Source organism: Coenobita brevimanus, chromosome 72, assembly GCF_032717465.1.
Source record: "Coenobita brevimanus isolate Jiangsu-jjx chromosome 72, ASM3271746v2, whole genome shotgun sequence".
Classification (NCBI taxonomy): domain Eukaryota; kingdom Metazoa; phylum Arthropoda; class Malacostraca; order Decapoda; family Coenobitidae; genus Coenobita; species Coenobita brevimanus.
This window is the reverse complement of record NC_137025.1, coordinates 38,058,000-38,130,088: the sequence shown is the minus strand read 5'-3', so window position 1 is coordinate 38,130,088 and position 72,089 is coordinate 38,058,000.

Here is a 72,089-nt window from a genome sequence, read left to right as displayed (position 1 = left end):
ACAGATTCCGTGCCATCTTTACCCCCGTTCAGATGTTAACTTTATGCAGACTTTTCATTCGCCCTGGTCTTGAGTACAAATCTCATGTGTGGTGAGGCTCCCCACATACAGCTCTTCTCAACAAAGTGGAGTCAAATTCCTTTCGTCTCAGTAACTCTCCATCTCCTACTGGTTCTCTTCAGCCTCTGCCTTTTCGCTGCACTGTTGTATCTTTAACTCTTTTCTATCGATACTTCAACGATCACGGTTCTGATCAACTGTCTGCTTGCATCTCTCCAACACTATGGCGGGCGTATGGTACACGTCTGCCAGCAAACTCTCATCCCTTTTCTGTCCAACCCAGATGCATGAGTTAACCATTACTCCCCGTCCTTCATGTTTGCTACAAGCCAACTCTGGATGTGTTTTCCGCTGTCTGTATTTTGTAATGCCTATGTCCTCCAATCTTGTAGACGTAATATGTCCAGGTTATTCTTATGAACGGATCATGATTGGGTCTTTTTTTTTTTTCCTTGGTTGGAACAATCTTGCTGACTTTGGCTTTTGGGACACCCTTACATGCATATTAAAAGTATTAGATAAAGGTGAAAGTGCAGTCAGAGACGAGTTTTCCAGGTGTTTCACCCTTCTGTGCCTCATTTTCTTCTCCTGACTAGCTGTCCAGAACTAAGAGAGGCTTGGTAAGTTTCTCTGGTAGTAGATGATTCTCTTTTTAATAGGAATAGTAAGAAACAATTTTGTCTCTGACTATAAAATGTTTGTTCGTAATAAGTCCCACTGTTCTTCTCACAAAATTTACTTTTTAAAATTCTTGCCCCATACGACGTATAACATTTTCCTGCTTAAGGAGCACTAACATTTTTTTTTTCTTTTAAAAATATTTGAACTAACTGTAGCTTGGCACTCCATTTCGGAACTTTTACGAAAACTACTATCTAGTGGTATTAGAGTCGTTCCCCTCCCAACAGCCAAGTATAGCCGGAAAATGTGAAAGAACATTTCCGTTAAGCAAGAACAGAGTACCGTCTCTCTCTCTCTCTCTCTCTCTCTCTCTCTCTCTCTCTCTCTCTGATCAGTCATGGAATGTACTTTTGGGGGAAACTTTCATTAACAGTGCCTTCTAGTGGCATCAGTCTTTCTTTTTGTTATTTTTTATAGAAGAATCAAATGTAGGCGAAAAAAGTAATAAGTACAGCCCTGTTCTTTCGGATACGTTCAACTATCGTGGTCTGGACGCCGACTCTTTAATATAGTTCTAGCTAGTGAAATATGCAAGAACACTTAAGTCAGGTTGTAGGATGTGGACGCCTATAGCGTACCAAGCATATGAGGAATGTCCATACCATTACATCGTTATGTGCAAATCAAATTATGATCCCAGTCTGAGAAAAAGGCTACCAGTCAACTATCATAATACCTCGAGCACCGAGGGTGCAGTCGTGAGTTTAGCGTTATTGTTCTCACTATAATACGCAAGGTTTGAAAGAACTCTCCTGTTGATGGGCAACTGTTAATATCACATGCATCAATGAATTGCTGATGGAGGATGCAAGTAGACTGACAAAGAGCAAAAAGTAACAATGGACTTAAGGATTAAATGCTTGTGTTATGATTTGCTGTATCTCCTCTTTATTTATTGACAGTGAAGTGTTCTGTCCTTGCATTCTTGATAGTTTGTCTCTGTTATAATTCTTTTCAGATTGACTGAAGATGGAGAGACTGATAATTGTATCGCCTTCATAATCATAATTACTTTTATGAACATCAGTCCAGTTGTCGTCGTTGATATCATCGTCATTAGTCTGTGATAACAAACTGGAAGGCTAGTTCTTATCCAAATTTTTTTTTTTGTTCAGCCTAATGTTTATTAACCCTTTCTGTTACATATAATTTTCTGCTTCGATCCTTATCTCCTGTTCACTGCTTATATTGTCTCCATATACGTGAGGTTCATCATTTCTAACTTACATGTTTGTTTTTATGAAATATACACATCCTCTTAAGACCAACCCACAGACAGCAAACAGACGAACTTCATAGTCTATAAGCGGACAGAGATAACTGGTTATATCAAGTATATTGTCCTCTAATTGTTAATTCTTATGCACAAGTTGTTCCAGTGGTATGAGTAATGTGGTTCAGAGAACCTATCGGTAATCGTGTTTCTCTTTTCTCTAACTAATCCAGTCGTCTACTGTCCCAAGCCCTAGGTTACTTACTCCATACTTTACCCATGCGTCACTTTATGTAATCAGTAAAACCCAGTAATTTCTCGGGTGATTGCCCATATAATCAGTTCGGCTGTCTGAAGCACGTTGAACTCCTAGGGCAACAGGCATTCATTTGTTATATTCACTTCAATAAAAAATGAACTTTTCCTGCAGTATCCACCCCCTGAAAAAAATCTTTCATTCAATAAAAGAATAAACACAAGTCTTGAACGACCCTCTCATCAGTGCAGAATCGTCTTTAGGATGATGGAATATAATAGGGATGTGCATTTTAAAGGGTAATAGAGTTCATCGAGTCTTTACCCCTTTATATAAAAAATTCTCCAAAATGAGCAGAATCGTCATGTGTCAGACCGGAAGAAACACCTAAGTGTATCATGTTAGCGAAACAGTTACTAAAAGATAGTGTCCAACCCAATGACTGTAATAGTTTCTTACAGTTGAGCAAATGGATCAAGTTAACTGCATAGAACAATAATAATTATGATAATAATAATAATGAGAAGAAAACGAGTATCTCCTCCTTCGCTGATAATGACGGGTTTCTCGTAAACTACAATTTGGTATAGCACCTGTCAACCTGAAAAGAATTATAATAGCGACAAACCTTCAAGATTACAAGGACAGAGCACTTCCCTGGCGATAAATACAAAGGAGAAACAGCAAATCAGAAAATAAGCAGTTAATCCTTAATTTGCTGGATCCTATTTCTGTTTTCCTTTGCTCAACGCCAATAACATACCTCCCAAGAAAAGAGGGTTAAATAAACCGACAACTAGACAAACGCAAAGGCAACCACATAGCCCCACAAATATGATACGCACAAAAAAGGGGGAGGGGGAAACACAACAGACATATTACATAAAAAAAAATAATACATGCACTTATATATGAACTTTTCCTTCACATTTCTCATTTTTCAGTATTTTATAATAGGAAAATAACCACAAAGTGTAAAGAGAGAGAAAAAAAAAGGGAAAAAAGAAACTCACCTTGTAGTCGCTAAAGTGAAGAAGCAGCTGAAAGCAACTGCGTTCCTAAAAAGCTCAGGCTCACAGATCTTCATATTTACCCACATTGTTGGCTCGGGAGGTCAACAGTGAGGACAAACAATTTTCTTAAGAGTGGATGGCTAATCTCTTTTCCTCCACTTTCTTCTCTCATTTCTTTTCCTTTTCTCCTAGCGTTAGATCTCTTCTACCGTAACTCCCACCCTCGCACTCCTTTAAAAACTTTCGTACTAGAACGTCTTCTCAGTATATTCAGGCTACCGTCATGCGATTTAACATCCCTCAGAGGAACCTTAGGTAGTGAAAGAGTTCACTAACCCTTCAAACCAATGACGTCTTTTTTGTTTTATTATTACCAACTCCAAATTTATTATAGAATTTGAGAGGAATTACTGTTAGCTGATTAGAATCGTCTTCTGGAAGAAAGACTGAAATGAAAAAGAAATAATCGTTGTTGTCCCATAATGCATTTCCCTTTCTCTCCGTCAATATATATTTTCTCCCTTAGTCCCTTCTGTCACCTTCTCAGTCACACTTTCTCCGTCACTGTCACCTTTCATGAATCTTCCCTTTTTTCTATATACTCCTCACTCTCCCCCTCCACTCTCTGTCCATTACCATTCCCCTCCATCTTGTACCACTTTTCTCCTTTTATCCACCAATATATCCTGGCATCTTACATCTCGCCCCCCCCTCTTCCTTTCTGATTCATCTCGTCTCAGCCCACCTCGAATTAATATTTACCATTTCTCCTACACTCCCTCCTTTTTTTTTTTTTTTTACTTTTTTCGCGACCTTTCCCAACAAATCTTCTCTAATCCTAGCTTTTCATGTTTTCCTCCTCTCCTCTTCCTGCTATTCTTACCTCGTCTTTTTTCACCATGTACACTCTCCGCTTCTTGTCTCATTTTCAACATACATATTTTTACTCCTCCTCTTCTGCCTCCTTCATAATCCTCCTTATTCTTCTTTGATGCTCAGGTAAGCTTATCAGTTGGCTTGTTTGTCACACAGTGACTCTCTCTCTCTCTCTCTCTCTCTCTCTTACTCCTCCACTTCTTTCTTATTTCATTCCCACTCATTTCCCTTTGGTTCTTGTTTCCTGGTCTTCTTTTTTTCATTGAAAGTAATGAAAATACCGAAAACTCTTATAAATAATCCCGATGAAAATAAACTAAGGCAAAGCTTTGTTTCCCAAATTTTGAAAAAGAATGCAAATAATACTGTACACGTAGAGTAAGAATAAAATGGGAAACAAAATTAAACAAAGACATTTGTTAGGATAAAGGAGAATACATAAATTTGTATATTAATTAATAATGCAACCATTTTTCTGAAAATGAAGCCGTACCAAGCCTTTATAATGTTTAATTTAGTTCAATAATTGCAACATTACTTCTCCAGACACCTGTCAGATATTTCATGTTCAATTTCTCTTCATCATTGCCTCCAACAGCGCTGAGAAAGAGAGAGAGAGAGAGAGAGAGAGAGAGAGAGAGAGAGAGAGAGAGAGGCACTGTCAAAGAAATTAATACTAAGGTAAATTATTCTGCCCGAATATTGTTTGCCAATTTATAATTCTTTTCAGTCATAGGCTGTGCTACTGCTGTGCTGCAGTTAAAGTTAATGAGATAAATTCTCGTAAGCATTTGTGTTTTCTCACCCCTCCCTATCAGACACTGTTATTATCGGTACCTATCCTGTACGTAGTTTAACTCATATTTCTCCTGTAGAGAAAATAAACTATTTGGAATAATGTTTCCTTTTCCAAAGTTCTTTGCACTTTCTAAGTATTCATAAAACTTATTGCCCACCTAATGAGGCAGTATTGTAATCGCCTGCATCTGTGTGTGTGTGTGTGTGTGTGTGTGTGTGTGTGTGTGTGTGTGTGTGTGTGTGTGTGTGTGTGTTGCTAAAGTGTCTCAAAATTTAGTGGGCAAATTGTATTCAAACTCTGTGGGCAGTACGCTGAGATATCTGACTTGTTGTTTAATAATTTTGGTGAAGCTGCAATGATATGCCTCCCATTGCCAGGGGGTGAGTGATGTAGATTTTATAGATAGGAAATGAAAGAGACAATGAAATATGGCGGGCAAATTTCCAAGACTTTTTTCTATTTTGATGAACCTGCAATAATTTATCTCTGACTGCAAGAGGATTGCTGATTTTTTTTTTTTTTTTTTTTTTTTTTTAGTGATGGCTGGCAATGCGCATTCCTGGGCAAATGATTTGTTTTTTATTTCATGTGTAGTCTCTCAACAAAATTTGCAGACTCCCAAGAGGTATCCGTATTCTTTATGGTAACTGCAAGCACTAACTGATTTGGTATTTTTGCACCAAACCATATTCATTTCTCCTTCTTAACAAACCTTGCTTTTTTTCTTTTATGAGACTAGGCAATTTTTTTCTTCGTATTGCTGATATTATTTATATTTTGAATATATTTCCTTTCAAATAATCCTCAGTAAAAGTGTTTTTGCACTCATGGTATAGGTGATTGCATTTTTAATATTTCTTCTAGGATACAACTAATAAGTCAGCCAGCGGTGACAGTAAAATTTCAGTGCAGTGGCAGCACCTGATTAATTCTTATTATCTTTTTGCAGGTAACCATACTATGTTTATTTATATATACTTAGTTTATTAAAGAATGTTAATCCTCATTTGTACCACGTGTTCTAGACGGTCTGCACGAGGAATTTTTGCTAATCTGAATTGTCCCCATGTTTGAAGAATGTGCAAACACTGACGTCAACTGGACGAGAAATTATCCAAAGCCTAATCTCACCTACAAATCAATTTATGAGAGGAGTGTGTTACTAAAAATATGAATTGTAGTGCTGTCCAAACAAGTGTCCTTGTTCCAGCACCATTCAGAACAACATTGTTGCTTCTTTCCCACCCACTACTAACACTACTCCATCACAGGAATTCCAACCTGTGTGAGATGGATCAAGAGTAACAAAGAAGAGGGCCACCATACAACTGAGAACTTTCAACAAGATCCATATTCCTGTGGACACAGTGGGAGCCCCATGAGGTGTAGATGGCAAGAGGTTCAATTATCCGTGACTAACTGGAAGAGTTACGTGGTAGGACACATGGTAACAGAGCACGTTTTTGCATACTAGGTATTGTACAGTATTGACAATGTGAGTGAGGCCTTGGATGATGATTATCATGATTGGTTCAACTGCTAATACACTTGTTTTCACAACAGATACAAATGGCATAATAAGGACCCGATCAGAAGAACTCTTGGAGCAGTTTAAGGCAGTGAACTGGCACTAGAAGACGAAGATGAAGAAACTGTTGATATCAATGGTTCTTCCTAAGATTGGCACACACAAATCGTGTTCAACAAGGCCTTCTGTCTTAATAATAAGTTAACTCGCCACGTGTCGGCCACTTCAAGTCCTAAGTGTCACATCTGTGCCTGCCAATTTTTGATTTTTTTTTTGGGGGGGCTAAAATAATAGATTTTGATGTGAGAAAAACGAATATGACCATAAAAAAAACTCAGCGGAGGCTGGAAGTGCGTTTTTCGTAGTCCCTCCGGCTGCCCGCAGGTGTGAGCGAGCGGGGAATCCCCAGCGGCGGTGAGAGAAAACCCGTTTTCTATGCAAGGTAAACTCAGGTATTCTTGCCAACATGACTCGGGGGGGGGGGAAGGTATAGGAATGGTCTTAACACTTTTCTGTCCACTTCACACCCACAAAAAAAACCCTTATTATTTCATAAAGAAATTGTGTTTTTTGGGGAAAAAAATTCACTTACACAAGCAACACTACACGTATCACTGTGAATGCATTGTCTTGCAGTTACGAGAAAATATGCATAACTTGACTTCACAATGTACAGCCCTTTCACTTACAGTAAATTATTTACAACATGCCTTCAGTATACACAGACATTACCAGAGTATTTTTGATCATCTCACTGTGAATACATCGTCTAACACTTACGAGAACATACGTAAAACTTACTCCACAACGTTCAGTCCTTACACTTATGAAAAAATATTTACAAAATGTCATCACTGTATGCAGTACTTATAACACTTTCTGAGCGTCTTTTTTCAAATTTACAACACTTTTTGAGCTTCTTTTTATCGCTCGTCATTACCACACTATTGCTTCTCAATAGTTAGCGAGAGTGTGATACTCCTTGGAGCATGGGTATACACACAGTCCTACATCACACTCTGCACACATATACCTTGAGTCCTTCCGCTGAGTACGTGGTCTTACAGTGCTATTTGCACACATATGACACCTCCGCTGGGGATTCTGATGTGTTCCACTTGGATGAACAATTTTGGGGAAGTGCCTAGAGGTGAGGCGGAGAGGTGTAGTGGCGGTGTGGCGGTGGCGAGTAGTAGGGGAGGGCGGTGATGATTCGGCCACTTTTTCGAAAAAATATCATAATAAATAAAGTTTAAGAAATTCTTAAAATCTGCTTATTCCAAAAGGAAGCAACATCTTTTGGCTCTTTTGTGTGCTATTGTCAGTTCTTAAACTTACGTCATTTCTTGGCAGTAATCCAAACTCTTAAGGTCTCCAAAATGGCCGAACCATCCCTCTTGGTGTGGATGATTCGGCCACTGGCGTTGGATGGTTCGGCCACCATGTGGGATGATTTGGCCACTTGCCTCTGGGGCTCAATTAAAGAATTAAATACAGTAGGAAAATTAAGAATCAAATTTTCATCTGTGCTGACATGATTTATTGGATTTATTTTTACCTAAACAATCTCCTTTTAATGAAACAAGAAACAAACAATCTCCTTATAATGAAATCAAATGGCTTTACTCTTGCCTATCTCAGATAAAATAAAACTATAATTTTGTGAAAGAAAATATCCGAGTCAAATGAAAGCTACTTCTCTTACATGCTGTTTACTCTTAACGCATTTTAAATCCAGTGAAACAAAAATCCAAAGGTGTAATACGTTTGCCTTCGCTTAGTGCTTTGTGAAACTGGTTCAGGTAATACTCCAATTATAGCGTTTCTTGAAACAGAAGCTTCATCAATTTCTGAGGGAAAGTAGAGAGAGAGAGAGAGAGAGAGAGAGAGAGAGAGAGAGAGAGAATATGTAATTTTATAGAAAAAAGGTAAGGGGATGAGTCTGTTATGATGTGGCAGGGGTAAACCAGCTCTGCCGTCGGGCCCTGCTGCAGATGTCACTGATTGCATTGCGCAGTTGACCCTTGTGCGGTGTGGTACGGTGAGGATCAGTCCGTTCTCCCCTTTGGGGCTAAGATGCAAATGAATGTGTTTGAATGGATGAGTAAATGGGGAGTGTGTCGTCCTGTCTTGGCTACCTCCCTTTCCTTGGGGGAAGCAGCCTAGGTATATGGATAGATAGATAGATAGAAAAAAATTGTTATATAAAGAAAATAAATCATTAGATAATTATGAGAGATGGTTCGGCCACCTTGCAACCCTGCCGAACCATCCCTCACTTCAAGTGGCGGAATCATCCCCCATGTATAAAGATGTACACATGGCGCCCCGAAACCCAGAGTTCATAAGCTGTTCGAGTATTATCTACTCTCACGTCACCTATAGACAATAAATGATATTTGCACTATATATGGATAACAACCCTGAAGTAATAATGGAGCTACTGCTTACGTTGGATCACCGAAAAAGTACATAGGGGTCATGAAAAATCATAAAATCTAACCTGATGTTGCTGTTTCCCGGCCAACCTAAACAAAAACACATATGCCATTTGTCGGCAAGATCACGCAACTTCATGTGAAATCTCAATGATCTAGGTCCCCTACATTATTCAGGAAGGCCAGTGGCCGAACCATCCTCCTGGCCGAACTATCACTGCGCTCCCCTACTTCTATCTTCCTCATATTCTCCCACTATTTCCCGCACCAGCTCGCGAATATACCCCTCTAAGGTCTCCTGGATGCCAGTAGTAGGTGCATGAAGACAGTGAGTGTTGAGGATGGTGATGTCGAGGAGATGGAAGAATAATTTTTTATACCACTTCATCGTGGGCCTGGCACAGTCAATGCTGGAAATCATAGCGTCTGATTGATCCACCTGTTGCATGTTTACGTTGTACGCCAGGACAGGTTCTGGTTTCCAGACGTGGCACTGCCCTTCTGCCCTGTAATCTACACTGTCTGTGCGGTGTACAAGGGACCGATGAACAGACGAGAGGAGGAATACTTCACGGTTGTGGTGCCATGCTTCCTCCCCACCTTCACCATGTGCCGATGGTTTCTTTACAGTTCTGCACAGACCAGTTTCCTGCAGGTGATGGTACCTGGCGAGAAGGGGGCTTGTGTACCAATTATCAAGGTATAAGACGTGCCCACGATGAAGGTATTCCTCGATCATCGTTTTTACCACAGCCCCTGAGATTCCCAATCTTCTATCTTCTGTGAGGTCCGCCTGAACACCTGTGTACAGGACTATGTCCTGCATATACCCAGTCTTACAGTTGCACCACGAAGATTTTGAAGCCAAACCTGTGACTTTTGCTGGGGATATACTGACGAAAAGCAATATTACCTCTCCATAGCACTAGACTCTCGTCTATGACGAGGTCTCGGTATGGAGAGAAGGAGGTACGGAATTTCTCTCGAATTTGATCAAAAACCAGACGTATCCTCCTCATCCTGTCCGTGTTGTATGTGTTAGCAGGGTCAAGGGTGTCAAAAACATGAAGGCAGCTCTGGATGTACTGAAAACGATTCCTTCCCATCACCTTGTCAAAAAATGATGTCATCATTACTGGATCCACAGTCCAATAAGAGGGAAGCTGATTTTTTTTCAATATCCCCATCAAAAGCACAAGTGGTAGGAACACATACATTTCACCCAGGGTCACGTCAGGTTCAAACAATCGGCTGTGTCGTGTCTTTGTTGTTTCCCCACGTTCAAATGCAGCAGGAAAGTAGTTCCTGAAAAAGTCAAGCCTACTGGAGGTATGGTGAAGTTCAGGGACACTACACCCGGCCTCATTTTCGTGGGTGAACAGGTGAATGTGGGGGACAAAGTCACTACCGTCCTCCCACTCCCACGTCATTTCCTCATCATCATCATCGCTTCCATTTTCCTCGGGCTGGAGGAAAACATGGGGAAGTGTGGGGAATGGGGGAAGAGTTTCACGTGAGGTGCTGGGTGTGGGGAAGGCGGGAAGACTTTGTCCTGAAGTGCTGGGCTGAGCTGGGTCACATGGAGGCAAGGGAGAGTGCGGGTGAGATGAGTCACTCTCCCCCAACAATGGAACTTTTCCAAATCTTCCATGCTTCCTCCTCACACTTTCCTCCCCACGTGGTGAAATCCTTTGCCTCCCCAACCACCCCTCAACTGCAGGAATACCTTCCTCCTCCCTTTCCTCACCATCGTGATGTGCAAGACGACGATGTGCAGGTGACCTCCTACCACGTGATGCCCTAGTGTAGCCCACATACCTGGATTTTCTAGGTGAGGGAATTTCGTCATCACTACTACTTTCCTCCTCAGGCTGGATGTAGTCCTTATCATGCATGTCTTCATCCTCCAGATCACTTTCCCCAGCATAGGAAACCCTCAGGAGGTCCTGAATCTCCTTGTCAGAGAGACTGCGGTGAGACATCACTGCACTGTATGACTGACACACGCAGAGTGAGGCAGAGCGAGCGTGAGGCGGCAGCGCGAGGGTGTATGGGCCAGGCCACCTGAGGAGATAGAGGAAGGGTTGCCCTACAAGCACACCAATTTTTGCATGCCTAGCTTGAAAACCGCGGTCACAATGAATTTTTGAAATTGAGACCATTTTAAAATGGCACTGGCACTGAGCGCGCAATTACGTCAGACCATTTTAAAACGGCACTGGCATGGGGTGGGTTAAGGTCTTTTTATTTACAGGAAACAGTTGAGTTCATAAACAGTAGGAATGACTTTTACTAGCAGACTGACTTGTATCCAGAGGATAGTGGTCATCTAAACCAAGTAAGTTTTGTATGCCTTGGCCATCTCCTGAAAGATGCAGTTCACTCTTTCAGGAAGAAAAATGCACAGCACTCAGGGGAACTGGGTCAGTTAACATAACCAGATAAAGGAAGGAGAGATACCCCAAACTCCCTCTGTCAGAAAAATGGTTGTGTTAACCCAAGACGTCCCGTCAACATATGGGTACGTCGCAACGTTTTGTCACGGCTAGTCCCATCGATGTACCAGTACTTTGCGCAATTGCAAGGTTCATAATTTGCACAATTTTCAATTTTCAAGCGTGATTTTTGGTACATATACATGGGACACCTTCCTCTACAAGATGCCAGGCAATGACAATGTCTTACCCCGCATGACCTCCCCCCCCACACGCCATTGTCTCGGCAATTCACCTGTTATCAGGGACCTGACCAATAAAGACATGCAGGGCCAGAGTGATTCCCCAATCAATGACAATGTGGAAGACAAAGTGTACGTAGCATTAGAGGAAGAAACAGTCAGAAATGATGATCACGTAATGTCGCCAAAAAACGTCAGGTTTGTTGATGTGTTAGTGAAACAATGCTCATATTACCTATATTGTTGTGTGAAAACCAATATACTCTCATACTACATATGAATTAGTACCAAATAAATAAATATATACCATTTATGAGTGGTGTAGAATAGTTACCCTCCCATTGAGCTCGTTTTCTTTGGAGTCAGACTGATAGAAAATTCAGTAAGGTAAGGAGTACTGCTACCAGTATCGAGTATTTTAAACCCCAGGTAAGCGATTACTCTATGAATTTTCGATGTTTCTCACCAAAAGCGGAGGTTTGAGCCAAAAAAAATTTTTTTTCCAAAACTGGTCGGGATTCGGGGGAGTCAGTGGTGGAAAATCAGTCGGGACGGGGCGGGTTAATGTTTTCTTTGCAAAGGTGCAGTCTTTTAAATTAAATGAAAAATATTGAGTTTAAGACTTTTATCATTGTTGATGATAATTATTACTAACATTCCCGAGTCATGACTTAATACTGAACAAAGAGACTTTCTTTTAGGCAGAATATAATTTGCCAGTCATGACAGAAATGGGAGAATGGGAGTTATGGTTTTGATCTACATTAAAATAAATCTTCAAACAGTAAAAATTTCAATACCATCCATCGACAATATCGATTCAATATTCGTTCATCATAAAAATGAATCACACAGTAAGATGGCACATGGATTAATCTATTGTCTCTCAGCTCAGTCGTGGGAAACTGACAATAAATTATATGAACAAACTGCATACGAATGTTGAATCCAGAATGCTAAAATTTTTGGAGACTTCAATTTACCAGTAACAAAAGAAAATGGAGTGCATCGTTAATATCTCACACAGTGCTGGACCTGTACAACAACTTTTTGGAAACTTCGTTATATGAGCCTGTAGAGCAACCAATGTGTGGAGGTAATACCTTAGATCTCGTATTTAATACCTCAGAACACCTAGTTATTTAACGTGATGAATTCAGTACAAGTGACCCCCATATACTTATATTAAGAAATATCTTCCCCAACAGCTTCAAATCCAGTTACATGAATGTTTCAAATTACAAAAAAGCTAACTTTATTTGAAAACAAGAAGATAATTATGTGTGATAACGACTGGAAAGCAATTACTCAGACAATGATTATACGGTACATACTCCATGGAGAATGTTTTCAGAAAGTATGAACAAGCCTACCAAAGTATGTTTTCTGGAGTGGAATAGGCGGCTTGTAATATGTTAAGAGTAAAAAAGCAACAATCATTCATCAAAGAAACTCATTTATCCTAATGATAAAGCTACAAATAACAAAGAGGCTTCATAATATTTTTGAGATGCGGAATCTGCTAGATAGGAAATACTGGAAGGTTCTCAATATTTCCCTTATTTTTCGGTTACGCGTCAGAGGTGCCAGTTAACCTGCTATTGTGAGCCGAGTTATTTTATAAGTTGTACAATAATTTTGTGCTCTTTTTATCTATGATGTTTTATTAATGTGATTGTTATATTATGAAATTTAATTTCAGTTTCTATGCTAAATAATTTACAGTGTTATGCAGTGTAAGAAAACTCTGGATATTTTGGATGTCTCCGAGTTAGTAACTTTTGCTTTTCTGAAGAATGTACTAGATATAGTACCCGGGGAGCTATATAAGGAAGTGGACGAGCCTAGAGGGAGCCAGTTTTGTTTCAGATCAGTTTGAGTATAGTTCAGTGTCAGTGCAGTTAGTGGAGATTATATAGCTTCGGTAGTTGTGACAACGGTGAAGTAAAGTTGGCATGCATTAAGTGTAATTCTCGGGAAAAATAAAGATAGCGAACATAAGGAGCCAGTGTTTATTTACAACGACTGAGCTGATCTCGACCTTGTATACCGTAAGGCTGACCTTAAAAAGAACAACTCACTGGGCAACATCCTTCCTATACTAAATTACTGTTTTCGGAGCCCGTAGCAGTGGGTCAAATCCTCGACAAGGAGGGAGAAAGGGTACAGACAACAGGCCAAGCTAGACAAGAGGAGGTATGTCTGGCAGCAATCATGAAGCTATTTTAAGCACAGAATGAAGGACAGAAAGAACTAGAGACACAAAGTAAAGTACAGAAAGAACGATATGATCAACTTCAAGGGGAATTACAGGAGAAACAGAGGCAAATGCAACTGAGGATGCAAGGACAGCTAGATGCTTTTGTGGGGGAAATGAAGGAAGAAAAGCATCACTTTAAGGAAGAAGTAGATACCAAGCTAAGCAGCAGAGGTATGAGGTACACAATAATATGAGACAGTGTAGACAGCATGTAGATGACCAGATGAAGCATATAGATGGCCATTTGAAGATAAATTGTGAGGGAATTGAGGCTGTAGACAAATATTGCACTGCTAAGCCTCAGGTTAGTGTACTGGGAGCATATGAAGAAAAATTGAGAGTGTATGGTGGATCTTGACGAATCCCAAGCATCTAAAATTAGCATTACAGGGCTAATCAGAATGCAGAGGTTATAATTCCTGAATATAATTATGATGCCCCAGTTTCTAGGCCCCAAACCAATGAAGTGCATGGCTATCATTTGGGTCCAATTAAAAAGAAATCAAAGGAATTTGATTGCAGAGTATCTAGGGAAGCTTTCCGTGCAGTTAGAGTTATTTGCTGATCAGAATGGTTCGGATGATAGGCAGAGGGCAGTGGAGCTTCCTACCAGTCTCCAGGGAGCCACAATGGAAATTCTGAGCCAGATGTAGTAGAGGAGAGGAACACTTATCAGTCCTTAGTAGAATTACTGGGACACAGATACTGGACCATGTACCAGACTAAGGTTTAGAAGGCAAGACTCCAGACCCGTGTACGGGCTCGAGGCAGCTTGCTCATGACCTGGAGAGTATGGCACACAACGCATACCCTGGAGCAGCAGCTAACCTGTTGGCTAGTCAGAGGGACCAGTTCATCGATGCTCTTGACAGTGCAGAGCTGACAGTGCAAGTGAAGCAGGCACAAACCAGAAGCATGCAAGAAGCACTAGCCAGGGCTCTAGAATCTGAGCACAGCAGTTCCAGTATGTCCACTTTTCAGGCAGGTCGTAGTGCAGGATTCAAGGCATGAATGGGGCTGGTACGTGGAGGAGAAAAATTTGAAAGAAGTTACTAGTACTGTGAAAAGGCAGGACGTAGGAAAGAGGACTGCAACAAGTGGAAGGGGGAACATTAGAACTCAGAGGAAGTCGCTGGTGTTGTAAGAAGCCAGGACATCAGAAAGTGGATTGCAACAAGTGAAGGAGAGAACAGGAGAAGACCAGAGGATGTTGCTGGTTCTGCGAGAAGCCAGGACACAAGAGTGAGGATTGTTACACACAGAAGAAAGAGCAAGAACGGAACAGTGAGAGGAAACCCACGATTACAACAAACGGGTGTTGGACATGTGGTTAGGTGGGACACTTCAGCTACGATTGTCCAAATGAGAAGAAGAGCAAAAAGAAGGCTGCAGAGGACGAGAAGGAGGAGGGTATATTGGTAGAGGCTGCTGGCAAGAGACAACAACCAGCCAGTTTTTTCCAAGAAGCCTCACGACTGGGGATATGCAAAAGAACCTTGATTGATGGCATGTGAGAAGACAGAAGGGCAGATGCCAAGCAGTGTAGTAGAAATGGGATCTTAGCAAGAAATGATGCTGTACTGTAGTGATAGGGCCAGCATCTGATGAAGGAGACCTGAAGAGGATACAGATGGAGGATGCAGATTTACAACCAGTGCTAGAGTGGCTGCAGTGGAGTACAGTGCAACCATCTTGGGAAGAGGTTTCCAGATTCAGCCCTGCAACTAAGAGCTCCTGGAGTCAGTGGGACCTTCTTCATTTGAACAACGGACTACTGGAGCGTCAGTGGGAGACACCCGATGGCTTCAGCAAGTTTTGGCAACTCGTGGCTCTGAAGAAGATTTGGTCCAAGACCTTGGATGAGTCCCATAACCAGGTCACAAGTAGGCACCAGGCAATGAAGAAAACTCTAAGAAGGCTGTGGCAGAGGTACTACTGGACTGGCATGTAGCAGGATGCTGAAGAGTGGTGTTGGGCTTGTGATGTATGCTGTGCCAAGACAGGACCCAAGAAATGTAGTTGTGCACCTCTTCACCTGTACCAGGTAGATGCACCAGTGGAAAGAGTCGTGGTAGACATTGCTGGACCTCTGCCACTCACTGAAAGAGGAAACTGGTATATAAGTGTTGCCATGGACTACTTCACAAAGTGGTCAGAAGCCTATGCCATCCCCAAAAAGGGGTCTGCAACAGTTGCTCAGGTGTTGGTTGACCAGTTATCTGGTCATTTTGGGATCCTGCACGAGCTACATTCAGACCAGGGTAGAAACTTTGAGTTTGATGTGTTCTGTGAGTGCTGTTAGTTACTGGGGATCAAGAAGACCAGGATGATCCCACTAAAACCACAGTCAGATGGGATGGTGGAGAAATTCAACTGGACCTTGGACAAGACCTGGCCAAGTACTGCATAAAGGAACAAATGGAATGGGACCAGAAATCACCTGGATACCTGATGGCATATTGGTCTGCATCCCGTGAGTCTACCAGCTACACCCCTGGAAAACTGATGTTGGGCCACGAGTTACGTTTACCTGTTGACTTGTTAACGGGAAAACCACCGGGTGAAGAGCTGCCTGCAGACACCTCCAGCTACTCGTATGTGAAGCATCTTCAGGAAAGGCTGGCTGAGGTACATCATCAAGTGCGAGAAGCTCTAAATTTTCAGGCGAAATGATGAAGTGCTAGTATGATGCCAAGGCAAGTGAGGTGAGCTTCAAGGATGGTGGGAAAGTTCGGTTACACAATCCTCATTGGAAGAGGGGGGATACCCACCGAAGCTGCAGAACCAATGGGTCGGGCTTGACACTGTTGGACCTCCTATCAGACGTAATGCACTGGTTTCGGGGAGGCAGGAAATCTCGCCCAAGAGTGGTAGACATGCATCGTCTGTGGCAGTTCCATCGGCCAGGGCAGTACAGTTGGGATGTCTCCAAGGAATCGTGCTCACCCGCGATCGGAGATGTTGAGGAAGACCACTGAGATGAAGTACAAGAGGTTGGTGACAGTTGCCCGAGGGAAGAAGTGAATCAGGAAGAGGACTAAGACATCCCAGAAGAAGTGGACTGTGTGGAGGAGCAGGGACATCATCGGACACAGCATAGGAGAAGACCTGATAAGTTGGAGAATTATTTTCCTTATAATTAAATATTTAGTTTTTCTTGTATTATCAGTTATGCATCAGCATTGAGGTATGTAATAGATCATGTGAAAGATGACATGCATCAGACTCGGAAACTGAAATACTGTACAACAATTATATATAGAAGAGTCCGGACAACTGTCAAGGAAGCAAATGTTTGTCCACCTGTGTAATTATTTTTGTGAGGATATCACTGATATTTTCATGGAAGATTATGACACTGTCACTGAATTAAGGAAGTTTTTATCAAAATTTCTGTAATCTGCGAAACATTCATGGTCCACTGAAGGTGATGCTGTGGACACTGGAGTTAGGAGGATCAAGGCTGAAGTAAGAGACATTCCTCAATCTCACGACTATGACTTGAAAGACTTGCTTCCTCAACACTATCAAGGACACAAGTTAGCCTCTTCCAAGACTCATCTCTGTCTCAGTCTCAGAGGGAAAGGTCATAAAGCCATCTCCTGCACTAGCACAATGTATCCAACATCATATCAATAAGACGAGAAACCTTATTAACATAGGTCTTGCTGTGAAACTACATCACAAACACGGCAGTTCGGAGCTGATAATGACCCCTGAATGAACACGGTTTATTAACCAAATACGACGAAGTCTTGCGATTCAGGAAATCAGCAGCATCACATGTTTCAGAGAATGTTGATGTATAATACAAGAAACTGGGCCTCACAGCTGAACGTGGTCTATCTTTTGTTGAGGAGATAACATTGATCTCATGATTTGCACCCCCAACCGTCCAAAGAGCATTCATGCATTGGTTACAGGGCTCACACAGCATCCAACAGATGCAGCTCACGATCCCTCGACTAAAGAAGTCTGTGGCTTTATCTCTTCATCTAACAGACCAATATTAACAATGTGAGCACTACATGGGCCCACCTAAACTAGACCCACCAATTCTTCCAGAATATGCCCTGTCACCATTTGATAATGTTCTTGCTTTGGCAGTGTGCTGGGTGTGGAAACGGGATCTCCCGAACAATTGCTGCATACACATGGAAAAATGGAATGGGACAATCCTTGACATCAGTGCAACCGTTGACAGCTTGGAGCCAAATGTCAGGATCTTCTCGTAATGTATGCACTGTCTGGTTGTGAAACAGCATCACTTACCTGTGGGAGAGGTAAGCTTTTGGACACGGTACTTGACGAAGAAGGTGCTTTTGATGGTGACATTCAGAGAACTTCTCAGGCCTTTTTCTTGGCACTTTATGGACAAGAGAAGTCCTTTTCCATGAATATGGCAAGATATAACATCATACAAGCAAAAAGATGCCCACCTCCACTCAAGAAGTTGCCTCCATGAGACAAGACTCTCTTCTTCCACACACTCAGAACTCATTTGCAATTGAAACTGTAAAAAGTTGTTGACAAAGACGGCCCTCCAGCTGATGCACATGATATCTCGAGCTATGTCTCGGAAATCACATAAGGGGGAATAATGCCATATTTGGCAGATCAACCAGTGGCTCCAGCACAACCCCTTGACATCATCACCTGCAGCTGCAGTGCAACAACCGCTTGTAGGCAAAATAAATACAGCTGCAAATCAGCTGGCTTGTCTTACACGGACTATTGTCACTGTGAAAATGGGGATAGTTGTCACAATCCACTGACTGTTCATGAAGTTGACGGTGAGGATGATCGAGAAGAGCTGATTTGCAAAGAAAACTAATTCATTGATTTTTTTTTTTTTTACTTAAGGATATATAAATATAACACTTAGTCACTTTTACTTGTTTATCATGAATAGTTTCGAAGTAACGGTGATACTTTAGTTGTCACGTCATTAATTAAGAATGATCACGACATCAATTTACCATGTAGCTGATGTGCATTAGTAAGTTTCTTGAAATATGCCTAAATACAAATAATCCCATCTGAAAGAGACAGCATTATCTTTGAGATTACTTTAATCCCAGAAGTTACGTGATAGTTATTGCAGATTGACGATTACTGAAGAATGATAATTATAGGCATCATGGATATCAGAACCATAGATACGAGGTTGCAAACATATTTAATGAATTCCTTGGCGTAGAAAACGTGTGTATCGACACCAAGACCTTATCTGTGAGTGTTTTTACATGGAAAACATGAGTTTTTAAATATGACATAATTAGCATCGAATTATGCTAATTACACAAATTGACCAAAATGTGGATGATAGCATCCCTGTGGTCCTGAGTCTCTAGACGCCAGTGACTATATTTCTATAAAGATACTTATGTGGAAACAATCTTTCTAGGGTCATGTGGTTGGCAACTAGCCTAGTAGAGAAGCTGATTATTATATTATAAAAGGATACGTGGGGAGGAAACAAAAATCCAGATGATAATAATTCTTGCAGGGTGAACCACATTTTTCATTTCAGTATAAACTCTGGCGATAGGGTTGAGGGATCGACTCTAGGGAGGACAGAGGTGGGTAGGAGTTGATGAAGAGGAAAGGATAGGGATGTTTGTTTGTTTTTTTCTTCTAGCCCCCTTTTCGTTTTCATTGTTTTCCTGACCTTTACAGTGCCCATTTTCATTTCCTCCACTTATTCCCTTCTCCAAGCCTAATCACCCCAACCTCAGTTGCACCATCAACCATTTTCAATCATCTCCCTTTTTGATACCTCTACCCATAATCCCATACACCTGTCATCCCACCCAACAACAAAAAAATCTATTGAAACGGCCGTGACATATTATGTCAGGGCCGTTTCATTAGAAACTAGATTAAGGCATGTTATGCCTTAATCTAGTCTCACGAACAACCTCTGCTACATCCGGAGTCTCCAGCCCCCATCTCACACCAAAAACAGTCGCCCCAGTACCGTTAACCAACCGTTTATATTTCATTTCTTTCATCAACATTGATATCAGTGGAACTCACACCTGGAAAAGAAATGCGGTATTCAGTACAAATGGACGCAGAAAAGTGTGTTGGTGTGGAGGACGTAAGAAAATGCAGCCATTTTTCTTCCTCGGTTTTGCGTTCTCTCGTCCTGATTCAAGGATTTTTTTTTTTTTTCGGTCTCTTGCCCTCCATTTTGATCTTGACCTTTCATTCTGTCTCTCTGTCTGTCTGTCTGTCTGTCTGTCTCTCTCTCTCTCTCTCTCTCTCTCTCTCTCCGACTACCATTCGTTTCGTCTCTCTATGTACCTACCTACTTCTTGTCAGCTTTTGCATAGTAACATTTATACTGACAATTCCTCCACCATTATAACGCTTCTCGAACTCCTATGGTTCCTCACAGATAAGCAGCTAAGTAATTACCCAGTTTTTTCCAGATTTCCTTATGCTCTATAATGCATCATCTAACGCAGGAGATTATCAAGATAAATTTTTATAATCCCAGTCATTCACACTTTATCTGTGACTGCCATTTCTTTATGCTCATGTTTCTTCCTGCTTAACTTGTTCCTTTCATCACATGTCCTTTCAGTTAATTCTTTATATCATTTTCATTCTTGGCTTTCCTTCTGCTTCTCTGATATCAACATTTCTTCCTTCTTACATCCCCGTCTTTCCTTGCCTCTCTTCTTCCTTCAGCCAGTGGCCTGAAGGGACCCATTCTCCTCACGTGAGTGTTTTGGTCGGTATTAAGGCAAGTTGAAGGGAGCACTCAGTTTACCTCATTAACGAGAGAGAGAGAGAGAGAGAGAGAGAGAGAGAGAGAGAGAGAGAGAGAGAGAGAGAGAGAGAGAGATTCTTAACGTCTTCCCTCTTTTAACCCCATAAAAGACCTTTTTAGAACAGGTCAGCGTTATATGTGTGTGTGTGTGTGTGTGTGTGTGTGTGTGTGTGTGTGTGTGTGTGTGTGTGTGTGTGTGTGTGTTTGTGTGTGTGTGTGCGCTTAGGGGAATCGTGCATGTTGGTGTGGAAGACCTTTTCAATATATGAGTGCTTATACAGTATATGTGAAAGGTATATGATATTCAACTGCATCAAAGCTGGCTGCTTCTTGTGAAACTTTATCGTATCCATATCACATCATCAGAATCTATGTTCACAAATTCACAAACGAAAGTTGGAAGCAACCACAGATTATCCAAGAACACAGTACCTCCTGTCACCATAAAACATAATGGCTTCTTCAAATAATACTACAATTTATCCCAAGTAAGACCAATTAACAACGCACACACATGGCCTGAAAGAAACCCACGACAAGACTGTAACTGACCCTGAATGAACTTACCTAAAATTAAAAATACAGATCTATAAGTGCCCCAACAAAAACACAGCTCGTTTTATTCTAGGTACCTAAGAAAGCTCATTCACACCCATGGTTATCCCTAACCTAACCCGAGGCGCCTCATTAAGAAACTTTGCTTTAATTCGCGTTATCAGCAACACCCTCAGCATCTTTTTGTTTTATTTTTTCCGTCGTTTCATTCTTGTTACCAACTTTCCAATCTCTTTTATCTTTCCAAAGTTCGATAAGTTCTAAAGTCCTTTTCCTTCTCCTTTTAATGGCCCAAATCCTATCTCTTTTTTACTTTAAAATGTTTAGGTTTCTTTGTAATGCTTTTCGATATCCTACCTCCTCCCCAAATACACATATTGAGAGTGGGAGGGGGTTGCTTATTATTTGAAACAGACTGAAGCTAACATAAATTTCAGTTCCCCAACCCCTAGTTCTCTACCCCAGGCCTCTCCCTCTTGTATTACCCTACTTCATTCAGGCTTTCTTTATCCTCATCCTCATCCTTATCCCCATCCAACGCCTCATACCTCCACTCACACTCCCATTCCCTCTTATTTTCATTTCTGCGTTCATTCCTTCTCAATTCGTTCAGACTCAGTCATCACAAAAGCTCTTTTTCTCTCACATCATCCTTCTGTTTTTTTTTTCTTTTTAATTCCCCTTTCCCACAATTCCCATCACTCCCACCCCATCTTTTCACATATCTGTCTCCAGACTCATTTCAACATGCGTACAATGATTTTTCTCCATCGCGTCCGCACTCCTAGCACATTATTTCTTTTCTTTTTCCCTGACCACGTTCTCTCCCGTCGCTTTTAGTAATCGTACTTCATAATCTCTTTTCTTGCACACTTTTCCCAACTTCTTTGTGTCTCACTAACTCTCTTCGCTTAGCATTCTCACTATCGTTCATTCCTTTTTCTATTGACACCGTCTTTCTCACACACACTTCCTCTCTTCATAATTCTCTGTCTCTGTCTCTGTTTCTGTCTGTCTGTCTGTCTGTCTGTCTGTCTGTCTCTCTCTCTCTCTCTCTCTCTCTCTCTCTCAAGTCTTTCATTTCTAATCTTTCCCGTTATCCTTCTCCAGCTGCTTTTTCTTCCCTGCTTCATATTTAATATTACCCTTTCTTCCTGTCTTCCATACTCCCACTCTCTTTCCATTCTCTCTCCTACAACCTCCTTCCCCTTTTCGTTCCCTCTCTCCCTACATCCTTTATTTTTTCACATTCAGTTCCACATTGTATTTTACATTATCGCCAGCTCTTATTCTCCTCCATCACGCTCAATTTTCTTTCCCTTACAACCACATTCCGATCTTTTACACACCAATCTCGTTCTGCACTTATTATATCTCCTCTGTCCTACTCTGTACCACTTATTTTTTGTGTGTTTCTTGCACTGCAGATTCCCCTCGCACTTACTTTTTCTCAGAAACCTCCCATGATTTATCACGGTGTGCCGTTTTTTTGGTCTTTCTCTTTCTGGTCCTTTGGTATATTTCTTCCTCTCTCAAATCGCCTCCTTCTCCTTTTGCACAAATCACCCTCTCCTTTTATCTTCTTACCATACGAGCTGTCTCTCTATCCTTTTTACACATCTGCCCCTTCTTCACTTTTCATTCTTACTTGTAGTTTCAGGCTACAGTCCATCTTTAACTGTTTCTTAATTATTTTTTATCATGAGATTTTCATTCTTCATCTAATGTTCAATAATTCTGTGTGTGTGTGTGTGTGTGTGTGTGTGTGTGTGTGTGTGTGTGTGTGTGTGCGGCGTAGCTGAAACTAGAAATAATATTTCGAAGAAACTTGGCGGGATGGCAGTACCTGGGTCACAGATAGGCCTTTATTTAATTGCACGTCGATTGAAATTTTCGAATGGGTTACTTTAACTCCTGATTTTTTTCATTTCTTTTACATTACTCAGATGGATCGGAGAGTTTCAGTGAATCACTTGCTTCTACGGAGTCGGTAAACTGGTTTTGAACAAAGCAATGCTCGATCCAGAAACAACCTTCATTTGAGCAAGTCAGCGAAATTCGGTTTTGTATAAAATAAAATTAATGTATAATCTGCTTTAGAGTAACTGATTATATTGTACTCGGCCAGAACAGTACACATCTGCAACTGCTACAGACTACATGAGCATGTGTTCGTAGCCTACACGCTTGACAGTCAGATTGAGTCTCTCGTAGGGTCTGAAATTGGAAAGTCTACAGTGACATGTTGGTTATGCTGACAGAAAAATAAATCCCAAGAATTTTCAAAGATGTGTGATTATGAAATCTATTGAATAAATGGTCGAGATAAGTGTACGTACATAAATGGTTTTAACTCTCATAAACATTTGATATGAATAGGATGGTGATAACGGTTTTAGTTAATATTAACATTAGGAGGAATAAAGGTCAAGCAGAAGATTTGTTTAGCTATATTAACGAGTAAGGAAATAAGCCAGAAAAAGTGAAAATACAAAAAACAAGCTAGTACAGAAATGGATGCTTGAGGAATATCTGAAAGAATATCAATTACTATATTATCAACAATCTACATCCTCGTCTACTTGCATTGAAAGAATAGTCATTAACTGAAATTGCCTGAACTGCTTTTGTATTTGAAATTCATCTCTCGGTTTTAGGCAGCAGAAGTGAAAAGCTATATTAATAACCTTGGTGCTGAGAAGTGACGGAATTGCTACACGTATACTAAGATGTGTGGAAGCAAGACTCGTTAATAAATGAGGAGAAGCGCAGCAGTTGTTTGTTTCTTTCATAATGGCACCCATCGAATTATCAACTATTATTATTATACAAAAATACATATTGGCTATTTGACAGTTCGGTTAACAACAAAGAGACCTGAAATCGTATTTCAGTTTTCCGCGCGCGCGTGTGCGTGCGTGCGTGCGTGCGTGCGTGCGTGCGTATGTGTGTGTGTGTGTGTGTGTGTGTGTGTGTGTGTGTGTGTGTGTGTGTGTGTGTGTGTGTGTGTGTGTGTTTTAACTAAATATGACGGATGTCAATCAAATAAAAAAAGGTACAGAGTGTACAAAATGAAAAAAAAAATCTAAAGAAAAACAATCACTCTTCTTGACTGCTAAGCATGTTTCGTGTCAGGAATCTGTCATGGAGGAGGGGGTAAAAGATGCGGTTGCGATGATCAACAGAAAGATAGGATGTCTGGAAACTAGGTAGGTGATGGGGATGGGGTAGGGAAATGTGCAAAGTGTTATGATGCGCTATGTGATAATATGTACTGTACCAAGAATAAATGTCAGAATATTATGAAATGGACGTGGACAAAGAAACTGGTGGGTGGAACTGGAATCGTGGTGGTAGGTTGAGAGGGATTATGTTAATATACTTTGTGGAAATGGGTGGTGTAGAGTTTTCTGTTTGATTCCAGTGTAGGAAGAACTTTGCCATCAACAGCAATGATAATATGGCTAGGTTAAGCTCCCGTTGATGCAATTTACTTAACGTCTTCACCATGAGGAAAATTACCTGAACAAATGTAACAGCATAATACAAAGACCACACTTCCTGTACGAAAGTGGAGAGGGTGGAAGCAGAATAACATGAGAAAGACAGAAAACACGATACAGAGAAATTATGGGACATACAGTAGGACACGAGGGCCAATGACTGCGTAGCATAAAAAGGTCGTCGAGTTAAATTTAGAAAAGTCTCAGTATTAACTCGGTAACCCCTGAATTCAAGTTCATTTCCTGGAGCGCTGCAACCTGTGACAAACACTTGTTTTTACAGACTGTGAAAGCCCTGGACAAGTAGTGAGAGAGAGAGAGAGAGAGAGAGAAAAATGATAATGTACAGTGTAGGCAAATATATCATAAAGCATGTGGGAAAAAATATAAAAAGAATGTGTAGAAAATCCGGGAAAGTAAAATGAGAAATAAAAAGGATCCTGGACTGAATGAACGAGTAAATATCAAACAAAAATAAAAGGGGAAGTATGGAAATACTTGACACATCTTTCTTCCATGATTATTAAAAGTTAATGACTTGGAGGAATCTGAGAAATGATGGAAGATAAAACTAAAAAGGGGAGAGAAAAATACGAAGGAAATATGAGGAGCGGCATAAGAAATAATGATGACATGCGAATAAGAGGAAGAAGTAGACGGCCAGACCTATTATGAGAAGAGTGCGTGACCTGGCTGAGGCAAGAATAAAGGAGGGAAGGAATGAGAAGGAGCAAGAAATGAAAAGAGGGGAAGAAGAATAGTAGTGAATGGTCGAAAGAGACAAGAGAAAAGATAACATGGAAAGAAGGAAAATGACAGGATACTTAATTTGTATGTGTCACGAAAGAAGAAGTGACGAGGGGAAGAAAGTGGTGCAGGAGAGAAAGATAGATGTAGTAAGATAGAGAAGAGTGTATGAATGGTGACAAGGAAAAAGGCAGTAGAGAAGGAATAAAAAGGGAAGAGAATGGACTACTCCTATGGGACAGAAGAAAAGAGAATAATAATAATAAAAAGACCGACACAGCAATGTGGACGAAAGATAAGAATTATAATCTCAAAATGAAAGAGCAGAGGTAAAATTACGTAGCCCACGAAGGAAACTTAAGAGAAAGAGCGAGGTAGGGAAGAAAAGGAAGTTAATAAAAACCAAGAGGAATTGGGGGAAAGAAATATTTAAAAAGAAAGAAAATATGAAAAGGAAGAGGCAAAGGCAAGAGGAGAAAAAACATACACAAAAGGAAGAGGAGTGTAAAAAGAGAACGAGGGAAGATGGAAGTATTAGAAAAAGAAGAATGGAGTGGTGAAGGAAAATACGAATCCAACAACAAAACACAATAACTAATACATTTTAAAATTAATCCTCTTTTTAACACCTAAAACAGCAATGATTCTCATTTCTTTCTCCATTCCTCCTTCTGTTTTGCTGCCAATCCTTCTCTTCCTTCTCTCTTCCTATTTCTCTCCCCACTTCATTTTTCTTCTCCTCCTTCTATTTTGCTCCCATTATTCATCTTCCTTCTGTTCATTTGATTTGGCTCCTCTCTTCCTTGTCTTTCGTCTCCTTTCCTTTTACTATTCCTCTTCCCTAGTATCGTGGTACTTTGCTCCTGCTCTTCCCAGTCTCCTCTGCTCCTGTTCTTCCTTATTTTCGCCTTTGTTCCTATTATTGCTTCTTCAGTTTCTGCTCTTCTTCTTCTTCTTCTTCTTCTTCTTCTTCTTCCTCCTCCTCCTCCTCCTCCTCCTCCTCCTCCTCCTCCTCGCTTTTTCCTCAGATATTGAACAGAAAATAATCTGGGCCCAATCATGACAAATGGATGTTAGTATTGAAAAATGTTGAGTAGTCATAGTCGTTAGAAACTTAACAGTTATACTATTAAATGACACTGAACATGATATTTTAAACTATGGAAGAGTTAGGAGTTATTTTAACAAATGATGTGAAACCTAGCCAACAGTGTACGGTATAGAGGCTGTAAAAAATTAAATAAATAAATAAATTTCAGGAATTGGATTCATAGGCATAGCATCTGAATCTAAATCGGAAAATAATGTCGTCACCCTGTATAATAACATTTGCACGCTCAAACTTGCAGTACTTTGTCCCATTCTGGGCACCTTCTTATAAAAACATTGGCAAGGCTACGCCTTTGTAACCCTCCACCTGACAATGCACATACCCCACACCTCACTGCACATCTAAGGGCATAACGACCCTCACTCCCTACCCCCCTTGTGTAACACAGAAACTGTTCAACTTAAACATTTCAGTAGTTTCTCCGTTTTTATGGTGAATTTATATGCAGATTAGCGGGAATTATGACGCGTGTTTTTTTTCATTTGGCAACCATGTTTAATGATTACATAATAGGCACATAATTAGATATTCATATAATAATTTCTCATGTACAATTTCTGCCTCTTACCTGTAATAGTTGCAAAGTTTTAATAGATAAAAGCATTAGGTCCTTCAGACTGCTTGAGCAGGTCGAACTGAAATATCCGAGATATTTTATTTACTTTTTCCTTATTTTCTAAGTAAAACTACTTAAGACCCAGCATTCTACCTATCAAAAGGCACCAGTTCATTTTAATATACATAATTATACATATTTTCATTATTCTATAGTGAATACATTCTGAGTTCTGGCCCAGAAACGAAATCTCTATGCCACCCATTACTGTTTATCCCAGTAATAACAATCTTACTGCTTCAGGTGGAGGATAATAAAATGCGTAAAAACTCGAGAGAGTACAGCAAAGGGTAAAGGGTAACAAAAATGACACCTAGCTTTGATAATCATCCATAGGAGGAACACTTAGATGATTTCAATCTGTTTACTTTAACTAAACACAGACTACAAAGGGATTTTAATTCAAGCATATAAATCCTGACAACGCATGATAATATAACTGTCGAACATATAATACTAAACCTGATATAACATAGTATTGCGACTCACATTAAGCTAGTGCACTACTTCAAAAGATGTAAATATAGGGAGCAAGGACCTCCTAATGAGGTCAACTGTGATACATTACTAACATTTAAAAACCGTTGGATAATTATTTGTTTTTTAATCTTCATTCAAACATCTTCACTTCTGAATAATGCATTTATCATTTATGATATCTTACAGTTCAACACATGGAGGGCATCCCAGTAACCATATATCAGTATCGACATCTCTATATATTAAAGAGTCGCTTTGTTTATTTGTTTGTTTGCCCCTCAATCAAGCCGAAACTAATGGCCAGAGGCCCCCAGACCCACGCATATTTTGAATGTTTTGTATGTCATGTATCAGTAGACATGTAAGTCTTCTACCTCAATTTATTTTTCCCTGCCTCAACATCTGTTACACATGGCATTTCGTAATAGAGTCACACTTTTCTCCCTCTCTACCTATTCTTTCATTCTCAGGTCCCTCTCCTCGCTACTCCCACTTCGCTCTCCCTGTCTTCTTTCCGGCCTTGTTTGCTCCTGCGTCAATTTCTCCCACCTGTCTCGCCCTCCTCCTAGAAGATGAAAAAAAAATAAAACTAAGGTGAAATCAGCTATGTGAACAAATTGAGTCATAGCGCAATGTAGCTCTTGTATAACCTTGCTGTACACCCACCTCGCTACCACACGAACAAGTGTAATCATAAGGAAGGAAAGTGAAACAGCTAGACATATTGGACCATAAACCTGAGGAGAGAAATGGCAAGGGAATATGACGAAAGAAGAAGAAGAAAAAAAAATGGGGAAGGAAGGAGGTGCGAGAATGGAAAGGGGAATATGAAAGGGGAAACAATAAAAGTGAGAGAAATATGGAGAGGGCGTGGAAAGGTTAGTGGGCCTTATATTAGAACGGGACGACGGAGAGAGAGAGAGAGAGAGAGAGAGAGAGAGAGAGAGAGAGAGAGAGAGAGAAATGATAATGTACGAGGTAGGTAAATATATTTTAAATCATGTGGAAGAAAAAAGAAAAAAGAACGTGAGAGAACATCCGAGAAAATGAGACATAAAAAGGATCATGAAGTAAAAGAACGAGGAAATATCGAACGAAAATAAAAGGGAAAATGTGAAAACTTTAATATTTTTCTTCCAAAAAGATTATAAGTAAATTATCCGGAAGAGTATGAGAAAATTAATGATGGAAGATAAAACTAAAAGAGGCAAGAAAAATGCAACGGAGAAATGAGGAACCCATGAGAAACAAGGAGGACATGCGAATAAGAGGGATATGTAGACGGCCAGACCTATTATGAGAAGAGTGCGTGACCTGGCTGAGGTAAAAATAAAGGAGGGAAGGAATGAGAAGGAGCAAGAAATGAAAAGGGAGAAAGAAGAATAGGAGTGAATGGTCGAAAAGGCAAATAAAAAGGTGACATTGAAAGGAGGAAAATGACTTGAAACTCAATTGTTATGAGTCACGGAAGAAGAAACGAGTGGAAGAAAGTGCTGCAGGAGAGAATGAGAGATGTAGCAAGATAGAAAAGATCGTATGAAAGGTGACAGAGAAAAAGGCAGTAGAGTAGGAATAAAAAGAGGAGAGGATGGAATACTCTTACGGGACGGAAGAAAATGGAAATAATAATATAAAGAAAGACACAACAATGTGGACGAAAGGTAAGATCGAAATAATCTCAAAATGAAAGAGGAGGGGTAAATTTAGGTAACCCATGAAGCAAACTTATGCAATAGAAAGAGGTAGGGAAGAAAGGACAGTTAATAAAAAAAAACGAGAGGAATTGGGGAAAAAAGTAATTAAAAAAGAAAGAAAAAAAAACTGTGAAGGAAAAGGAAAGTCGAGAGAAACGTTTACAAAAGGAAGATGAGTGTATAAAGAGTATGAGAAGTGAAAGGAGTTGAAAAAGAAGATGGTGAAAAGAAATACGATTCCAACAACAAGCACATAAACCAGCAATGATTCTCAATTCCTTCTCCATTTCTCCTATTTTGCTGTCAGTCTTTCTTTTCTGTCTTTCTATTTTTCTCCTCACTTCATCTTCCTTCTCCTCCTTCCATTTTGCTACCATTATTCGTCTTCCTTCTGTTCATTTTATTTGGCTGCTCTCTTCCCTATCCTTCGCCTTATCCCCTTTCACTATTCCTCTTTCCAAGTATCATATTATTTTGCTCTTATTCTCCCCACTTTCCTCTGCTCCTGTTCTTCTTTACTTTCGCCTCTGTTCCCATTATTGCTTCTTCAGTTTCTGCTCTTCTTCTTCTTCTTCTTCTTTTACCTCCTCCTCCACCTCCTCCTCCTCCTCCTCTTCCTCCTCCTCCTCCTCCCCCTCCTCCTCCTTCTTTTTTCTCAGAGAGATGTTGAACAATAAATTATCTTGGCCCAATCATGACAAATGGATTTTAGTATTAATAAACGTTAAGTAGTCATACTCGGTGAAAACGTAAGAGGCAGTTATACTATAAATAACATTGAAATTGATATATTGAACTACTGAAGAGAGTTAGGAGTTATTTTTACAAGTGATGGGAAACCTAGCCAACAGTGCACAGAGGCTCTAAAAAAGATAACAACGAACTGTAACTGGATTCATAGGCATAGCATCTAAATCTGAATTGGAAAATATTGTCATCACTCCGTACAATTCCCTAGCACGCTCTCAGTACTTCGTCCAGTTCTTGGCACCTTATTATAAACACATAGACAAAGCTACGCCATTGTAACCCTCCTGCTGACCAAGCACATACCTCCCACCGCCGTGCACACGGCCCAACCCCTCCCCCCTCCCGTATAACAGAAACTTGATAACTCACAATTTTCTGTAGTATATTCATGATAATAATAATCTCATGAGCAGATTTGCTGAAATTTTGACTCGTGCTTTTTTTCATTAAGGCAGCCATTTTTACGATTGCATAATAGGTACGTAATTAGATATTCAAAAAATCAATTATCATGTACAATTTCTGTCTCCGAGCTGTAATAGTTGCAACCTATTAATAGATAAATCCATTGGACCCTTCAGATTCCTTCTGCAGGTGGAACTGAAATCTCTGAGATTTCTTTTTCCCTTAACCGTATTTTCTTAAAAAAAAAAAAAAAAAAAAATCAAAAGGCACCAGTTCATTATAGGACACATTATTCTATGAAGTTTCATGATTCAGTACTGAATACTTTCTGAGGTCTGCCCCGGAAACGAAATCTCTATGCCACCTATTACTGTTAATCCCAGTGATAACAGTACTCTCCTCTGACTTCGTGACGTGGAGGGTAAGCAAAATTGTGTAAAAACCCGGCAGTATAGCAAAGGGTAACAAAATGATATCTAGTTTGAGAAATAATCCATGGGAGGAACACTTAGATTATTTCAATCAATTCATTTTAACTTAGCACAGAGTACAAAGGGCTTTTTACTCAAGTACTAAAATTCCTCAAAGGGCATGATAATACAGCTGTCGAAAATATAACACTAAACTGGATATAGCATAAAATCCCGACTCACATGCACTTCCTCAAATTAGATGTAAATATAGGGAGCACAGACATTGTAATGAGGTCAACTGTGATACAGTACTAACATTTAATAGCCAAATTTCACATATTTTAACTTTCTGATGTTTATATTTCTCCGTAATGCTTTTCGATATCCTACCTACCTCCCCAGATACACACACATATTGAGAGGAGGGGAGGAAGTTGCATAATACTCGGAACAAATACTAACGCTGGCATAGGTTTCAATTCCCCATCCCCAAGTTCTGCACCTCAGGCCTCTTCCTCTTGTATTACCCCACTTCATTCAGTCTTTCTTTATCCTCCTCCTCCTCATCCTCATCCAATGCTTCATACCTCCACTCACATTCCCATTCCCACTTGCATTCCCTATTGCATTTATTCCTTCTCACTTCGTTCACCCTCAGCCACCACAACAGCTCTTTTCTCTCAGACCATCACTTTTTTTATTTCCTCTTCTCCACTATTCCCATCACCCGCATCCCATCTCTTCAAGTATCTTCCTCCAGCCTCACCTCGGCACGCTTACCATTTTTCTCCATCACGTTCCACTCCTACTACATCATTCCCTTTCTTTTTCCCTGATCACTTTCTCTCTTCCTTTAGTTTTCGTACTCCATAATCTCTTTTCATGCACACTTCTCCCAACTTCTTAGTGTCTCGCCAACTCTCTTCGCTTAGCACACCTACCATCGTTCCATCCTTTTTTCCACTGCCTCCGTCTGTCTCTTATACACATTTCCTCTCTTCATAATTCTCTCTCTCTCTCTCTCTCTCTCTCTCTCTCTCTCTCTCTCATTTCTGACCTCTCCGGTTTTCCATCTTCAACTGCTTTTTCCTCCCTGGTCCATATCCAATATGACCCTTTCTTCGTCTCTTCCTTACTTCCTCTCTCTTTCCATGACTTTTGCTTACTCAACACAGTTAAAGACACAAGTGAGACTTCTATGACTCGCCACTGTACTAGTCTCAGATGGAAAGGCACAAAACCATCTCTTACACTACCACAATGTACCCAATATCACATCAATAAGACAAGAAACCAGACTACCTTAGGTCTAGCTGTGAAACTACATCACAAACACGGTAGATCGGAGCTGATAAAGACCCTGAATGAACACGGTTTATTAAACACGTACGACGAAGTCTTGAGATTTAGGAAATCAGCAGCATCAAATGTCTCAGAGAACGATGAAATATTTCACAAGAAACGGCCTTATAGCTGAGCACGGGCCTATCTTTGGTGGGGAGATAACTTTGATCTTATGATATGCACCCCAATGGGACGAAGAGTACTCAAGGAATGGTTACAGAGTTGATACAGCATCCAACAGACATCATGATGCCAGGAAATGCTGGAGTGATGCAGCTCACTATCCCTTGGCTAAAGAAGTTTGTGGCTTCATCTCTCCATCTAGCAGAACCATTTCAATAATTTGTGCACTACAAAGGTCCACATAAAATAGACCCACGAATTCTTCCAGAGAAGGTCCTTTCACCATCTGGTAAGGAACATCTTGCAGTGATGTTCTTGCATTGGCAGTGTGCTGTGTATGGAAAAAGGATTTCTCGAACAAGTGCTGTATAGACATGAAAAAATGGGATGGAGCAGTCCTCGACATCAGTCCTACCGCTGCAGAGCTTGGAGCCAAATGTCATAATCTTCTTGGAATTTACAGGGTATGCATTGTCTGGCTGTGACAAAGTATCACTTCCCTGTGGAAGGCAAGTGTAATGCCTTAAAAGAGTTACTAAACAACGATATTCATGGTCTGGACACGATTCTTTGTGAAGAAGATGCCTCTCATGATGACATTCAGCGAACTTCTGGGGCCTTTTTCTTGGCACTATATGGAAAATAGAATGCATCTTCCATGAATGTTGCAAGATATAACATCACAAAAAGCAAGAAGAAGCAACCTCTACTAAAGAAGATGCCTCCTAGGGACAAGAATCTCTTCTTTCACACGCACAGAGCTCATTTGTAATTGCAATAGCGGAAAGCTGCTGACGAAGATCGCCTTCTAGCTGATGCAAATGATACCTCAAGCTATGGCTGGGAAATCACAAGGAGAAATAATGCCATGTGTAGCTGATCAACCCCTGGCTCCAGCACAACTTCTTGACATCATCAGGTACAGCTGCAGTGCAAGAAGCGCTTGTAGGCAGATAAATGTAGCTGCAAATCAGCTGGCTTGTCTTTCACTGACTATTGCCACTGTGAAGGTGGGGATATTGTCACAATCCACTGACTATTCATGAAGAAGATGATGGTGAAGATGAGAGAGAAGATGCGATGTACAAAGAATAGTTCATTGAGTTTTTTGTGGACTTATTTGTAAATTAAACACTTAGTCAGTTTTACTTGTTTATCATGAATAGTTTCGAAGGAACGGTGATACTTGAGTCGTCACGTCATTAATTAAGCGTGGTCACGATAGTTTTACCATATAACTGTTGTGCAGTAGTCAGTTTCTTGAAAGGTGCCTAGATACAAAAAATCCCATCTGAAAAAGACAGCATTACCGTTGGAATTATTTTTATCCACGAAGTTACTTGATAGTTGCTGGAGATTGGCAATTACTGAAGAATGATAGTTAATTATACACATTAAGCATATTAGAAACATAGATAAGAGGTTCAACACGTGTTCAATGAATTACTTGGGGCAGAAAACATGGGTATACTGTAGACAGCAAGATCATACCTGTAAGTGTATTTATATGGATGATATGAGTTTTTAAATATGACATAAATAGCATCGAATTATGCTAATTACAGAAAATTCCCGACATACATATGACAGCATCCCTGTCATTCTGAGTCTCTCACCCCAGTGATCGTATGTCCATAAAGATACTTTAGTGGAAACATTTCTGGGCCTACATGTTTTGCAAGTAGACTAGTAGAAAGGCAGATTTTAATATTCTAGAAGGATACCTGGGGAGGAAACCAAAATCCAGCTGGTAATAACTCTAGTAGGATTGTGGTAGGTCTCCATATTATAATTGCAAATCATACTAGATAGATAGATAAATAGATAGATAGAGAGACAGACAGAAGCAGGAAGTCAAATGATGAGAAGGTGTTGTGTCTGCGAGAATCGAGCAGCGCTAAACATGCTTACACGGAGGAAAGCTGACGACAGCGGCCAGTAAGGAGATGATGCAGTTAGCTGTCAGCAGTCCTCTCGTGAGAAAGATCCACGAGGAACATACGTGACACACCCCTGCTACACCAGATTTTAGGAAAGAGAGCTCAGACGGAGATTAGCCACCGAACAGGCTAGACAGAAGGAGACAAGCGACCCTAGAGAGAGGTCGAGACGGAGATTAGCCTTAGAACAGAAAGAGAGAGAGATAGCGAGACAGGAAGGTAGCTACCCGGGACTTATACTCTTATACCTGTTTAATATTTCCAAGACAAATAAAAATAGTCCCATACTATTCTTTACCTCTCCCGTCACTACATGACATCTGGTGGGGAAACTACTACAAGATATAAAAGCCGCTCGACCACAAGTCTAAAATATACTTCTCTACAAGTAGCTACAAAGTCTTTATGACATTTGGTGGCAGCGAACGTATACGAACCTCGTCTACGAATCAACATTAAATTACTACAAAATATCAAGATTGAAAACAACCAACAACATCAGCTCCTGACAGTATTCTCTCCATCCTGCCCCCTCCGTCTCCCAGATCATTACGCTGATGCAGAGGTCAAGAGATCACTCGACGCCTTGCAAGTAGCTTAACGACAAACCAACAAATCTACGGACATCGTCTCCGAATTAAAAGCAAATTTCTACAAAAAGCAACCGAGACTCTACAAGATTAGCTTCAGTTCTACATTGAATCCTACAAAATACAGCCTACAGTGCAAATAGTCTACGAGTCTACGACGAATCAGCGAACTACAACCATCTACAATCAACTACAATTAACAACTCTACGTCGTCTGTATAATCTTCTACACGCACCTACAAGTAGCGGCAGTCTTCATCCCACAACGAGTAAATCACTAGAGAAAAGGACCGAGAAAATATCAAGAAAGAAAGAAAACAAACAAACAAACAAACAAACGAAGAGTGAGAGACGACTCACAACTCATAACCACCAGACCTCACCCTCCTCTTTCTGCTACATCCACCCAACCCCCACCGCTTACGCAGGTGTGAAGAGGTCAGGACGACGAAGCAAACACCAAGTCCATATTTACAACTCATCTTACTCACTCGTCTTCACTCAAGTTACTCATCGCTACTCATTCACTCACCACAGCTACCAGTGTGGGAAGCCGACGTCACCATGTGCTGAGACGACAACACGCCAATCAACCCGCGAAGGACAACGCTATCACAAATGCAACACCACTCACACCATTTTCCTCCACGGTAAAAATTAGTGAGTTACATAGTTACTTCATTTATACAATACACAGTGATAGACAATAAGCTTCTGCACAAACATAAAAAACGTGCTGTATAGTTACAGTTTAAATACACATACTTACTTCAGTTATCTGCATAACTCAAATACTAAATAATCACCAACAATAAATATTCTACACTGTATATATTCATTCATTTAGTATAACATTTATTTTCTACCAACGAGTGTTACCATTTATACCTACATAAAATACGTGTTACATACATACAGCTATACATTATTACATCTACAAGCGATAAAGAAAATATACCATCACAGTTACTCAGTGAGCGATTAAAAGAACTGTATTAAACATTTATTAATTAAAGCTACCTAGTGGAAACATATAAATTAAGTTACAAGGTAAACTAGAAAAAAAAAAATGGCCAACACAAATGCCGTTAGCAAGAGTGAACATCTTCAACACAATCGTGAAGACAATGATTTCCACACAGTGCTGACACACATATTACCCACGATAGGTACAGGTGAACAACAAGTCAGTGTGTATAGTTAATACTGTATATAGTGTATATATATATATATATATATATATATATATTATATATATATATATATAGTGTATATATATATATATATATATATATATATATTATATAAAATAACAAAATATGGGACTATATAATTTCATTTTCAGTAGTATCTGTGCAATATAAACTAAACTTTAAAAAAGTATCCCAAGGAAATTAGCCAGTAATTATGCAACCATGAACAAAATGGAAAAAAGCGTACACAAGCAAAGAGAAACAAACTATAGAAAATCAATACATACAAAAAAAAAAAAAAAATGAAAAAAAAAAAAAGAAAGAAAGAAAGAAAGAAAAGTAAGAACGAAAAAATAGAAATAGAGTAAGATCACATACCAAACATATGAAAATAAGTGTCAATGTTACTACATAAGTCAAAATACCACATAAACTACAAACAAAAAAGCAAATTGTTGTCTCCACATACAAGTGGCACGAAACATCATCACTATCATCGACCGCAGCATATGTTAGGACTGCAGTTATTACAATTATGTTACTCCATATTATAATTATGTAACTACAAACAATATGTACCAATTTATGTGACAGTTGCATTAACAAGATGTAACTTTTATGTAACTTTAACTACAATTATGTAACTACAAACGATATATAACAATTATGTAACGACAAACGATTGCATTATGTTACACTTTGCCAATTATGTAACAGTTGCATTAACAAGATGTAACTTTTATGTAACTTTAATTACAATTATGTACCTGCAAACGATATGTAACAATTATGTAACGACAAAACAGTTGCATTAACAAGATGTAACTTTTATGTCACTTTAACTACAATTATAAGGCCAAGACACTTATGTAATAGTTGCATTAACAAAATGTAACTACAATTATAAGGCCAACACAATTATGCATTAACACAATATAAGTCATACAATTATAGCACAATTCTGTATTACCAGTATCATCATACAAGTTAGATGAAATATTAGACATTACTAAAATGATAACTCAAATATGTAATGTATAACTTAGCAGTATTACCATTGCACAATTATATTGCATTTATTCAAATATGTATACAACTTGTTTAAATGTAATATTACTGAATAATCACTATTTACTATGAATAATATATTTATACAATATTCATACAATTATGTTACTTTACAATATTATGTATTTCACTTAATTAGCTTATAAGTTCATTATAATGTATATATAATATGTATTAATATGTTATGACTATTAAATGTCGATGGTACGCCATTTTTGCGCGGCCGAGCAATGTGGTAGGTCTCCATATTATAATTGCAAATCATACTAGATAGATAGATAAATAGATAGATAGAGAGACAGACAGAAGCAGGAAGTCAAATGATGAGAAGGTGTTGTGTCTGCGAGAATCGAGCAGCGCTAAACATGCTTACACGGAGGAAAGCTGACGACAGCGGCCAGTAAGGAGATGATGCAGTTAGCTGTCAGCAGTCCTCTCGTGAGAAAGATCCACGAGGAACATATGTGACACACCCCTGCTACACCAGATTTTAGGAAAGAGAGCTCAGACGGAGATTAGCCACCGAACAGGCTAGACAGAAGGAGACAAGCGACCCTAGAGAGAGGTCGAGACGGAGATTAGCCTTAGAACAGAAAGAGAGAGAGATAGCGAGACAGGAAGGTAGCTACCCGGGACTTATACTCTTATACCTGTTTAATATTTCCAAGACAAATAAAAATAGTCCCATACTATTCTTTACCTCTCCCGTCACTACATGACATCTGGTGGGGAAACTACTACAAGATATAAAAGCCGCTCGACCACAAGTCTAAAATATACTTCTCTACAAGTAGCTACAAAGTCTTTATGACAGGATGAGAGGCATTTTTTTTTATCATCATGTAACTCTAGCGATGGGGTTGAGGAAATTACTGTAGGGAAGAACAGAGGTGGGAGGGTGAAGAGGATAGTATAGGGAAGTTTGATTTTTCTTCCACCCCCTCTTTTCTGCTTACTTCGTTTCCCTGTCCTTTACAATGCCCATTATCGATTCATCCATTTATTCCCACCTTCACGCCTGTGTCACTCAACCCACGTTGCACCATCAACCAATCTCATTCATCTCCCGATTTTATAACTTTACTCATAATCCCAGACTCCTGCCATCCCACCCAACAAAAAAATTGTAGTAAAACGGCCCTAACATATTATGTCAGGGCCGTTTCATTAGAGACCAGTTTAAGGCATATTATGCCTTAATCGAATCGCACAAACAGCTTTAGTTAAACCCACAGTCTCCATCCCCCTTCTCACACCAATAACAGTCACCCCAGCACCATTAATTAAGCAATGTTTCATATTAAATTTCATAAGCCAACACTGATATCAACTGTACTCGCATCAGGAAAGGTAATGCAATATGTGACGCAAAAGCACAAAGCAAAGTGTGCTGGTGTGGAGAGCGTAGGAAAATGTAACAATTTTTCATCCTTCGTTTTTCGCTTCCTCGTCCTGCTCGAGTTTTTTTGTCCTCTTGTCTTGTTTCTTGAGCTTGAGCTTTCATCTCTCTCTCTCTCTCTCTCTCTCTCTCTCTCTCTCTCTCTCTCTCTCTCTCTCTCTCTCTCTCTCTCTCTCTCTCTCTCTCTCTCTCTCTTCTGCTACCATTCGTTTCGTCTGTACCTACCTGTTCGTCCTCAGCTTTTGCTGAGTCCATTTCTAATCAATCATCATCTAAATCCCAATTCCCACTCAAGTTGAGGTGAGGTAGTGTTATTGAAAAATTTTATTAAAAAAAAAAAAAATCTACTCAAATAATCTGATTCAATAACAAATGAAATGATACTGAGGTGTAAAGTAGTGATAAATCACCAAGGTAGAGGCTAAGAAACCCCCATAGCCACTTCTAGACAACTCTCTCTCATTCCTCACTCTCGCACACATCTCAACAAGAAAGTTGGGCGGGCGGGAAGACTTTGGCACGATCACAAGGAGCCCACACACTGAGTCAGCACAACCGGTTATTATTATAACTACTGTATTATTTTTACTTTTAATCCCTTCACTACAAATGGTTTTCTTTTCAGAAAGTTTTCTTTTATCAACTGGTTTTCTTTTAACAAAACCATCCTTCTTTAACAACCTGTTTAATATCATTAGTTCTTTATTAACACAACTGGCTTTATCAAAACAACTGGTTTTCTTTTTACCACAACCAAATTTCTTTGTCAGTTTTCTTTTAACAATTAATTATTATTGACAATTCCTCCATCGTTATAACACTTTTCTAATTCCTATCGGTTCCTCAAATATAATCTTCTCAGTAGTTACCTTTTTTTTTTTTCAGATTTTCTTATGATCATTAACGCATCAGCCAACTGCAGGAGATAATCAGGGTTAATTTTCAAGGATCTCAGTCATTCACACTTTATCCATGCCTGTCATTTCTGCTTATGTTTCCTCCTCGTTTACTTGTTCCTTTCAACGCAAACCTTTCAGTTAATTTTTTATATCATTTTCATTCTTGGCTTTCTTTCTCCTCTGATGTCAGCATTTCTTCCATCTTACATCTCCGTCTATCCTTACCTCCCTTCTTCCATCAGCCTGTGACCTGAAGGGACCCATTCTCCTCACGTCAGTGTTGTGGTCGGTATTAAGTCAAGTTGAAGGGAGCACTAAGTTTACCTCATCAGCGAGAGAGAGAGAGAGAGAGAGAGAGAGAGAGAGAGAGAGAGAATTTCTTAATGCTTTCCCTTTTTTAACTCCATAAAATATATTTTTTTAAATATATAAGCGTGTGTGTGTGTGTGTGTGTGTGTGTGTGTGTGTGTGCTTTGGGGAAACGTACATGTTGGTGTGCAAGACCTTTTCAATATATCAGTGCTTCTGTATGTGAAAAGTAAATTATTCCCAACTGCATCAAAGTTGGCTTCTTGTGAAACTCAGTCGTATCCATATCACATCATCAGAATCTATGTTAACCCAAATTCACAAACGAAAGTTGGAAGTAATCACTGATTTTCCAAGAAGACAGTATCTCATGTCACCATAAAATATAAATGCTCCTTAAAATAGAACTTGAGTTTATGCTAAGTTAAACCAAATAACTACAGCTCATTTTATTCTATGTACCAGAGAAAGCTGAGTCACACCCATGGTTATCCCTAACCTAACCCGAGGCGCCTCATTAAGCAACTTGGTTTTAATTCGCGTTATCAGCAACTCCCTCAGCATTTTTTTCTTTTTATTCTTTACGTCGTTTCACTTTTGTTACCAACTTTCCAATCTATTTTATCCCTCCAAAGTTCGAGAGATTCGAAAACCCATTTTGCTCTCCTTTTAATAGCCAAATTTCACATCTTTTAACTTTCTGATGTTTATATTTCTTTATAATGCTTTTCGATATCTTACCTACCTCCCCAGATACACACACATATTGAGAGAAGGGGAAGAAGTTGCATAATACTCGGAACAAATACTAAAGCTAGCATAGGTTTCAATTCCCCATCCCCAAGTTCTGCACCTCAGTGTCACGAATCAATTCGCGACATTTCCTTTTTGTGAGAAGCCACGAACTATTAGTGGAAAACTCACTGTGTATCGCTCAGTTAACCGTTTCTCTCTCCATTTCGGGGTATATTTTTCAAATCATTCGTCACCGTTTTCAGGGGTGACCGATTTGATGCACGTCACTAAGTGCGCTACTGAGCGATACTATTGTTTCTTTATCGTTCGCCTCTACTTCCCTCAACCGTTAGCCACGCCTTCTTCTGGTAGCTTGTGCGTCCTGCCTATACATTATTTGAATTCAGTCTTGTGTTTGTTGTGACGGAGGAAGGTCCTGTGCTCCAAGAAGTGTGAGAGGTCGCTAGCACCCAGGCTCCACTGAGACAGTTAATCCAGTCCTCCCACCTTAGTGGTGATACATAGCATTCATCGACTGGTATTTCTTTTGTGTATTTTGTAGTTTTAAGAGCTTAGTTAAGGTGTTTTTCCCTAGGCGTAAGTATTTAGCTATTGCGTGAGTGAGCGAGTGCGTCTCATTTAATTGATTTGAATTGTAACGTTAAATTTATTTTTTGTAATTAATAAATTTAACAGTTCCTTTCTTGAGCTTAATGTAAAGAAAAATCTTGTTTCATTTAATCCAAATTAAGCTTATTTTCCATATAGCTCCTAGCTTGCATAAACGTTTTACTATTCAAAACTGGTACTTAGACCAGTCTTGTATTAACTTAAAATCCGTTGTGCCAGGAGTTAATGCATCAGCAAGAACCTGATGTTATTATTATTAGTATTAGTTATTTATTGTCAGGGGTGATGTAACTTTCTCCAGAGGCTAACAGTACAGTAATTCAGCAATTGTGAGTAATTAGTCTCTGCTGAGTACTGTTGAGAAAGTTTATAAATTCTCGTTCTTAGAGAATCTTAGCAAATCAGCGTAAAGTAATCGTTGCTTGATGTAGCAAGACAATCATTGTCTCTGCTCTTCAATATTATTGAATATTATTATCAATTTAAACAACATTTAAAGCATATATTTTAAAATTACCGTGATATTATAAAAACCCCGTGACAATTGGCGACCTCATTCCAGGATATTAACTCCTAGCTATAAAGCTACTCACGAGATAGTGCTCACTCATTCATATTTAGGTATTTATCATTAAAGTTTATAGACACAAGTTTACTGGTGTTTACCGTTAAATTTAGCAAGTGAATTTTGCTTTATCAATCCATAGAGTACTTAACTCTAGTTTATTCTTGGTAACGCCAGACGATTTTATTCGCTCCTGGGAAGTCGCCGTACCCATTGTGTTTATTATTGAGTCTTCCCAGTCATTTACATTTTTTATTTATTCTTTGCCAGTTAACTGGATAAGACTGGTCACCACTAGCTTGTGTCTGTACTCTTTACTTTTGTTTATTAGTATTCGTCGCTAAGCAGTCAGTACTCAATTTCGGTTTGCTTAATAAAACTAGCGAAATGGCTACTACTGTATTTTTACAGGAAGCCAAAGAAATGGGTCTTTCGGACCCAACCGAAATTAAAGAGTATATACTCTCACGGCATAATCAGGAGCAGCAGCGCGAGAATGATGCCCGTGAAGAGCGTAAGATTCAGCGCGAATACGAGCGAGAACAGCGTGAGGAACGCGAAAAGGAGCGCGAGTACGAGCAAAAACAGCGCGAACTCGACTTAGAACATGAGCGAGAACAGCGTGAGGAACGCGAGAGAGAACGAGAGCACGAACGTGCGGAGCGAGAAGCACGTGAAAAACATGAACTTGAAGTGCTGAAGCTCAAGCGAGATTCCTTGGGTTCAGACACATCTGGTGCAGTTGGTCAAAGCTCCACGAGCGTTTCCCCTGCACATGTCCTGGCGACCCCACGCATCAAGCTTCCTTCATACAAGGAAAGCGAGCGAATTGAGCCGTACATAGCTCGTTTTGAGGACATGGCAGACATGTATCAACTGGATGAGGCAGCTAAGCGGATCCAATTTCTTAGTTTATTTGAGGGCCCTGCCCTCGATATTCTCCACAGAATTCGTGGAGACAATCTCACATATGAGATGATGAAAGCTGCACTCATTAAGGCGTATGGTCTCACAGTAGACGACGCCAAAGTTCAGTTCATGCGAGCTCGTCTCCAAGACAAGGAGACAGCTGTTCAGTTCCTTGATCGTCTCACAGCTTACTTAAATGAGTGGATGGAGAAAGATGAAACTCCTTCCACGCTGTGAGGGGATAATTGACCTTATGCTGCGTACACAGCTAGAGAGGTCGTGGCCTGCTGAGCTCATAGCACAGCTTAAGATCTGCCAGGTGAAAGATGCCAGCCAAATGGCAGAGAAGGCTGACGCATTCTTTACTGCATACGGGTATCAAGCTCGTAAGCAAAACACCTGGAGCAGAAAAGATACTGCCAAGTCTGGGAAGCCGTCTCAGACTGAATCCCAGCACCAAGGCCATTCTCAGAGTAATGGCCAAGGTCCAAAACCGCAGTGGAAGGACCAGGGGCAAAACACTCAGAAACCTGAGTGGAAGAGGTACAACAAGTACCCTAACCAGCAGCAGTATCAGCCACGCAATCGACCTTCGGGACAAACTTTTTCACCACCAGCTCAAAAGAGGCAGGAAGCGAATGCAGCCTTCATTCCTCAGCAGCAGCACGGTGGTCACGTCCCTACCAGTGTGGGTACTTCCCCACAGTTCACTAGTCCCCCAGTGACAGTGAACCCCCCTCCACAGATGGCCAATGTTCCATCTTCCCAATATAACCCTCAAGGCACAATGTTTGCCACATCAATTCAGCAGCCTCATGAGTGGCTAGCTGCTTCCTCCACAGGCCCTCCCACAGGTGACAGTACCTTCCTTGTTCAGCCAGGGTTTGTGGGAGACATTCCTGTGAAGGTCCTGAGAGACAATGGTTCCTCAGGTTGCTCTGTTAAGCAGAGTTTAGTTCGGCCTGAACAGTATACAGGTCGACAGATCCATGCAAAGCTTATTGATGGATCAGTGAGATTGTTCCCTGAGGCATGTATCCAGGTGGCATCTCCATTTTATACTGGTATGACACTTGCAGTTGTCATGCCAGAGCCTCTATTTGACTGTATAGTAGGCAATATTAATGGAGTCAAGGATAGTTGCTCCGATGGCGCTACTCAGACTTCGGCTGCTGCGGTAACACGAGCCATGACTGAGGCTCCAGACTGTGTCACCCCAGTGATCATTGAATCGCCGCAAGATCTGATGTGTAGTCAACTTGTTGTACAAGAACAACATTCTGACCCGACACTTGCTGCCGTGCGGAACAAACAAAAAGGTCGAGTGATTAAGTATTCACAGGGAGGTCGAGCCAAGTTCCTTCGCAAACAAGGACGGCTCTACCGTGAGTCACGAACACCCGAGGGCGAGGTTCGACTGCAGTTTGTCGTTCCCGCCAAGTACCGCCCAGCAGTGTTACAATGCCCAGCAGTGTTACAATGGGGTCATTGTCCAGCCTCAGGAGGTCACCTGGGCAAAAGGAAGACCCAGGGCCGTATCCGAGCTGACTTTTTCTGGCCAGGGATGGGACGGGACATAGATAGTTTTGTCCGTTCCTGCAGTGTGTGCCAAAGTATCACCACTACTCAGGGACATGCCCTTCCTGTGCCATTTATAACCACACCTGTAATCTCTGAGTCAGTTGAGAGACAGGGTAGTGGTGAAGTGGGTGCAGACCAGATGTCTCGCCCATTGGCCCCACAGGACACAGCATGTCCAGGGCCTGTACATACATATTATGTACCGTAGGTCAAGGGGGAAGTTGAGAGGCGACTTGAGGCTATGGAAGACCCAAGTTTGCACAAGGATTCTCAGCTTTCCAATACTAATATAAGTATTGTAGGTTAAGGGGGAAGTGAGAACTCCGCAGAGGCGACTTGAGGCTATGGAAGACCCAAGTTTGCACAAGGATTCTCAGCTTTCCAATACTAATATAAGTATTGTAGGTTAAGGGGGAAGTGAGAACTCCGCAGAGGCGACTTGAGGCTATGGAAGACCCAAGTTTGCACAAGGATTCTCAGCTTTCCGGTACTAATATAAGTATTGTATTGTAGGTTAAGGGGGAAGTGAGAACTCTGCAGAGGCGACTTGAGGCTATGGAAGACCCAAGTTTGCACAAGGATTCTCAGCTCTCCGATATTAATATAAGAACTGTAGGTTAAGGCACAGGTTGAGGACCCGTGTGCGGTTCGAGGCTATGGAAGACCCGAGTTTGCACAAGGATTCTCAACTTGCCGACCATAATCGTGTGCTATAATTAATGGCGACCTCGACTGTACGTCGTAGCACTGACTGCTAGCCAGAGAGAGTAATTGTAACATAATAAGAATTTTGTCCCATTGACACTTTTGATGCTCCACCTCAATTGGTTTTGCAGGTTCAGCAATGGGTGTAGCAGTTTTGCTGTGCGGGCCAGCCGATCGTCTGCCGCACGCTGCTGCCTCTTCTCCTCTGCCTTCGTCGTCGCCATATTATTATTTACTGTGTCATTTTACACGTAGGTACAGTTACACTGCAACTGTCACACCTACACTGTGTATTACATACATCACACTACACAACAATTAGTTGTCAGTGTAAATGTAGCGACTTTTCGCTCAGTTTGACCTGAGTACAGGATTTTCACCGTCGTCACGGAGTTTTTCCCTCAAGCTTGCTTCTATTAACGTAAATACGAGGTTTTTTCGCTCACTGACGACTGCGACTTTCTCCTGTAGCAGGATAGCACACACACCACAGTGTGAATCTTGTGTGACTGAGTTAGGATTTATATGTATGTATATTGAAATCTTTCTTCTGAAGGAAGAAAGATTTAATTTTCATGGGGCGTAATGTCACGAATCAATTCGCGACATTTCCTTTTTGTGAGAAGCCACGAACTATTAGTGGAAAACTCACTGTGTATCGCTCAGTTAACCGTTTCTCTCTCCATTTCGGGGTATATTTTTCAAATCATTCGTCACCGTTTTCAGGGGTGACCGATTTGATGCACGTCACTAAGTGCGCTACTGAGCGATACTATTGTTTCTTTATCGTTCGCCTCTACTTCCCTCAACCGTTAGCCACGCCTTCTTCTGGTAGCTTGTGCGTCCTGCCTATACATTATTTGAATTCAGTCTTGTGTTTGTTGTGACGGAGGAAGGTCCTGTGCTCCAAGAAGTGTGAGAGGTCGCTAGCACCCAGGCTCCACTGAGACAGTTAATCCAGTCCTCCCACCTTAGTGGTGATACATAGCATTCATCGACTGGTATTTCTTTTGTGTATTTTGTAGTTTTAAGAGCTTAGTTAAGGTGTTTTTCCCTAGGCGTAAGTATTTAGCTATTGCGTGAGTGAGCGAGTGCGTCTCATTTAATTGATTTGAATTGTAACGTTAAATTTATTTTTTGTAATTAATAAATTTAACAGTTCCTTTCTTGAGCTTAATGTAAAGAAAAATCTTGTTTCATTTAATCCAAATTAAGCTTATTTTCCATATAGCTCCTAGCTTGCATAAACGTTTTACTATTCAAAACTGGTACTTAGACCAGTCTTGTATTAACTTAAAATCCGTTGTGCCAGGAGTTAATGCATCAGCAAGAACCTGATGTTATTATTATTAGTATTAGTTATTTATTGTCAGGGGTGATGTAACTTTCTCCAGAGGCTAACAGTACAGTAATTCAGCAATTGTGAGTAATTAGTCTCTGCTGAGTACTGTTGAGAAAGTTTATAAATTCTCGTTCTTAGAGAATCTTAGCAAATCAGCGTAAAGTAATCGTTGCTTGATGTAGCAAGACAATCATTGTCTCTGCTCTTCAATATTATTGAATATTATTATCAATTTAAACAACATTTAAAGCATATATTTTAAAATTACCGTGATATTATAAAAACCCCGTGACACTCAGGCCTCTTCCTCTTGTATTACCCCACTTCATTCAGTCTTTCTTTATCCTCCTCATCCTCATCCTCATCCAATGCTTCATACCTCCACTCACATTCCCATTCCCACTTGCATTCCCTATTGCATTTATTCCTTCTCACTTCGTTCACCCTCAGCCACCACAACAGCTCTTTTCTCTCGGACGATCACTTTTTTATTTCCTCTTCTCCACTATTCCCATCACCCGCATCCCATCTCTTCAAGTATCTTCCTCCAGCCTCACCTCGGCACGCTTACCATTTTTCTCCATCACGTTCGCACTCCTACTACATCATTCCCTTTCTTTTTCCCTGATAATTTTCTCTCTTCCTTTAGTTTTCGTACTCCATAATCTCTTTTCTTGCACACTTCTCCCAACTTCTTAGTGTCTCGCCAACTCTCTTCGCTTGCACCCTCACCATCGATCCTTCCTTTTTTCCACTGCCTCCGTCTGTCTCTCACAGACACTTCCTCTCATCATAATTCTCTCTCTCTCTCTCTCTCTCTCTCTCATTTCTGACCTTTCCGGTTTTCCATGTTCAACTGCATTTTCCTCCCTGGTCCATATCCAATATGACCCTTTCTTCGCCTCTTCCTTACTCCCTCTCTCTTTCCATTCTCTCCCCTAATATCTCCCTCCCCTTTTCTTTCCTTCTCTCTTTACATACACCTCTTTTTGAAACTCAATTCCGCTTTGTATTTTCCATTATCGCCTGCTCGTAATCTCTACCACACTCGATTTTCTTTCCCTTTCAACCACATTCCGTCTTTTTTTTTTCCTATTATCTTTACTACATTTCTCGTTTTCCACTTATTATATCTCCTCTGTCTTAGGATACTCTCTACCACTTACATTTTGGGGGGGATATCCTCTTAGCCCAGGAGCGTTAAGGATACACCTTGTAAAATGTTCGAGATCTCTGATATTTTCAAAAAGCTACATAGAAGCCTCCTAAGTCAAAATCAACAAACATCCTAAACTTTCCACGTAAGCTAACCGTGTGGGAAGAAAAATTCAAGATGGTCACCGTCGACATGGGGCGCATATATAGCTCAGTGACTAAAATTCACACTTTGTCATGTGATACCATCTTTTATGGGTTTTAAGGAGTAATAAATTCATTTCCGGTACGATCATAAGAATTCTATGTCACTGATTTACACAGGGAAAGTGCATCCAACTCAAAAAATCGAAAAACTGTAACGACAATTTTGCTATGGGAGTATAAACTTGAGTACACTTCATGAGGTGTTTTCATTTTTTAGGTTGGATAGGACTGAAGCGTAGAGGTAGAAGGACATGGATGGACTGAAGATTATGTGAAGGGAACGAGTTGGCAGTACAAGAACAGTGTGAGTTTTGTGATTTTTCTGATTTTTGTGTGCTTTCTGTGATTTTCTATTAACTTTCCTATAAATGAAGGCTATATACAACATCTTTTCTTTCTTTAGAAACTTCTCCACTAAAGATTCAAGGATGAATATCAGATCAACACAACCTCTTCCCTTCCTAAAACCGTCCTACTCTTCTCCAAATAATTTCTCTGGTATTTCCCTAATTCTGTCAATAAGTATCCAATAATATACTTTTCCTATTACACTAAGACAAATGCCTCTATGACATCCACACGCTTCTTTTTCTCACTTTTCAGTGTAGATGGGAATAATTATACCTAGCTTCAAATCCTACAGGACTCTACCTTCCTTCAAGACAAATCTACATATCTACCCATGTATCCATTCTACTTTTATCTCTCCCTCTTGCTTCAGCATTTCACCACACACTCCATCAATTCATGGGGCTTTCCCCATTTTGGCTATCTTTATAACTTCCACTACTTCCATCCTACTGATCTCTTCCTCCCTTCTCACCTCCCTACTTCTAGCCATTCTGCAGTCACTTATACTCGCATTACTTTCATTCTCTGTGTTTAACAGTTCCTTAAGGTGTTCTCCCCGTCTGTTCACTTTTTCCTCCATTCTCCACTAGCAATCTACCATTTTTATGTTTCAATACCCTACTAACTTTTTTATCACCCTGTCTAACTCTATTTCTTTCCAGAACATTCTCTTACATTCCCTTCACATTACACTGAAATTCCTTCCAAATTTCTCATCCAGTATCTTCTTACTCTTTCTTTCTAATTATTTCACATCTCTCCACCTCTCTACATACAACTCTCTCATCCGCCTTTCAACTTCCTCCATGCCTTTGCTTCGCATCCACTTACTGTATGCTTCTTTCTTTTGTGCCACAGCTTGCCTCACCTCTTCATTCCACCATGCTGTTCCTTGCACCCCCTTTCTTCATTTCTTCACCCTATAAACCACCTCAAATGCTGCACAGATTTCTTCTGTGAATATCTTGTACACACCTTCCACACACAAAAAAAAAAAAAAAAAAAAAAAAAAAAAAATGAGGTATCGCATTGATCCTTTAGCCCCACCACAAGGATAGAGGCAGCATCAGTCCAAACCGTCAAGCCTCTGAGATGTAGCAAAGTGGGGAAACCATAATGTGCGTCTCGCACGAATATGAATCAGTCCAAGTGACAGCCTTGCATAGATTGCATGCCGATTAGATGACAGCCCCACCACATTGTTAGAGGCAACATCAGGCTACACCGTCAAGCCTCTTAGATGTAGCAAAGTGGGGAAGCCTTAGTGTGCATCATACGCTAATATGACTCCAAGTTATGGCCTTGCATATGTTTGCATTGTGCGATCAAGTAAGTCTACATGCCCAGGGCCTTAAATCACTTAGAAGCAGATGAACACCCTTATAACAACTAGCACTTTCTTAATAATTATTTAGTTGCAAAACTCGATATTATATGTTAATGAACTCCGCTGTCATATGGCTTTCAAGGGGAAAGACATTGGAAAGTTTTTTCCTTCTTTGCTGAACTGTCGACGCTCCAACAAGATCACGCCCACAAGAATTCTGAATATCTCCGTGATCCTCACGTCCTTGCTGGCCTTGCACTTCAGATAGACATATATGATCATGTAAACAAATTCAGTACTGAACTTCAAGGAAAATGAAACTGGATGTTTGATCTTCAGAGTACAATGAAGGCTTTCATGAGCAAGGTCAGGCTGAAACTGATGACCTTTTCCATCACTTCATGGAATTCACAGCTACCATGGATGTGGATTTTGATGACATGGCTGATCTCACGGAGGAAAAAAAAATGTACTGGAATATTTACAGAAACCGACAGAAACTGTCAATCACAGATTCACTGATTTTCTTAGCGATTCTTTCATTTTGTTCAGTTTCCATTCAAGACAAAGGTGGAACAATGCGGTTCTTTTGCGCTCGAAATGGCAGAGTTACAGACTGACAACAAGACAAGGGTGAATTCTGACGTCTGTGATGACCTGGATCTCCCTGTCAGTGATGCATTCAGTGAGAAAAAAAAGGGAGGGGGAGGAACTTTCAAGGTTCTGGTACAATTTGGTTCAACCTATGTCTTTGAGGCAGCTTCCTCGTCAGTGCTCATTATAAAAAATGATTATACTGATTATACTGTAACAGGATTTAAAACGTGAACATAGAAAATTACATGTTGTGTTGCTTAACGTAAAATAGCCCTACAGCTACAGTTAAAAAATCGAATGAGTCTGTTACAAATGAAATATGGCACACATTCTATGACAGGGCTATAACTCAAGATAATATGTATTCTACTCTTTTTACCTCATCAAAGTTTTACTACATTTCTCGAGTTTCATAATCTATGGCCTCTGTAATTTCATATATTTCTGTTAACTTGGGGTACACTGTTTTGAGATAAACAATATAACATACTTTTTTCTCAACCTTGTCTTAATAAAAATGTTCTTTCTTATTCTTTACTGCTTTCCAAAAATGAAATGGTCTGCACTACGTAATTTTACTATGTTACTTTATTTTTTATTTTACATGTCATTAAATATGTACAGTGCATGTCTGTGTTTTATTTATATACAAATACAAACATAACAACACATGCTAAAAAACTGAATGCGTAGCAGCTAATACATACATATACATTATACACAGTACATGTATATACTTTATCCATCTATCCATCCATCATCCAATCCTACGTTGCCCCATGAGGAGTGTAGGAGTCCGGGGCTAGGCAAGTTGGTCCTGATATTTAAGATGAGAATGACCAGCTTCACTCATCCCTGAGTGGCATTACGTGAGCAATAAACCCAAACTATCCCTTGAGTATAAACCTTCACTGGCTCAATCTGATTGGAGCACCTTAATTACCCACTAAACCACCAGGTACCAAAATTTGGTTATATGGTTACCACCCAGCGTAGGAAATGGTTTCCTGGTGTACAGGAAACCATTTGGCTTGTCACTCAGTGTAGAGTCACCCACAGGCAGAAGGACGAGCAAAGAATGAAGGAAAGAAAGACAGAAGAGGGAGTGTAGTCACCCGTAGGCAGAAGGACAAGCAAAGAATGAAGGAAAGAAAGACAGAAAAGGATGGAATAAAAGATGGATGGAGGAGAGGAAAGGGCAGACACACGAGAGCAGCACTACATAGAGTGAGTGGATGGTGAGCGCCCCCACCTACCACATATATGTATATATATTATACACAAGTATGTGAAGGAGCGTGTGGTGTGGATGTGGATGTGATAGGAAGCGTTAGGAGAAACACATTGAGGTGGTTTGGCCATGTGGAGAGGATGGAGATTGAGAGACTGACGAGGAGAGTGTATGTGAGTGAAGTGGAGGGGGGGGAGAGGGAGGGGGAGGCCAAGCATAAGATGAAGGGATGGAGCGGGGAGGAATATGAGAGAGGTGTGTGCGCTCTGGGAGCAGGGCAGTGATATGGCGGGGGACAGGGCGACATGGAGGCGATTTGTGTGTGGCAACCACTTACATGATTAAGGCGTCTGGCAATATATATATATATATATATATATATATATATATATATATATATATATATATATATATATATATATATATATATATATATATATATATATATATATATATATATATATATATATATATATATATATATATATATATATTATACACACACATTCACACACACACACACACACACACACACACACACACACACACACACACACACATTCAGGGACAGATCCACGGGGCGGCCAAGAGGGCACGTGCCCCCCCTCCCTCTAGCAATTTGCACCGGAGTGGGTCGCACTGGAAGGGCATTAAGTCCAGATTGGGTCGCAACGGAAAATGTTTGGGAATCCCTGCCCTAAAATAAAGTGGAGGGGGGGAGGGGACTAGGGTGCAGATAACTTCCTTGAGAAATGTCATGCAGGATCACAGCTATTGTAGTGAAGGGGTTAATGGAGGATATGTTATTCCCCACTTCGAAAAGTTTACTGCCTACTGACGATGAAGAATTTATTGAAAAGGAGAGGAACGATGTTGATACTACTACTACAATTACTACTACTGCTACTACTACTACTGCTACTACTACTACTACTACTATTACTACTTTTACTACTACTACTACTACTACTACTAAACAATAATAATAATAATAATAATAATAATAACAATAATTATAATAAATGAAAGGAAGAAGAAAAAGCACAACAACAACAGCAACAACGACAACAATGGCTACGACGACGACAATAACAAGAAAGGAAGACAACGAAAAGATGGTTAATTACCTTTGAAGAAGAATAAACATTGACTCAAAAAAAAAAAAAAAAAAAGTCATCGCATCGGCATTGCTCTTTTAGCCCCACCACAAGGGTCGAGGCAGCATCAAGCCACACCGCCAGACCTCGGAGACGTAGCAAACTGGGGCAGCCTTAATGTACATCTCACAATAATATGACCCAGTCCAAGTGACAGCCTTGCACAAGTACCGTATTTATAAGGTGACAGCCCCACCACAAGGGTAGAGTAAACCTCAAGCCACACCGCCAGTCCTCTGAGATGCAGCAAAATGGTGAAGCCCTAATTACTGTGTGTCTCATACTAATATGACGCAGTCCAAGTGGCTGCCTTGCATGAGTTCCATACACATCAGGTGACAAGTTTCCCGATCGTGTAATGCCAACACAGAATTCGGTTCTTCATCTGTCCTTCAGTATAATGGACTACTGCTGTAGCCTAGCCTCGGGACTATATACCTCCAAAAGGGAAATAAGGAATAAACTTTTTTTCCGTTTTTACTACAATATAAGTAAAGGATACTTCGTAATACCACTTCCTCATTCATTTCTTCCATCTGCAACACTTTTTTTTTATCCTGTACCTATCGGTTTCAATTTATACCGACGAAGAGAGGATTTAAATAACATACACAAGAAAACTGATGCATAATATCCCAATAAATATCTCAAAAAAGAAATGCAAGGAGGTTTCCATACCAAAGATTGCTTAGTCGTATTCGTCTGTTTTTTTTCCTTGTAACATGCATGTTTGACTCTGCTTCTAAATCCAGCCTGTCTCTCTACTTTTACTACAGGAAAGACGTTAATTCTGAGACGACAATAGGCTAATATTTCGTCAAATTAAATCATCTGACGGTAACGCAAAGAAGCGAGATAAAACACCACGTTCTTAAAGGGTTAAAGGAGAATATTTTTAACCCGTAGACAAAGAGGCAATTACATTCAGATATGGAGAGCCTCTTCGAGCTGGATAGGTTACACACAGACTTTAATAGCTCCTTCATAACAAAGAATGTGTAACCTGAATATTATTTTCTGACAAGTTACAGTAATAGATTGATAGCTAGCTAGCTAGCTAGCTAGATAGATAGATAGTCAGATAGATAGATAGATAGATAGACACTCAGGCTAGATAGATAGATAGATAGATAGTCAAATGGATAGATAGATAGATAGATAGATAGATCTATTGCCAGACACCATAATCCCTTAAGGGGTGGCCAATTGACTTTGAGTTATTTGTTTTAAGGGGAGGGGCACTAACCCTCCACCAACCCACTTGTTCACACGTAGGGAGCACGTATGGTTTGGTTATATGGTTACCACCCAGCGTTGTAAATGGTTTCTTGGCTTACAGGAAACCATTTGGCTTGTCACTCAATGTAAAGCCACCTGTAAAGGAAAGAAAAGCAATAAGAAGTGAAAGGAAAGATGCGAGAAATAGGAAGAGAGGAGGGGAGGCACAGAAAAAGAATGATATAGGCTAAGAAAGAAGTAGGCAGCACTACATCAAGTGAGTGGATGATGGTCGCCACCACCTACCAGATACTCAGGCTAAATACTTAAAGTTTGTAGACCTTGAAATTAGGCTCTATCAGTTTTATACAACGTTCGTGAGCAGTAAGCCATTAGCTGCGACGGAACAACTTTGTAATTTATGAATGTTGACGTCAGATTAAAAATTTCATAATAATGAGGAAACCTCGGGCATGAACCAGCGTTGTGAACAAGACTTGCCCCGCCAAACAGATGACGCCCACTACGCTTTGTTCTATACCTACAACCCTAGCCAAAATGTCTCCCCATAGCCAAAGACAATCGTCTGGGCATAGCAAGAATTTGATAAGGAGACTCACCCTACTGAACAGGTTCTAGGAAAATGAGTAATGTTTTAGCACAAAAAAAAAAAAAAAAAAAAGTCAGCATTAATGGTGTTAAGGGAGTGGCAGCGGAGTTGGAACTGGTTCCCCCACCCTAATTGTGGGATGGAAGTTATTGGGCGAATATTGGCTGGATCCAGTTTAAGAAGTCTGTCGTTATCTATACAAAGCCGTCTGGAAACTGGAAGAACAAAACATAAAATTCATCTGTTTTGTGTGGTATTAAATACAATAAAAAGATATTAGCAGTAATGGACCAGTCACTGGGAAGTTGCGAAAGATTAAGTTCTACACCTTCTCCCTCATGATACCTTGCATTTTTTTTTTCTTCTTGCTATATTGCAAAGTTATCTACATATCAAGAAGAGTGACCACATGCTGGGAGTGAAGAAACAATCCCATTAATAGCCAATAAAAAGAGAATAATGATAAGAACATAGCCTTGGAGAAAAACTTCATATTTTGGGAAGGGATCTGAATAAGTATGCTGAACACAGACTCCAAAGATGTGAGCTGATTGAAAATTTTTCAAAAAAAACACCAAGGTTACTATCAATACCACAAGAACGAACTGTGCACAAAATATGAGAGCGCCAGGCTGTATCATTATGCTTTCTCAAGAAAAAAAAATGCTGTTAGTGTTTATGATTCCATCAGTGATGTACAGTCTGCACTTTCAAAGAAAAGTCTTACAACTGACAGTAATAAGATTGCATACCTTAGAAGCAGGCTAGATGATGGTTATTCATAAGCGAGTTCTCTGATAAGATGTAGATTTTAGGAGAATTTACTTCCACTGGTGAATATTGTCATTTTTTTTAACCACTCCAAAGCAGGATGCATGATGAACACGTATAGTTTGCAGCAAAGGATGAAGCAAGTGAAATTCATCCCTCCCAAACACCCATTTTTTTTTTTTTTTATTGTCAATTCCGTCTAATAATTTATGTTGCAAGTATGGGATTTGTTCACCTCTTAGTAGATGCTGTCAATGGTCATGTTGACCTAGACCTTGTCCTAATGTCTGATCTTTCAATTTTGGAATGGACTCACATTAATTTCAATCTTGATTCAATGTTTCTTTTCTTAAGCTTAAAACTGTACTATCCCATAATTGAAGCTACCTTCATTTCCACAGCTACTGTGGTCCATAGTCCTGGTTGTTCCTCTGCAGTCACCTTTAACCCATCCCATACCCACTAATTTATTACAAAACCCACCCCCAAAACCCGACAGATTTTCGACTTTTTTTTTTTTTTTTTTGCTCAAACCTCCGCTTTTGGTGAGAAACAATGGAAAATCACGAAGAATGAGCTCACCTGAGGTTAAAAATGGTCTAGACAGGTGACCCACTGAACACCTGATAGTGTGTTCTCTGTAGCTGCGCTGCTACTGTCGCGTTTTCTATGGTAGGGGTATCTATTAGAAAGCACTCAAAATATGTGGATATTTATTAATTTGGTACAATTTTACATGCAGTACAAGAATATATTGTTTTTCACACAAAAATATACCGGTAGGCGAAATAAGCATTGTTTCATTCACGAACACATGAAAACTGCCTAATTCTTGCACAATTGACTCACTATGTTGTTTCAACTTATATTCTATTTTTCAACTTACATTATACTTTTCCACTGATATTATACCAGTTTCCACCTTGTATAACTTATCACATATTTACAGGCCTTACTATTATAGTGAGCATCATATTATCACATATTTACAGGCCTTACTATTATAGTGAGCATCATATTATCGCATATTTACAGGCCTAACTATTATAGTGAGCCTAGTATTATCTCAAGCAAACATAGTATCAGTAATGTACTAAATTGTACTAAGGTGTGGTAGAGAAAGGTGTCCAGTGTATACGTACCAAACATCACGTGCGAAATTTGAAAAATGTGCAAACGATGGACTTTGCAACAGCAAAACGTGCATCATACTGTATGTCATTGGGACTGATTGTGAAAAAGAAAGTTGTGACGTGCATCGTACGTCGTGGGTACGGGGCAGGTTAAATCTCTTCCCATTAATTCCTTTCCATCTGCCTTTCAGTGCCTCTCTTTACATTACATTTCTGAACTCTGAATTTTTTCTTTTGTGTCATATTCATATGTTGTGTCCGATCTCCGACATTCGTGTTCATCAGCTTCTCAAACTAATTCTTTGTCCTGTGTTTTCCTTTAGTACCTCCCTATCACAGTTGTTCCTAGCAAGAATGATATAGACCAAATTTCTCACTTCCCCTATCCCTCTTTCTTGATCCCTTATTTCGAATATCATCCTATTGCGTTCACCCAAGTAGGATTCTTGAACACTGTTTTTTTTTCTCTCTCTCTCTCACTGCTGTGTTAAACGTATGGAAAAAAGACTTATGAAATGAAGATAAGGAAGAAACTAGGAAAAATAGTGAAACTTGTTGAATGTGAAAGTGACGAAGAAATCACAACCTGACCATGAAGTTGAAGATATTTTAGTGAGACCATGACAGCCCACTACCCACTGCCCAGAAGCAACCACCAACTGTACCACCAACTCCATCTTTACTATACTGTGCTGACATGTGTTAAGACGTGTGGACACCCAACTAATTATGTGAACAGTATATTGTTAGTACATGATTTTTTTCTCTCGTGATGCCATTGTTAACTCTGTATAATCAGCTATTCTATTATTGTAATTTTATTATTCATCACTATAACATACATCTGCATTTTTATATAACCATCTTATAATTTGTGTATATCCATTAATCTTGAAATTGCCTGTTATATAATTATTTACACAGCCCATCATATTACGTGATCACATTATCAGTATCTTCTTTATGTACATTGATTTAGTTAAATATCTCCCTGTTGACTAGTATGTTTTTATTATTAGCACAGTATGCTTTCAGGAAATTTTCTCATCACCATTATTTTTTATTATTTGGACTGAATTCTATTAATCTATACACCAGTAACATGTCCGAAGACATCTTATTTATCTGGGGGGGGGGGAACAAAATAATATAATATGCAGAGTAAGAGAGCAGATGTTTACTGCAGAGTTTGCATAATTCAGACGCTATTGGAATGCACTTACTGGTGCTAAGAGCTTCCCCTTGCCAAGTTTGTAAGTTAAGGAAGAGAATACTGAGAAGACCGTTTTATGTGTACACATTCGACAGTTTCTTAACATAGCGTAATGTGATGGTAAAATGAAGCTCATTTACCTCTCTCCGAACGAAATCAGGAGAAACAGAACAGCTAGACTCCGAGAGTGTACTGTAGCATAGACCTCTTCAATTATCATTTTAAAAGTATCCAGGAGTCTTGGGAGTAAAATAACACGAATTCCTGGTGGTACATCTGTAGGCCAACATATTAGAGAGTGAGTATGTTAAGTATCTCAACCTTCAGGTCCCCATGGACGGTAATGAAATATTGTTGAGTAACCTAATAAGTGTACAAATGCACGATGTAATGCCACAAGGTACACTTGTAAAGACTGTAAATAAACTAATGCAATACTCGTAGACTATGCCCATTACCATCAGACAGGGAAAGCAACCAGCTTTCAGGGTCGCCAGTTGAGAATATCAAGGTTAGTTAACAATGACTTAGCAAGTCTCAGGCATTGAAGAAACAATGTCAAAAAATAAAACTATTTGCAAATTTACATAGTACCTGGATACATTATAAATGAAAATTATAGAGTCGTTTGACCCATTTCAAATTCATACACGTATACATTTACACCCCTCTCCGTTTCTAAGATGGTAGGTAGATAAGGGGTTACTTGACAGGTTGATAAAGGTAACCAGAGACAACCGAGGTTGGAACAACAAGTCTTGCATCAGGCCAACACAGCTCCCAGGTCAGCTTCAATCTGGACTGGGACAACACTGGCAGTTTAACTCCAGGATGCCTCTTACTTCTGGCCCTCGGCAAGGGTAAGATCCCTCATAAACAGGTATATCCACAATAGACAGGGAAAACTAAGGACACCAGACAAATACTGACAATGAACAAACAATGAATTTTGCACACAGATTTTTTATACCTTGTTACATAGCCTATGATTTCATCATCATTTGTGTAATTCTAACGTACAGTGTGCTGCCTGTTTGATCACGAGCGTGTTCTGCCTCAGTCCCCCCCTTCTACCGTTATAGTAGAGTAAGTCGTCCTTTCTGTTGTTCAGTGCGGGATTGTCAACTCTTTGTCCCCATGGCTTCATTTGTGCGTCCTTCTTACAAGTTGTATCAAGCTCTGCTGGCCCCTATATAATGAGCTCAGTCTCTGCATCATTGCCACTTAAATCTACTCCTCATTTTGTTCACATCTCTGTCCTCCCCTGTACAGTTATTATTGTGAGTGCTCAGTAAGTCTCCAACCATCTAGCAGCTGTGTGTAATTTGAGTATAACTGTTGTTGCATTTTTTCTTGTGCTGTGTAGCATAGGGTTAATTCTTAGGCCTAGTGATTTTTTTTTGTAATTTATGTAGGATTCATTTTGTCAGCCAGTTTTAATATTATTTTGTATCTGTAATAATTTATCTTGCATTAAATGAGCATTACCCAGTGTATTTTCATTTTATCAGGGCTGACTTAGGTAAATTTACTCTTGCTAATTTCATGTTAATAGAGGCTATTGCAGTTAACCATATATTTAACCTGTTTTTTGCCATTACATTATCCTTATGAGTCCTGAATGTTTTGTTGTTAGTTTGAGCATTAAACTTTAACTTGTAATTTTACCTAACTATTTTGTTTTGAACCTGGAACTTTACGGGACAGTAGTGATTTTTAGTATTCTCACTTAAAATGTACATTATCTTTCGCTGTTCCGTAACATAAATTTGGCGACCTCTTATCAGGATATTCAGGATATTATCATAAGGATATTGTTTGATATTTTGTGACTGTGATTTATTCATAATGTCTACTATTTCAACACTTGATGAAGCCAAAGATTTTTTGTCAAATGTGCAAACAGTGTGTGATGTAGAAAACAGAACAAAGAATGAACTTAAGCTTGTTGCTCAACAATTGGGAATTGCTGTTCGCTCTCATCATTCTAAAGATCAAATTGTTGACATGATTAATAAAAGCTTGTTTAATGTACCTCCTCCAAATGAGCAAACGCAGATTGAATTAGCTAAGTTACAGCTAGCCCTGCAGGAGTCTCGTGCTAAGGAGGCGGAGGCTCGTATTCAGGAGGCACAGATACACGCACAAGTTGAACTTGCCAGGATTCAGGCAGACCATGAGTATCGCATGAAACAAGGTGGAACTGGATCATCTAGCTCTGATGATCTTGATGTGGCTAAAAATGTTAAACTTGTCCCTCCTTTTAATGAATCTGATTTAACAAAGTATTTTCAGTTGTTTGAGAGGGTAGCTACAGGTTTTAATTGGCCCAAAAGGTATTGGCCAGTACTCCTTCAAACTGTTCTCACCGGTAAAGCTCAAGTAACTTATGCATCTTTGCCTCAGGATCAATCTGATAATTATGATGTAGTTAAGAGCTTGATTCTTAAGGCCTATGAGCTTGTTCCTGAAGCCTATAGAGTAAAATTTAGGACAACTTACAAGCAAGATAAGCAATCCCATGTTGAGTATGCAAAAATCAAAGAAGATCTGTTAGAGCAGTGGTTAAATTCTAAGAATGTGGATTCTGATTTTGGTAAATTTAAGCAGATGATTTTGCTGGAGGACTTCAAGAGGTGTATTTATAAATATGTAAGCCTATATCTTGATGAGAAAAGAATAGATAATTTGTCTGATGCTGCAATTTTAGCTGATGAATATGTCCTCACTCACAAGAGATATTCTAAAGAAAAAGGGAAAGCTGAGAGTAAGTACGTTGCCTCTACTCAGAGTACAGGTAACAGGAAAGAGAATAAAGATGATGTTTCTCAGGAAGTAAATACCAGCTTCACCTCTAGATTTCAGAAAAGTAAATGTACTTATTATAGTAAGCTTGGTCATACTACGGAGAAATGTTTCAGGAGACAGCGTGATGTGAACAAAAAGGAGTCTTTAAATATTCAGTCAATTGGTCTAGTGTCCACCCTTGAGAGTTCCCAGAATTCTTTAACTGAGTTAACTGAACCTGCTTTGAGGGGTAACTTAAATTCTCATGATGGAGCTCCTCTTTCGAGCAGTAACATGGGTGACACTCTTAAGAGTTCATGTGCTAATTTCCTGTCTGATGGTTTTGTCAGTCCTCTGGACAGTAATGACAGGAAATCAGTTAAAATATATCGTGATACAGGTGCTTGCCAATCCCTTATGCTGACCAGTGTTCTAGGCTCTAATGTTAATTCCTCTGATGAAACTATAATCTTACAAGGTGTAGGGAATAATTACTTCTCTGTCCCTCTGTGCAGAGTGAATTTAGAGTCTGGTTTTGTTAATGGTTCCGTTATGGTTGGGTTGGTTGCGACACTCCCAATGTCAGGTGTAACTTTCTTACTTGGAAATGATATTGGTGGAAGTCAAGTGTGTCCAGCTCCTCAGTTGTCTAGTGAACCAGTGGCTGCGACCCGGGATTGTGATGTCCCTGATGTGTTCCCCGCATGTGCTGTCACTAGGGCTAAGTCTAAAGTTACTGGTGATTTAGAGGATAATGATGATGATGATGTATCCTAGCTGACACTTTTCTTGCTAATTTGGACCACTCACCAGATGAGGCAGTACCCCGTAGTGTTGATAATTTGTCTCGTCAAGAATTGGTTGAGTTGCAGGTTGCTGACCCTGAGTTGAAAGGTCTAGCTAACTCTGCTTACAGTGAAGAAGAGTCAGCCGGTGCTTCTACTTGTTATTATATAAAGTCAGGAGTGCTTATGAGGAAGTGGAGACCCCCAACAGCATCAGCAGACTGTGAATGGGAGGTTATACATCAAGTTGTCATCCCTCGTGTTTGTAGGCAGGATATCATTAGAGTGGCTCATGATTCCAGTTTGGCAGGACACCTTGGAGTGAGGAAGACTGTGACACGCATTTTGAAACACTTCTACTGGCCAGGTATCTTCAGGGATGTTTCCTGGTATTGTAAGTCTTGTCACACCTGTCAAGTTGTGGGGAAGTGTAATCAGACCGAAAAGGTTGCCCTCTAGTTCCCATTCCTCCTTTTGAGGCGCCTTTCACCCGTGTGTTGGTGGATATTGTGGGCCCTCTTCCTAAGACTTCTTCAGGATTTTCTTATGTGTTGACCCTGATTGATATGGCTACTCGTTATCCTGAAGCCATTCCACTTAGAAATATCTCAGCAAAGAACGTGGTTAAGGAAATGCTAGGGTTCTTCACCAAGTTTGGTCTGCCCAAGGAGGTACAGTCAGACCGGGAAGTAATTTCATGTCAAATGTTTTCAAGCAGTCTCTGAAAGAGTTGGGCATCACCCAGATCACGTCTTCAGCTTACCATCCCCAGACCCAAGGAGCGTTGGAGAGATATCATCAAACACTCAAATCGATGCTCAAGAAATACTGTTTGGAACATCAGAAAGACTGGGATAAAGGTCTTCCATTCGTTGTGTTTGCCGCAAGAGAATCTCCAAATGAATCACTGGGCTTCTCACCCTTTGAACTACTGTTTGGCCATGAAGTAAGAGGACCCCTTAAGCTACTCAAGGAATGCTGGCTGTCGGAGGAAGATGACGTCAACCTGCTGGTGTATGTGATGAAGTTCAAAGAACGGCTGTCCACTGCTTTACAGCTGGCGAGAGAGAATTTAGAAGCTGCTCAGGAGAAGATGAAGACTTGGTATGATAAGAAGTCCAGGTTACGCCACTTTCAGCCAGGAGATCAGGTTTTGCTTCTGCTACCAGTGCATGGGCAACCTCTTCAAGCCAAGTTTAGTGGTCCTTATTTCGTGGAGAAGAAACTCAGTGATGTCAACTATGTCATCGCCACACCAGATCGTAGAAAGAACAAGCAACTATGTCACATCAACATGCTAAAGTTATATCACAGGCGAGACGAAAATAATCCAGTCTGCACTGTAGCTGTTCCACCCGAGTCTGCAAGTGAAGCTCTCCCATGCAGTATGAGCCTGAGTGATAGTTTGGGGAAGAATCCTGATATCATGAATGATCTCCAGACTAAGCTTTCTCATCTACCTCCTGAGGAAAGGCAGGAGTTTTCGGCATTACTGCAGGAGTACCCGCAAGTGTTCCGTGCCACTCCAGGAAGAACCACTGTGTTGATGCATGATGTCGATGTTCGAGACGCAAAGCCAATTAAACTGCCTCCTTACCGTGTGAACCCAGTGAAAGTTCCTCTCATTCAGAACGAGCTTGGCTACCTGTTGGACCACAAGATGATTGAGCCCTGTCAGAGTGAGTGGAGTTCTCCTGTCACTCTGGTCCCTAAGCCGGGTGGGTCACAGCGGCTTTTGCATCGACTACAGACGTGTTAATCAGATAACCAAAACAGACACTTACCCTCTCCCTCGCGTGGAAGATTGCATAGACAAGATCGGAAAGGCTAGGTACATAAGTAAGTTTGATTTGTTAAAGGGATACTGGCAAGTACCTATGACTGAACGTGCTAGGGAGATCTCATGTTTTGTAACACTAGGAAAGACTTTTGCATGTTCCGTAATGCCATATGGTATGAAGAATGCACCAGCCAGATTTCAGAAGCTCATGAATGTTGTAACAGAGGGTTTGGCAGGGTGTGTTGTTTATATTGATGATGTATTAATCTTCAATGACAACTGGAAAGATCACCTATGCCATGTCAGTAAATTTCTTGAGCGTTTAGTTCAGGCTAATCTTGTAGCTAATTTATCAAGGTGTGAGTTTGGTCAAGCTAAAGTTCAGTACCTTGGGTACGTAATTGGTGATGGACATGTTGCACCACCAGCAGCTAAGGTTCAGGTTATAAGTGATCTTCCCAGACCTAAAAGTAGGAAAGAGCTACAAAGATTTTTGGGAATGGTAGGTTATTACAGGAGATTTGTTCTTAACTTTTCAATTCTTGTATCACCACTTACAGACCTACTGAAAAAGGGAGTTAAATTTGGTGGACCGATAACTGTGAATCCTCTTTCACCACACTTAAAGCTATCCTATTAAGTCAGCCAGTGCTCGCTACTCCAAATTTTGCTAAGCCTTTTAAGATGTCTGTTGATGCAAGTGATACAGGAGCTGGGGCTGTTTTGCTGCAAGAGGATGATCAGGGTATTGAACACCCTGTATCTTATTACAGTAAGAAGTTCACTCCACCTCAAAAGAACTACTCAACTATTGAGAAAGAGCTTTTAGCATTGATTTTGGGTTTACAGCATTTTTCATTTTATTTGTGTTCTGGTTTTAACCCCATAGTCATTTATACCGATCATAACCCACTGAAATTCCTTAGTAAGTTTAAAGATAAAAATCAGAGATTGACAAGATGGAGTCTACTTCTTCAGGAGTATTCATTAGACATACAACATGTCAAGGGGAAAGAAAATGTTATTGCAGATTGCTTATCTAGACTTTAGACAGATTGTTTTAGAGTAACAAGAAATTTCCTTTGTAAATTTCTTTTTCTTTGTGGGGAGGTGTTACATAGCCTATGATTTCATCATCCTTTGTGTAATTCTAACGTACAGTGTGCTGCCTGTTTGATCACGAGCGTGTTCTGCCTCAGTCCCCCCCTTCTACCGTTATAGTAGAGTAAGTCGTCCTTTCTGTTGTTCAGTGCGGGATTGTCAACTCTTTGTCCCCATGGCTTCATTTGCGCGTCCTTCTTACAAGTTGTATCAAGCTCTGTTGGCCCCTATATAATGAGCTCAGTCTCTGCATCATTGCCACTTAGATCTACTCCTTATTTTGTTCACATCTCTGTCCTCCCCTGTACAGTTATTATTGTGAGTGCTCAGTAAGTCTCCAACCATCTAGCAGCTGTGCGTAATTTGAGTATAACTGTTGTTGCATTTTTTCTTGTGCTGTGTAGCATAGGGTTAATTCTTAGGCCTAGTGATTTTTTTTTGTAATTTATGTAGGATTCATTTTGTCAGTCAGTTTTAATATTATTTTGTATCTGTAATAATTTATCTTGCATTAACTGAGCATTACCCAGTGTAATTTCATTTTATCAGGGCTGACTTAGGTAAATTTACTCTTGCTAATTTCATGTTAATAGTGGCTATTGCAGTTAACCATATATTTAACCTGTTTTTTGCCATTACATTATCCTTATGAGTCCTGAATGTTTTGTTGTTAGTTTGAGCATTAAACTTTAACTTGTAATTTTACCTAACTATTTTGTTTTGAACCTGGAACTTTACGGGACAGTAGTGATTTTTAGTATTCTCACTTAAAGTGTACATTATCTTTCGCTGTTCTGTAACAACCTACTAACGGTGGAAGTAATGCTAACAAATAGAAAGAAACGATCACTTAAAAGGGGAAACAAAAGACCTAAACAAACAATACATTAATTTAACATTAAATAATGAAAATTACTATGATATTATGAGCAGAACAAGGAAAACTTACTAGAGTGATTAGGTTGAAGTTGGAAAGTCAAGTAAAGACAAATCCAACCGAGCTTTTCTACATGAGGGAAACAGACATGATGATCAAGGCTTCATACAGACTCAATCAGTGGAAACAGGTTCCATAAGTGATTGACACTTATTTAAATTTTTAATTTGCCTTTACTGAGTCAATGAATAAATCTGGCACCAGGTGAAACATTGGCTTCTTATGACACAGTTTTGTGTGTGTGTATGTGTATGCGTGTGTGTGTGTGTGTGTGTGTGTGTGTGTGGTGGGTTGGTAGGTGGTTGGGTGGGTGGGTGTTATAATAGCAACACATTGGCGATTATAAGTGGTCGATAATTATTTGTAAAGGAGCGACTGGTTTTGGGAGATACTGATATAGTGTTTGGCAGTTGAGAAGACTTGACAACGGAAGGACAATTTGAGGAGAATGGAGGAATATTTTTGCATCCAATTCATCGTCAGCATTAGCATCAACAAAAGCTTCATTTTCATCTGTACGAGTGCCATCTCAAAAATTTTATCCTCTTCTGGAAAAAAAAAATAATGTTCCTTAGACATTTGGTCAGAGCTGCAAATTAACCCGCAGCGTCCCCTCAATGTATGGGTACATCACCACTTTTTTTCATGCTGACACCCAGCGATGTACCAGTTAATTTTGCGATTGCGAGGTTCATCTTTTGCACATTTTTCAAGTTTCACGTGCCTTAGACATTTGGTCAGAGCTGCAAATTAACACGCAGCGCCCCCTCAATGTATGGGTACATCACCACTTTTTTTCATGCTGACACCCAACAACGTACCAGTTCATTTTGCAATTGCGAGGTTCATCTTTTGCACGTTTTTCAAGTTTCACGTGTGATTTTTGGTAGGCATACACGGGAGACCTTCCTCTATCCACAACCAGGTGGGGACACTCCACGACCCCACGTGACCCCCAAGCGCCATTGTCTCAGTCACTCACCTGTTAGCAATGACCCACTCAAGACATGGCGTGCTGAAGTCTCTCTGACGGCGAAATTCAAGTTGCCCTTGATGCCTTCACAGGCGAGAGTGATTCCCCAGTCGATGACGATGTGGAGGACAAAGATTACGTGGCGAAGGAGGAAGAAACGAGCAGCAGTGATGAGGAGGTACGGTCGCCAAGGAGGGTGTGATATGTCACATACCACAGGGCTAGGGAAGGCCAGCCTGGACCCCATCCACGTGCACGCACCTCTTTCTAGCCCCTAGACAAAATGTCAGATGAGGACAAGGATGAGGACGAACCAGTAGGTTGGTGTGTTCCCTCGTGGAGGGAGGGGATTTCGCTGCAGGGAGCTGAAGGGGCAGCAAGGAGAAAGATAAGGTATGGGCCTAGTGCTTTGTCTTGGGAAGGAGCGAGTGGTAGGGCAGCCACCAGAGAAAGGGAAAGTAGTGGTGGTTGTGGGGAGCCAGCTCCATGGCGAGCATGTGGTGAACCTGGGGAGTGGGCAGGTGGGGAGCAGCCACTCCCCAGCACCTCTTTCACCCTGCAAACTTCCTGCGCTTCCTCCCAAAGCCCTATGATATGGGGAAAGGAAGGAAAGGGAATGGAAAGGGGAAGGGGAAAGGGAGAGGGAAGAGGAGCACGAGTAGGGAAGGGCGCCACTCTACACCTCCCCAACTTCCCCCACCATCCTCTCCTCCCCACCCCGATGAAGGCGACGATCGGGACGAGGCTGGAGACGTTGGTGTGTTGTATGACTGGAAAGATGGGAGTGATTTCACTCCCATCATTCACCAGTTCACAGATGAGTGGTGGTCTACCTGCACCACACCTGGCCTCCATGCAGGGTCCACCAGGGTGGATTTCTTCCACCAATACTTCAGTGAGGAGTTGTCGAGCAGATTGAGAAACAAACCAATGTTTGCTGGCGGCCAGAGCCACCAATGTGAACACGAAGGTACAACTAGCAGGCACTCCCAACAATATGATTACCCCATCATGACAGGTGAGATGTTCATATTTTTTGTCCTGGTTCTCTTGATGGGTATTGTGAGGAAACGACAAATTCCAGCATATTGGTCAACAAACCCAATGATAAACACACCTCTCTTTGGGAAGGTAATGGGTCGGAATAGATTTCAGCAAATTGTGAGCAGCCTCCACTTTTACGATGCTGACGACCCTGCAAATGCTAATGACACTGATAGAATGAGGTAAATAAGGTTGGTTTTTGATCACCTGTTAGAAAAGTTCTGCTCATCCTTCTATCCTTACAGAGACCTTGTCATAGATGAGAGTCTCGTGTTGTGGAGAGGCAATATTTCTTTTCGGCAGTACATACCCAGCAAGAGACACTGTTTTGGGTTCATTATATTACTTGTGTGTGACTGTAAAACTGGTTATGTGCATAGCATTGTCTTGTACACCAGTGCACAGACAGACATAACAGAAGATCTAAGTATTAGACTCTCAAGGGCCATAGTGAAGACTATGATAGAGGAGTACCTTCATCGCATTCACATCTTGTACCTAGACAACTGGTACACTAGCCCCCTTCTCACTCTGTACATCCACTTTCATGACACCGGAGTCTGCGGCACTGTGAAAAAAATAAATAAACACCAACATATGGTCAAGGTTGGGAGGAAACTCGACAAAAATTAGATTTTTTTTTCTTCAAATCAAACATCATCACCAATGTATGTACCGCATCAGGGAAGTTTTCTTCCATTTGACGGTACACAGCCCCCTGATGCACTGCACCGACTCCATGGAAACTGGAGTCAGTTATTGACTACAATGTCAACATGAGGCAGGTTGGCCAATCTCACTACATGATTTCCAGTGTGGACCACGTTGAAGTGGTACAAAAAGCATTTTTTCCATCTGGTAGACATCACGGTCCTCAACGTCCACTACCTCCATGCCTTGACTACAGGTACATCAGACACATTCGAGGGGTTTGTGAGGGAACTGTCCCATGAACTAATCTCCAAATATGTAGAGGAAAGACTACACCACCACCCCCGCCCCACCACTGCCGGCCAGACTCCCCTACACATCACAGCACACCACTTCCCCAGCCTCATCCCTCCTCAACTGAACCGTCCTAGGCCCCAGCGCTATTGTCACGTATGCAGTCACTCGAAAGCAAGACCAACCATTCAGAGAAGACACAAGGTACAAGTGTGTTGACTGCAACGTAGGATTGTGCGTGGAGGCCTGTTTTCGGGAATACCACACCTTTGTACACTTCTGATACTGTGTGTACTTGTGATATATGAAGCTCACTATAGTAGTTAGGCCTGTAAATATATGTGATAACTGTTGTATAAGGTGTAAACTTGTATAATGTTTGTGGGAAAGTATTATATAAGTTGAAGAATAGATTGTAAGTTGAAACAAGTCACAGTGAGTCATGGGTGCAAGATTTTAGCGTTTTTCATTATGTTCGGTGAGTGAAGCAATGCTATAATCGCTTATATTTTTGTATAAAAACAATATATTCTTGTACTACATATTAATTAGTACCAAATGAACAAATAACTTCCTATTCTGAGTGGTTTGGAATAGTTACCCCTACCATAGAAAACGTAAGAGCTGCACCACGGCTTCAGAGAACACGGTACCAGGTGTGGGAAGGGTACAGCGCACTTCTAGGCTCAGGTGAACACTTTTTTTTGTGATTTGCGATTGTTTCTCACAAAAGCGGAGGTTTGAGGCCCCCCCCCCAAAAAAAAAAAAAAGATTGGGAATGGGGGGGGGGGTTAATTGGTTAAAATTCCGTCATGACATGGTGAGTAAAAAAAATATTAACCCTCTCATGGTTGAAACAACTGTAGCATCGTACTCCAGCTTCGGTAAAATGATTTTAATGAGCTGAAAATGAGCCATACAATGGTAGAAGTAACACTGCTACCATTAACCCTCTCATGGTAGGAAGTGCAACTGGTATTCTATTCCAGCTAATAGAAAACGATTTTATTCAACTGACTGAGTCACAGGAACCTTAGACAATTAAATTACTCTCCACTCTCACACAGACTTTCGAAAGAAGCATTCACGTGGTGCTCCCGTAGCACTGGAAGAGCAGATGTGGCGTCTGCCTGGGAACAATTCTTCCTATAATCCGACCCTGCATCTTATGAGGAGAAACCATGGCCAGCCTGGCGGAGCACTGTTTCCCATTGGTTTCTTACACAGTTGACCTTGTGTCCACATATTTATGGGGCGACCATACAGGGGAAACTGCTTACCAGCCATAGATGGGTCTGCTTAGTTAGATTGAGACTGAGCAACAACAGCAACAAAATTCTCGTAAATCAATGTTGGGTTTAGGGAAGACCCTCTAGCACTTGAGAACTATGGCAATGGTACCATTCTTTTATTGGTTCATACCTGTCTCGACCTTCTAAAGTTCCTCACCAAGGTGCATCATATTAACCAACTCTTGTGATGGTCACTCCGTCTCCTGCCATACCTCTTGGAATTTCAGCATACCAAAGGTGAGAAAATAATCGTAGCTGATGCTGTATCAATAGTTGGAATTTTAGCATACCAAAGGTAAGAAAATAATCGTAGCTGACGCTGTATCAATAGTTGGGGGACCTCTGCCATTGTCGTAGTCTGAAGATTCCCATACCACCTTGCCTACAACTATCTCATCTCCACCCGACCTTGTCCTGATGGAGAGCTACGTAGCCTGAAGAACCCTGTACCACTGTGGGAACAAAGTCTTCCTAGTCACACCTTTCCAGGGGAAGATGATACAACCCTATGGTGTGGTGGGCTTACTCCTGCACCATAGTCCGACTGGAGTGCCTGGCACTGAAGTAACAGCCAAGTACTCTGAGCCAACAAGGACCCTTCACTCCTGGTTCAGCTATTCAGTCTGGATATGACAGTAGTCTATGAGTGCTGAAGTGAGGTACACGTACCATGGATGCCACATTGAGGATTTCGGCTCAGTAGCCATGGAACCAGTCCTGTGGTTTGAGTTCACTTTATATATATATATATATATATATATATATATATATATATATATATATATATATATATATATATATATATATATATATATATATATATATATATATATATATATATATATATATATATAGTTGTTACAATGTAAAATAAGATGTCTGATAGCCATTCATGTCCTATTTGTCGCTGTTTGTTTTTGCAATTTGTGCATGTTCAATGAGTTTAAGTTACTGTGGTGCTGGATATTGATTATTTTAGTCAAATTAAAAACAGTTATTGTTTGTACATATTTCTGGCCACTTAAAATGTAATACCAGAATAAATATTTAAACCACCTAAGAGGCAGAACGCAATATCCACTAGCAGACTACATCATAACTGCAACGAATATTTCTTGTAATACCTTTTCGTAAATGAATCTGTCACCGAGTTCATGAATTTTTGACAACAAGTCACAATTGAATTCTCGCCTGTTAAACACCTTAATTAGTTTATGGAAATGTTTCAGATCGTGACGTGTGTGTCACTAAGCTCAAGGATATAAGCAATGAAATTTGACAATGATTCACCATAATGTTGTTCGTCAAGGCGAACATAGTGAAAGGATTCGGTTCCATTTGCATGAATTTCGGGGTATTTGTCAATATGCATAATTATAAAGCCGATATAACTCAACTGGATTTTAATTTTTACTGTGATCTTTTTCTTCCTTTTCTTGTTGTACCGACTTTTATTCATTTTCCCCTTTTGCTTTTCTCATTTATCAATTCCTTCTGTAAAGTTTGACTCTTCGCCCTTTTTAATTTTTCCTTCCTTCTTTCTCAGTCCCAATCCCCTCCCCCTCTTGCCTCTCTCTCTCTCTCTCTCTCTCTCTCTCTCTCTCTCTCTCTCTCTCTCTCCTTTAAGCACTTCCACGATAACTCTCCCGTATTCCTCCTTATCTTCCAAATTCCTCCGCCACCATCCTTTTTCCATTCCTTTTGTCTGATCCTACTTTCCTGTCCTTCCCCATCCTACCTCTGACTTACAGCACGCCGCTAAATCCTCCAGATATTCGTCTCTCTCTCTCTCTCTCTCTCTCTCTCTCTCTCTGTATGTATGTGTGTGTGTGTGTTTACACTTCACCTGCTCCCTCCTCTCTTCTCTCCCTTCTTCTCCACCCTGATCTTTTCCCCTGTCCTCCTTTCTACTCTCTTTTGTGCCTCATTCCCCTCTCCTTGCACTTCATTATAACCTTTTCTCCTCTTTTCTCACAACTCTCTCAATTCATAACCTCCTTCCGCTCTTTCTATCTCGTTTCAGAATTTGACCTTCTTCCGGCCTCTTTACTATCGTACCACTCCTTCACTTCCCTCCTCTCCTCATATTTTTTTTTAATTCATGACTATTTTTCTCTTCTTTTCATTCCTTTCCTTTCCTCTCTTCTCTCACTCTCCCTCCTTCCCATCACTCCAGTTAACATTTTACTCTTAGCTCGTCGTTGCTCGCCCTATATTCCGCACTTTTTCTTCCACCCATTCTCTTTTCTTTTCTCACCACTCCTTTCCCAAGTCAAAGCGACGTCCTCTCAGCCCACTGTGCCACACAGCCACAAAAATAATTCATTTTTCCTTGGTCCTCTTTAGAAATATACATTTCCATAATTTTTTGTGTCTGGCCTTTCTGCAGAACTGTCTCATTTGGGTGTTGTGTTCTTGCTAGTGGCACATAATAGCTATTCAACTACAGAAAATCACCGGTATACTCTTTCTACTTTAATTGGGCCTAAAAGAAACATTTCTCCACCTCGATTACAAGGTTGCAGTAATAGATTACCATTTGAATATAATGCTAATAACAAGGAAGAACTATGGGAAAATACTGAGCCTTACCATTGTCTTTTTCTGCCACTGAGCTACATGATTTCAGCTACAAAACGATAAAAATGTTGGCCAATATAAAGTTAGAAAGATATGTTTGAAATATTCCAACACATGCTTGTCACTTAGGACACGAAAGTAAGTTGGCGCTCTTGTATATTGCGATTTTGGTGATTAATATACGAAAGTAATGAGAGAGAGAGAGAGAGAGAGAGAGAGAGGGAGGGAGGGAGGGAGAGAGAGAGAGAGAGAGAGAGAGAGGAAAGTCAAATATATTTCAAGCAATTAAGAAAAGACAACAGCATTAAGGGCAACAATAAATGCAATCTGACTTAGTGTGTCCAGGAGTCAGTTCCTTAAATCAATGGAAAACTACACTGTTGGCATCAATATATCACTTCATATTATGTTTAAGGCGATATATTAATTGGCAGGTTTGATTGCTGTTAATCTATTTGCGTCGGCCATTGTGTTGAAAAAAAAAAAAATCGGTACAGCACAATACTTTAACCCATTATAACTCGATGTCATTTCATGCTTTTTCTTGCTTCCACAAGGCAGTTTTAATCAGCCACAGAGAGACTTTTCGATTTGATGTTAGGAATAGCCTTAATTTACTTGGTAAATAGTGCCAAATGTAAAATTACTAACTCTCATAGTAAAAAGTCATAGGTACTAAAATGATCCATCATAAATCTCCTCCAAAA